We start from the raw sequence: 72,089 nt of genomic DNA, 5'->3' as shown, positions 1-72,089 counted from the left end.
ACAAAGCAAATATGCTCTTGCACCCTGAGATCTCTTTCTTCAGAAGCATGCCCCAAGGGTCAATTAACGCTGAGAAGCATACAGGATTCAGAGAGAATAATAGATAGTAGCTTCAGGGAGGTGGTCACAGCACAAGTACAGTCAGGTAGGCAAGTGACTGCCATGAGACGTAGGCAGAGAGTGTGGCTGACCCATCTCAGACAAGTATATCACTTTGGATACTTTTGGTGAGACAGCCTCTCAGGGGAAAATAAATCATCAGCAGCCAGATGTGTGGCACCACGGCTTTGCTCTTAAATCGAGCCTGGCAAAGTCCAAGCAAGCAATTATAATAGGAGATTCTCTAATCAGGGACCAAGACAAACATTTCTGTGCCAGACTCTAGGATGGTGTGTTTCCTCCCTGATGCCAGGTCAAGGACATCTCAGAGCAGTTGCAGCAATTTCTTAAAGGGGTGCGGGAACAGCCAGAGGTTGTTGTACACATTGGTATCAATGACAAAGGTAGAAAAAGGGATGAGGTCCTGCAAAGTGAATATGGGGAGTTAGGCAGGAGTTTAAAAAACAGGACTTCAAGGGTCTGTGCCATGTGGTAATGATAGTAGGAATAGGGGGATAGGGCAGATGAATATCTGGCTGAGGAGTTGGTGCAGGGGGCAGGAATGCAGATTTTTGGATAATAGGGAACTCTTCTGGGGCCGAGGTAACCTGTACAAGAGGGAAGTGTTACACCTGAAATGGAGTGGGACCATTATCTAGGCGGAGGGATTTGTTAGAGCTACTCGGAAGATTTTAAACTATCTAGCAGGGCTTTGAATCCTAAACAGTATTGAGACAAAAGAGAAGGTTGAGGCTAGTACAGAAGTTAAGGAGGGCAAGTTAAATTGACAAAAATTAAAGACAGCAAGTTAAATAGACAAGGCAGGCAAGAGCATGGCAGGAATAAGGGTAGACTGGTGAATTAAACTGTATTTATTGCAATACAAGAGGCCTAACAGGAAAGACAAATGGTTAGGCCGCTTTTGGAATAATTTGTGCAATTCTGGTCTCACTCCTATCGGAAGGATGTTGTGAAACTTGAAAGGGTTCAGAAAAGAGTTAAAAGGATGTTGCCAGGATTGGAGGGTTTGAGCTACAGGGAGAGGCAGAACAGGCTGGGGCTGTTTTCCCTGTGCATCAAAGGCTGAGGGATGACCTGATAGAAGTTTATAAGGTCATGAGAGGCATGGATAGAGTAAATAGACAAGGTCTTTTCCCTGGGGTGGGAGAGTCCAAAACTAGAGGGCATAGGTTTAGGGTGAGAAGGGAAAGGTTTTAAAAGAGACCTGTGGGGCAACTTTTTCACACAGAGGATGGTGCATGTATGGAATGAGCTGCCAGAGAAAGTGGAGGAGATTAAAAAACTGCAGATGCTGGAATCCAATGTGGACAAGCAGGAGGCTGGATGCACACAGCAAGCCAGGCAGCATCAAGACGTGTAACCCTTATTCAGGATTGGGGGTGGGTGTACGGGGTGCTTCAGAATGAGGGGGGATGGGGGAGGGTTTTTGGTGGGAAGAGAGGTGGAGTGGTGAGGTCGGGATAGGTGAACACAGATAGAGAATACAACCTGATTAGTCGATGGGAGGAATGAATCTGGAAGGAAGGGTCAGTCAGAGGAATGGAATGGAGGAGGATGGATTGGAAAGGGAGTTTGGGGATGGGAAAGGAGGTTATTTGAAATTGGAGAACTCAATGTTGAGTCCTCCAGGCTGTAGGCAGCCCAGGCGGAAGATGAGGTGTTGTTCCTCCAATTTGCGGTCTGATTTGCTGTTGCAATGGAGGGGGCCAAGGATGGTCATGTCAGAAAGAAATGGGAGAGGGAATTAAAATGGGCAGACCTGGCTGAGATACTCGACGAAATGTGCCCTGAGTTTACATTTGATCTCCCCAGTGTAAAGAAAACCACATCGGGAGCGCAGGATACAGTAAACTAGGTCAGAGGAGAGGCAGGTGACCCTCTGCCCCACTGTTTGGGACTCTGGATGGTGGTGAGGGGGGGGGTGGTGTGCCGGCAGGGTTTGTATCTTTTATGGTTGCAGGGGAAGGTACCAGCGGGTTTGGTCAGTGGGGGGGGGGGTGGGGGTTTAGGTTGGTGAGGAGAGAGGCATGAACCAGGGATTGGCTAAGGGAACGGTCCTTGTGGAAGGCAGAGACAGGTGAGGTGGGGAGGATGTTCTTGGTGGTGCGATCTAGTTGGCCTTGGCGCAAGTATTTAAGGATGATACATTGGACGCGGAGACTGGTGGGATGGTTTGTGAGGACAGGGGAACCCTGTCTTTATTGCGTTTGGAGGGGAGGTGGTTTAGAGCAATGGAGCAGGGAATGGAGGAGGTATGGTGGAGGGCTGTCCAGATGACAGAGGGGGGAAAAGCACTTTGTTCAAAATAGGTGAACATCTGGAATGCTCGTGAATGGAATGTCTCCTCATCCAAGCAGATGCGACTGAGGTGGAAGAATTGGGAAAATGAGTTGGAGTTCTTGCAGGATATTGGGTGGAAGGAGGTGTAGTCCAGGTAGTTATGGGAGTCTGTGGGTTTATAGTAAACTTCTGTCTGTAGACTGTCGCCAGAGATGGAAATGAAGAGGTCAAGAAAGCGGGGGGAGGTGTCCGAGATAGACTGTGAATTTAAAGGCGGGTGGAAGCTGTGGGTAAGGTCGATGAACTGGTCCAGTTCAGCCTGGGTGCAGGACGCTGCACCAATGCAGTCATCGATGTAACAGCGGAAGAGTTGGGGCATAGTGCCTGTGCAGGTACTAAGGAGGGACTGTTCGACATGGCCGACAAAGAGGCAGGTGTAGCTGGGGCCCATCTGAGTGCCCACGGCCACTCCCTGGATTTGAAGGAAATGGAAAGAGTTGAAGAAAAAGTTATTGAGGGTGAGGACTTGTTTGGCGAGGGGGAGGAGGATATTGGTGGAGGGGGACTGGATGGGTCTGTTGGAGAGGAAGGAGCTGAAGGCCTGAAAGCCATCCTCGTGTGGTATGGACGTGAAGTGGTGGAGGCTGGTACAATTACAACATTTAAAAGGCATCTGGATGGATATATGAATCGGAAGGGTTGAAAGGGATATGGGCCAAGTGCTAGAAATGGGACTAGATTAATTTAGGATATCTGGTCGGCATGGATGAGATGGACTGAAGGTTCTGTTTCTGTGCTGTGGTCTATGCCTCTATGAACTCAGGGCATGGATTGGACCATGGCACAGGATGGGCAGCTCAATGTTTCTGGGTACAGATGCTGTTGGAAAGGTAGAAGGGGAAGAAACAGAGAAGAGGGAGTGGCATTTTTGATCAGGGAAAACATCATGGCAGTACTTAGAAAAGATATTTCTTAGAGATTGTCCAGTGAGGTGATATGGGTGAAACTGAAAAATAAGAAGGGGATGATCACTTTCTTAGGATTGTATTGTGGAACCACCAATAATCAGTGGGAAATTGAGGAGGAACTATTTAGGGAAATCACAGATAGCTGGAAAAATGATAGGGTTGTAATAATTGAGGATCTTAACTTTCTGAAGATAGACTAGAGCTGCCACAGTGTTAATGGCTTTGGTTGGAAGGAATCGTTAAGTGTATTCAGGAAAAAATAGCAATCAGTAAGCAGAGGGCCCTACTAGAGAAACAGAACCCTCAACCTCCTCTTGGGAAATAAGGCAGCGGCAAGTGACTGAGGTATCATGGGGAGGTGCTTTGGGATCAGTGACCATAATTCTATCAGTCTTGAAATTGCAATGAAAAAGAACAGGTCTCATCCACTGGTTAAAGTTCTAAATTGGGGCAAGGCCAATTTTGAAGATATAAGATAGGAACTTTCATAAGTAGATTGGAGGAGACTGTTCGCAGGTAAAGGGACATCTGACAAGTGGAAGGTTTTCAAAAACGAGATAATGAGAATTCTTGCCCAGCATGTTCTTGGTAGAGTGAAGGGCAAGTCTGGTAAGAGTAGGCACACTGGATAATGAGAGATATTGAGGGTCTAGTCAAGAAAAGAAGAAGGTGTATGTCTAGAATAGAGAGCTGGGATATAGTGAATCCCTTGAGGAGCATAGGCAGTGTAGGACTGTACTGAAGAGGGAAATCAAGAGGGCAAAAAGGGGACATGAGATAGTTTTGGTAGATAATACAAAGGGAATCCAAAGACATTCTACAAGTTTATTAAGAGCAAAAGACGAACTAGGGAGAAATCAGGGCCCCTTAAAAATCAACAAGTTTTCGATGTGTGGAGTCACAGGAGATGGGTAGATCCTAAATGAATTTTTAAAAATTTATTCATTTGTCGGATGCGAGCATCGTTGGCTGGTCAGCATTTAGTGCCATCCCTAGTTGCCCTTGGGAAGGTAGTAGTGAGCTGCCTTCTTGAACTGCTGCAGTCCACCTCCTGTGAGTTGACCCACAATGCCATTAGGGAGGGAATACCAGGATTTTGACCCAGTGACAGTGAAGGATTGGTGATATATTTCCAAGTCATGATGGTGAGTGGCTTGGAGGGGAGCTTGAAGCTGGTGGTGCTCCCTTGTCCTTCTAGATGGAAGTGGTCGTGGGTTTGAAAGGTGCTGTCTGGGATTTGAAAGGTGCTGTCTGAGAATCTTTGGTGAACTTCTGCAGTGTGTCTTGTAAATATTACACACTGCTGTGACTGAGCATCAGTGGTGGAGGGAGTGGATGTGGTGCCAATCAAGTGGCTGCTTTGTCCTGGATATTGTCAAGCTTATCTGCCACAAGGATCTGTTTTGGGACCACTGCTGTTTGTCATTTTTATAAATGACAGACGCAGGCATCGGTGGATGGGTTAGTAAGTTTGCAGATGACACTAAAGTCGGTGGAGTAGTGGACAGTGTGAAAGAATGTTACAGATTCCAAGGGGACTTGGATAAACTGCAGAATTGGGCTGAGAGGTGGCAAATGGAGTTCAGTGCAGCTAAATGTGAGGTGATGCACCTTGGGAAGAATAACAGAAAGGCAGAGTACTGGGTCAATGGAAAGATTCTTGGTAGTGTGGATGTGCAGAGAGATCTTGGAATCCATGTACATAGATCCCTTTAAGTTGCCACCAGGTTGATAGTGCTGTTAAGACGGCATACGGTGTATTAGGTTTCATTGATAGAGGGATTGAGTTTCGGAGCTGCAATGTCATGCTGCAACTGTACAAAACGTTAGTGCGGCTGCATTTGGAATATTGTGTACAATTCTGGTTGCCCCATTACAGGAATGATGTGGAAGCATTGAAAAGATGCAGAGGAGATTTACCAGGATGTTGCCTGGTCTGGATGTAAGGTCTTATGAGGAATGGCTGAGAGACTTGGGTCTGTTCTCATTGGAAAGAAGAAGGCTAAAAGGGGATTTGACAGAGACATACAAGATGATGAGAGAATTAGATAGGGTAGACAGTGAAAGTCTTTTTCCTAAGATGATGACGTTAGCTTGTACGAGGGGGCATAACTACAAATTGAGGGTGGTAGATTTAAGACAGATGTCAGAGGCAGGTTCTTTACTCAGAGAGTGGTAAGGGTGTGGAACGCCCTGCCTGCCAATGTAGTTAACTCAGCCACATTCAGGAGATTTAAACAATCCTTGGATAAGCACATGGATGATGATGATGGGATAGTGTAGAAGGAAGAGCTTAGAATAGTTCACAGGTCAGTGCAACATCGAGGAGTGAAGGGCCTGTTCTGCATTGTATTGTTCCATGTTCTATGTCCTAAGCTTCTTGAGTGTTGGTGGGGCTGCTGTCATCCAGGCAGCATCCAAGGAGCAGGAGAATCGACATTTCGGGCATGAGCCCTTCTTCAGGCTCATGCCCGAAACGTCGATTCTCCTGCTCCTTGGATGCTGCCTGACCTGCTGCGCTTTTCGGGCAACACGTTTTCAACTCTGATCTCCAGCATCTGCAGTCCTCACTTTCTCTGCTGTCATCCAGGCAAGTGGGGAGTATTCCATCACACTCCTGACTTGTGCCCTGTAGATAGTGCACAGGCTTTGGGGAGTCAGGAGGTGAGTTACTTGTCGCAATATTTCGAACCTGTGACATGCTGTAATAGCCACTGTGTTTATGTCATAGAGATGTACAGCATGGAAACAGACCCTTCGTTCCAACCCGTCCATGCCGACCAGATATCCCAACCCAATCTAGTCCCACCTGCCCATATCCCTCCAAACCCTTCCTACTCATATACCCATCCAAATGCTTCTTAAACTTTGAATTATACCAGCCTTCATCACTTCCTCTGGCTGCTCATTCCATACTCGTACCACCCTCTGCGTGAAAAAGTTGCCCCTTAGGTCTCTTTTATATCTTTCCCCTCTCACCCTAAACCTATGCCCTCTAGTTCTGGACACCTCGTCCCAGGGAAAATTCTTTGCCTATTTATCGTATCTATGCCACTCATAATTTTGTAAACCTCCATAAGATCACCCCTCAGCCTCCGACACTGCAGGGAAAACAGTCCCAGCCTGTTCAGCCTCTCCCAATAGCTCAAATCCTCTAACCCTGGCAACATCCTTATAAAGCTTTTCTGAACCCTTTCAAGTTTCACAACATCTTTCCGATAGGAAGGAGACCAAAATTGCACGCAATATTCCCACAGTGGCCTAATCAATGTCCTGTACAGTCGCAACATGACCTCACAACTCCTATACTCGATACTCTGACCAATAAAAGAAAGCATATCAAATGCCTTCCTCGCTATCCTAACTGCCTGCGACTCCACTTTCAAGGAGCTATGAACCTGCACTCCAAGGTCATTTTCTTCAGCAACACTCCCTAGGACCTTACCATTAAGTATATAAGTCCTGCTAAGATTTGTTTTCCCAAAATGCAGCACCTCGCATTTATCTGAATTAAACTCCATCTGCCACTTCTCAGCCCATTGGCCCATCTGGTCAAGATCCTGTTGTAATCTGAGGTAACCCTCTTCGCTGTCCACTACACCTCCAATTTTGGTGTCATCTGCAAACTTCCTAACTGTACCGCTTATGCTCGCATCCAAATCATTTATGTAAATGACAAAAAGTAGAGGACCCAGAATCGATCCTTGTGGCACAGGTCACAGGTCTCCACCCTCCACCACCACCCTCTGTCTTCTACCTTTGAGTCAGTTCTGTATCCAAATGACGAGTTCTCCTTGTATTCCGTGAGATCTAACCTGGCTAATCAGTCTCCCATGGGGAACTTTGTCGAACGCCTTACTGAAGTCCATATAGATCACATCTACTGCTCTGCCCTCATCAATTCTCTTTGTTACTTCTTCAAAAAACTCAATCAAGTTTGTGAGACATGATTTCCTACACACGAAGTCATGTTGACTATCCCTAATCAGTCCTTGCCTTTCCAAATGTATGTACATCCTGTCCCTCAGGATTCCCTCCAACAACTTGCCCACCACCGAGGTCAGGCTCACCGGTCTATAGTTCCCTGGCTTGTCCTTACCACCTTTCTTAAACAGTGGCACCACGTTAGCCAACCTCCAGTCTCTGGCACCTCATCTGTGACTATCGTTGAAACAAATATCTCAGCAAGAGGCCCAGCAATCACTTCTCTAGCTTCCCACAGAGTTCTAGAATACACCTGATCACGTCCTGGCAATTTATCCACTTTTGAGGTAAAATCAATGACTGCAGATGCTGGAAACCAGATTCTGGATTAGTGGTGCTGGAAGAGCACAGCAGTTCAGGCAGCATCCAAGGAGCAGCGAAATCGACGTTTTGGGCAAAAGCCCTTCATCAGGAATAAAGGCAGTGAGCCTGAAGCGTGGAGATATAAGCTGGAGGAGGGTGGGGGTGGGGAGAAAGTAGCATAGAGTACAATGGGTGAGTGGGGGAGGGGATGAAGGTGATAGGTCAGGGAGGAGAGAGTGGAGTGGATAGGTGGAAAAAGAGATAGGCAGGTAGGACAAGTCCGGACAAGTCATGGGGACAGTGCTGAGCTGGAAGTTTGGAACTAGGGTGAGGTGGGGGAAGGGGAAATGAGGAAACTGTTGAAGTCCACATTGATGCACTGGGGTTGAAGTGTTCTGAGGCGGAAGATGAGGCGTTCTTCCTCCAGGCGTCTGGTGGAGAGGGAGCGGCGGTGAAGGAGGCCTAGGACCTCCATGTCCTCGGCAGGGTGGGAGGGGGAGTTGAAATGTTGGGCCACAGGGCGGTGTGGTTGATTGGTGCGGGTGTCCCGGAGATGTTCCCTAAAGCGCTCTGCTAGGAGGCGCCCAGTCTCCCCAATGTAGAGGAGACCGCATCGGGAGCAACGGATACAATAAATGATATTAGTGGATGTGCAAGTAAAACTTTGATGGATGTGGAAGGCTCCTTTAGGGCCTTGGATAGAGGTGAGGGAGGAGGTGTGGGCGCAGGTTTTACAGTTCCTGCGGTGGCAGGGGAAAGTGCCAGGATGGGAGGGTGGGTTGTAGGGAGGCGTGGACCTGACCAGGTAGTCACGGAGGGAACGGTCTTTGCGGAAGGCAAAAAGGGGTGGGGAGGGAAATATATTCCTGGTGGTGGGGTCTTTTTGGAGGTGGCGAAAATGTCAGCGGATGATTTAGTTTATGCGAAGGTTGGTAGGGTGGAAGGTGAGCATCAAGGGCGTTCTGTCCACTTTTACCCATTTCAAGACATCCAGCACTTCCTCCTCTGTAATATGACATTTTGCATGATGTCACCATCTATTTCCCTACAGTCTATATCTTCTATATCCTTTTCCACAGTAAGTATTGATGCAAAATACTCATTTAGTATCTCTCCCATTTTCTGCGGCTCCACACAAAAGTCGACTTGCTGATCCTTGAGGGGCCCTATTCTCTCCCTAATTGCCCTTTTGTCCTTAATGTTATTTGTAAAAACCCTTTGGATTCTCCTTAATTCTATTTGCCAAAGCTATCTCATGTCCCCTTTTTGCCCTCCTGATTTTCCTCTTAAGTATATTCCTACTTTCTTTATACTCTTCTAAGGATTCACTTGATCTATCCTGTCTATACCTTACATATGCTTCCTTCTTTTTCTTAACCAAACCCTCAATTTCTTTAGTCACCCTGCATTCTCTATACCTACCAGCCTTTCCTTTCACCCTAACAGGAATATATTTTCTCTGGATTCTCATTATCTCATTTCTGAAGGCTTCCCATTTTCCAGCTGTCCCTTTACCTGCGAACGTCTTCCCCCAATCAGCTTTCGAAGGTTCTTGCCTAATACCGTCAAAATTGGCCTTTCTCCAATTTAGAACTTCAACTTTTAGATCTGGTCTATCCTTTTCTCTCACTATTTTAAATCTAATAGAATTATGGTCGCTGGCCCCAAAGTGCTCCCCCACTGACATCTCAGTCACGTGCCCTGCCTTATTTCCCAAGAGTGAGTGAGTCCAGTTGAGTTTCTGGTCACAGGAAGGTGATGGTATTATCTCTAAACTATTAATCCAGAATCTCAGGTCGAGTTCTTGGGACCCGGGTTCAAATCCCGCCACTGATGGTATCATTGTCAATTGTTGAAAAAACCTATCTGATTTATTAATGTCCTTCAGGAAAGAAAATCTACCATCCTCACCTGGTGTGACCTACATTGACTCCAGCCCCACAGCAATGTGGTTGACTGTCAATTGCCCTCTGAAATGGTCTCGCAAGCCATTCAGTTGTACCAATCGCTACTAGGGATCAGAAAAATAAAACTGGGTGGACCATCAGGTATCGACCTAGGCACCGGAAAAGAGAACAACAGAAACAGCGCTGTTGATCCTGCAAAGTCCTCCTTACCACTACGTGAGGACTAGTGCCAAAATTGGAAGGGCTGTCTCACGACTAGTCAAGCAACAACTTGCAGCCTGACATAGTCATATTTACAAAATCATACCTTACAGACAATGTCCCAGACATCTCCATCACCATCTCTGGACATGTCCTGTCCCACGGGCAGTGGCACAATAGTATACAGTCAGGAGGAAATTGCCCTGGGAGTCCTCAACATTGACTCCAGACCCCATGAAGTCTCATGGCTTCAGGTTAAACTTGGACAAGGAAATCTCCTACTGATTACCATGTACCAGCCTCCCTCAGCTGATGAATCAGTACTCTTCCATGTTGAACAACACTTGCAGGAAGCGTGGCTTGGCAGCAGTACTCCTGATCAAGCTGGTCAAGTCCAAATGGACATATCTGCTAGACTGGGTCTACAGCAGCTGGTGAGGGAATCAATAGAGGGAAAAACATACTTGACCTCATCCTTAGCAATTTGCCAACTGTAGACATATTTGTCCATGATAGTATCAGTAAAAGCGACCACTGCACAGTCCCACCTTCACATTGAGAATAACCTCCATTGTGTTATGTGGCACTATCACCGTGCTAAATTGGACAGACTTCAAACAGATCTAGCAACTCAAGACTAGTCATCCATGAGGCGATGTGGCCCATCAACAGCAGCAGAACTGTACTCCAGCACAATCTACAACCTCATAGCTTGGCCTATTCCCCACTCAACCATTACCATCAAGCCAGGAGAACAACCCTGGTAAAATGGACAATGCAGGAGGGCATCAAACATACCTGAAGACAAAGTATCAACCTGGTGAAGCCACCAAAGAAGACTACTTGCATGACAAACAGCATAAGCAGCAAGAGATAGACAAAGCTAAGTTTTCCCACAAACAAAGAATGAAATCTAAGCTCTGCAGTCTTACCACATCCAATAGTGAATGGTGGTGGATGATTAAATAACTCATTGGAGGAGGAGGCTCCACATCCCATCCTCAATGATGGAAGAGCCCAGCACATCAGTGCAAAAGATTAGGCTGAAGCTTTAACAACGCGGAAGTGGGCACTGCAGATGCTGGAGATTAGAGTCAGGATTAGAGTGGTGCTGAAAAAGCACAGCAAGTCAGGCAGCATCCAAGGAGCAGGAAAATTGACATTTCAGGCAAAAGTCCTTGATCAGGAATCCTGATGAAGGGCTTTTGCCTGAAACTTGATTTTCCTGCTCCTTAGATGCTGCCTGACCTATTGTGCTTTTCCAGCACCACTCTAATCTTGAAGCTTTAACAGCAATCAGCTTCCTCCAGAGGTCCCTAGCATTACAGATACCAGTCTTCAACCAATTTGATTCATTCCATGTGATGTCAAGAAATGGTTGGACACACTAGATGCTGCAAAGGCTACAGGCCCTGACAACATTCTAGTAATAACACTGAAGGTTTGTTCTCTAGAGCTTACTGCTCCCCTAGCTAAGCTATTCCAGTACATTTACAATGCTGGCATCTACTGACAATATGGAAAATTGCCCAGGTATGTCATGTTTATAAAAAGTAGGACAAATCGAACCCAACCAGTTACAGCCCTATCAGTCTACCCTCAATCATCAGGAAAGTGATGTAAGATATCGTCAGTAGTGCTATCAAGCTGCACCTGTTCAGCAATAACTTGCTCAGTGACACCCAGTTTGGGTTTCACCAGGGCCACTCAGCTTCTGATCTCATTACAGCCTTGATTGAAACACGGATAAAAGAGCTGAATTCCAGAGGTGAGTTGAGAGTTATAGCCCTTGGCATCATGACTGCATTTGACCGAGTGTGGCATCAAAGAGCCCTAGGAAAAGTGAAATCAATGGGTATCATGGGGCAAATTCTCCAGTTTGGAGTCATACCTGATGCTTGTGGTTGTTGGAAGTCAGTTATCTCAACTCCAGGACATCCCTGCAGGAGTTACTCAGTGTAGTGTCCTTCATAGGCCCAACCATCTTCAGCTGCTTCATCAACGACTTTCCCTCCATCATTAGGTCAGAAGGGGGGCATGTTTGCCGATGATTGCACAATGTTCAACACCATTCGCAACTCCTCAGATACTGAAGCAGTCCATGTTTAGATGAAGCAATGATTTGGAGATGCCGGTGTTGGACTGGGATGTACAAAGTAAGCTATTTTTTAATGTATAATTTCAGTTACATCACACTGTAAACTTTTGCTATAAATTCTGTGTCTTAAAATTGTGTCCTCCACAACCACCTGATGAAGGAGCAGCGCTCCGAAAGCTAGTGCTTCCAATTAAACCTGTTGGACTATAACCTGGTGTTGTGTGATTTTTAACAAATGAAGCAAGATCTGGACAATATCCAGGCTTGGGCTAACAAGTGGCAAGTAACATTCGTGCCACACAAACGTCAGGCTATGAACATTAACAATAAGAGATAATCTAATCCCTGTTCCTTGACATTCAATGGTGTTACTATCACTGAATCCCCCACTGTCAACATCCTGGGAGTTATTTCACATCAGTATTTGCTGTGGAGAAAGGCATGGAAGGTAGAGAACTTAGGATGCAAATAGTGATGGCTTGGAAAGAGTCCATATTACATATAAGGAGTTCTGGTGGTCTTAAAATGTATTAAGGTAAACAAATCCTCGGGACCTGATCAAATCATAGAATTGTAGAATCCCTACAGTGTGGAAACAGGTGTATTCCAGAATATTTTGGGAAGTTAGGGAAGAAATTGTGAGTACATAGCAGAGATATTTGTATCATCAATAGCCATGAGTGAAGTGCCAAATGACTGGAGAGTGGTTTATGTTGTCCCCTTACTTAAGAAAGCCTGCAAGCAAGGAAAGTACGGGTATTTTGACTCATGATCATAAAAAGATTAATGCGACCTTTAGAGAATTCTATTCTGAGTTATATAAATCACAGGATTGTGAAGATAGGACAAAGAGGATGCAGTCATTTTTTAAAAATTTGACTTTTCCAGACCTAACTCCGGAACAAGTATCGGTCCTAAATGCTCCTCTTACACCCCAAGAAATAGTTGATGCAATTAGGCACCTTCAAAATGGTAAGGCGCCGGGCCCAGATGGCTTTCAAGCTGAATTCTCTAAAGAATTTACAGAAATACTGGCTGGTCCACTTATGGACATGTATAACTATGCATATAGTCAGGGCTGTCTCCCGCCTTCGCTGAAAGAGGCAAATATCTCTCTTATCCTTAAAAAAGGAAAGGACCCAGAAGATTGTATATCATACAGACCAATATCCTTGCTAAATGTAGATTTTAAAATCCTCTCTAAAACGTTAGCACTGAGACTAGAAAGGATACTGCCACATATTATAAAGGAGGATCAGACGGGGTTTATTAAGGGCCGTAGATCATCCAATAATGTTAGAAGGGCTCTGAATATGATTCAAGCTTGTCATCAGGGAAAGATACCAGGAGTAGTGGTTTCATTAGACGCGGAAAAGGCATTTGATAGGGTCAAATGGTCATATTTGTTTTACACATTGGAGAGGTTTGGCGTTGGACAGGTGTTTACCAAATGGGTCTCAACATTGTATAGTGATCCCAAAGCAGTTGTGGTTACCAATGGATTAGGCTCGGATAGCTTCAGTGTGGGTAGGGGCTGCCGTCAGGGATGTCCCCTCTCGCCATTGTTATTCACGCTAATAATTGAACCACTAGCAGAAGCTATACGAGCTGATCCTAATATAGTGGCCCCAAGGATTGGTACAGGTAAACATAAAATTACCCTTTATGCAGATGATGTTCTTCTATTCCTCAGTAACCCTTTGATGTCCATACCTCGCTTAATCCAAGTTATTAATACATTTAGTGCATTCTCAGGCTATAAAATTAATTTTTCAAAATCGGAGGCTATGCCAATGGGTTGCCTTGCTGTGATACCCCGCTTAGCGGACGGTTCCCTTTTCCCTTTCGCTGGTCCCTGGAGGGTTTCTTATATTTAGGCATTTTTATTACTCCAGTATTTGGTCAGTTGTATAAGGCTAATTTTGTGTATTTATTGGAAAGGATAAGGCAGGGCCTCCAGCGATGGGGAGACCTACCAATTTCCTGGTTGGGTAGAATAGCATTAATCAAAATGAATATCCTGCCCCGTCTCCTATATCCTATGAGAATGCTTCCGGTGATGCTGCCGAGGACAGCTTTATGTAAATTATACGGCTGGCTGAGTTCCTTTATCTGGAATCATAGGCGGCCCCTCATTAAGCTGAAGAAGCTACAGCTTCCACAGGCAAGGGGTGGATTGGACTTCCCAGACTTTAGGAAATATCAGTTAAGTTCCCTATTAAGTTACATAGCTGATTGGGTCTTGTCTGATCCACAATCAATCTGGTTGGACATCGAGGCTTCTCAAGTAAAATACCCACTTATTAACCTTTTATTCTCAGACAAGAGGAAAATCATTACAGATCACTGTAAAAACCCTATAATACTAAATACAATCAAGGCTTGGAATATAATGCGGCAAAATGAGGGTAATTCACATAAAACATCCCCCTATGCACCGATAGTGGGAGCATGGGGATTCCAACCGGGGTTAACAGATGCCACTTTTAAACTCTGGAGATCCAGGGGTCTCTCATGTCTAGGGGATTTATTTAAAGATGGGGTCCTGATGTCTTTCGGACAGCTGCGTCAGAAATTCGGATTACCCAATGGAGACCTCTTTCGATACTTCCAAATTCGAGATTATATACAGAAGAAGACTACGTTATTAGATAGTCTTTATAAATCCGATAGAGAATGTAGTGTCCTACGACCAGTGGGGGTATCTTCCGTCAGTAATATTTATCATTTACTACATGATGAAGTATCGGGAGATATGGATAATCTGCTTAAAACATGGGATCAGGATCTGGGACTAGAAATCTCCACAGAAACGTGGAATGATATCTGGGAAAATGCTAGAAGAATTACTATTTGTAACAGAACCCAGGCTATCCAGCTGAAGATACTTCATAGGGCCCATATAGCACCGGTTCGATTGGCAAAATTTAAGGCAGGAGCATCTCCAATGTGTCCTAAATGCAAAATAGAGGTGGGTACTCTTGTACATTGCTTATGGACCTGTCATAAGATCCGTAGATATTGGACTAAAGTAGCAAGTACCCTGACAGAAATTTTAGGAACGGAAATAAAAGTGGACCCTGTATCTCTCCTTTTGGGCTTTTCGAACTTTCCCTCCTTGGACACGTACGGGAAGAGACTATTTTCTATTCTTTCTTTCTGTGCAAGGAAAAATATTTTGGTGAACTGGGCGGCGGAGGGCCCCCCTGGACTTTCAAAGTCCCTGGACTTTGTGGGCGACACGGTGGCACAGTGGTTAGCACTGCTGCCTCACAGCGCCTGAGACCCGGGTTCAATTCCCGCCTCAGGCGACTGACTGTGTGGAGTTTGCACGTTCTCCCCGTGTCTGCGTGGGTTTCCTCCGGGTGCTCCGGTTTCCTCCCACATTCCAAAGATGTGCAGGTCAGGTGAATTGGCTATGCTAAATTGCCCGTAGCGTTAGGTAAGGGGTAAATGTAGGGGTATGGGTGGGTTGCGCTTCGGCGGGTCGGTGTGGACTTGTTGGGCCGAAGGGCCTGTTTCCACACTGTAATCTAATCTAATCTAATCTAATCTAAATTGGCACAGACTAATTATGGAATGTATTCCCCTTGACTTCCTTACAAATATGGTGCACCGAAAGACCGAATTATTTTATAAAATATGGCAGCCCTTTTTGAATTACATAAATACAGATATTTCAGCTATCCTAACAAGGGCTTTTATTTAAGAGATTACAAACCTGGCTGGTCCGCGGCCCCTCGGGGGAGGAATCCCGCACGAATACGGGTTTTATTATATCTGATGCTAACACATCCCGAGCATGTAAGAGACTTAAATATACACCCTGGTTAGTTGTAGGTTAGATTAGTAGATAGTTGAGTTTTGTTTGTTTGTTTTTTTTTTCTTTTCGGTTTTTTTTTGTTGTTTTGTTTTTTTTTTGTCAAATTTTGGCTATTGTATATTTGAGCTAATTGTATATCAATGTTTATATCTGAGAGTTTTGTTTATTTTTGTAAACTTGTAAAAATGTTAAATTTCTAATAAAAATATCTATTAAAAAAAAAGAAAGCCTGCAAGGAAAAGCCAGGGAAATACAGATAGGTTAGTCTAACATCAGTGGTAGGTTAGTTATTTGAGGGGATACTGAGAAACAAGGTTTACATGCATTTGGAAAGGCAAGGATTGTTTAGGGATAGTCAGCATGGCATTGTACATGGGAAATCATTTCTAACAAATTTGATTGAGTTTTTTGAAGACCAAGGAGATAGATGAGAACAATGTGGTGGACATTGTCCACATGGACTTTAGCAAGGCCTTCAACAAGGTTCCACATAGTAGACTGGTTATTAATGTTACATCTCACATGGGATCCAGAGTGAGGTAGCCAGTTGGAAGCAAAATTGATTTGATGAAATGAGACAGCAGGTGATGTAAGAGGGTTGTTTTTCAGACTGAAAGTCTGTGACCAATGGTGTGCCTCAAGGATCATGCTGAATCCATTGTTGGTCATCATTTGTATAAGTGATTTGGATGACAATATGGGAGACAATATGGTTATTAAGTTTGTGGATGTCACCAACATTGGTAGTATAGTGGACAGAAAAGAAGCTTACAACAGGATCTTGAGCAACTGGACCAGTCGACTGAGGAATGGTAGACATAGTTTAATGCAGATAAATGTGAGGGGTTGCATTTTGGTTAGACAAACCAGGGCAGGATTTGCATAGTTAATGATAGGGCTCTGGGATGTGTGGTCAAATAGGTGCATAATTCCTTGAAAGTGACGTCAAAGGTAGACAGGTTATTTGTAATGCTTGCCTTTTAATGTCAGGTCATTGAGTACAGGGGTTTTGACATCGTATTGCAATCATACAAAACATTGTTAAGGCCATATTTGGAGTACTGCTTACAATTCGGCTCACCCTGCTATAGGATAAATCTTATTAAACATGAAAGGGAGCAAAAAGGATTGACAGACTTGTTACCAAGACTTGAAGATTTTAATTTTAAGGAGAGGCTGGAAAGTCTGGGACTTCTTCCCCTGGAGTGTTGGAGGTTGAGGGGTGAAATTATAGAGGTTTATAAGATCATGACGGACACAGATAAGGTGAGTAGTCAAGGTCTCTTCCACAGGTAGATGAGCCCAAATCAAGGCGGCATAGGTTTAAAGACAGAGGGGAAAGATTTAAAAAGGACCTTAAGGACAACCTTTTCATATAGAGAGTGGTGTAAAATGCTTACGGAATGACCTGCCAGAGGCAGTGGTAGTGACGGGTACAATTACAACATTTAAAAGACATTTGGCCAGATAAACGAATAGGAAAGGTTTAGAGGTGCATGGCCCTAAGGCAGACAAATGGGACAATTTCAGTTTAGGAAGCCTAGTCGACATTGATGAGTTGGGCCAAAGTGCCAGATTTCATGCTGAATACTTCTATGACTCTTACCACCATAGCTTAAGATTTCCTGCAGCCTCTGATTTGTCACACTGCTTAACAGAAATCCAATACTTGATAAGCAGTAATTTCTTCTAATTAATATTAGGAAGAACAAAACCACTGCTTTCATCTCCATAAACAACTCAGTTCTCGCATCACCAACCTCATCTCACTCTCTAGCAGCTGTCTGTATCTGAACCAGATTGCCTACAATGTGATAGCACATTCTATCCCAAATCAGTTATAAGTCACATATACACTCCATCACCAAGACTAGATTGAGGAATTGTTCTTCTTCAGTCCTCAGGGCAAAGGCAGGTTCAACACATAGCAATACAACCTCTGCAATCGGTAGAACATGGAATCAGGCCCCTGAGTCCGCCTTCAGGTTAAATAGGGATAATATTTTTATGTCTGCTTAATTTTAAAAAGTACGTTGACTCATTCTTGCTGTGTCTGTGGTCACATCCAGTACATATTCATTCCCAAAGGATATAATTGGTTACAAAACAGAAATAAGCCACTTAAACGCTCATCTTTATGTTAGCTCATTGTAAGAGAAATTTAAATAGCTCCATCCCTTTCCTTTATCCCTCTAATTTCTTGGACATTATTTTTTTCTCTTCCTTCTTAAAGTATAAAGTTAAAAATCACATAGCATCAGGTTTTAGTCCAACAGGTTTATTTGGAAGCATTAGCTTTCGGAGCGCTGTTCCTTCATCAGGTGATTGTGGAGAATAAGATTGTAAGACACAGAATTTATAGCAAAAGTTTACAGTGTGATATAACTAAAATTATATATTGGAAATAGCCTGGATTGTTTGTTAAGTCTTTCATCTTTTAGAATGACCGTGTTGGTTTCAGGGTGTAGGTTTGCTCGCTGAGCTGTAGGTTTGATATCCAGACGTTTCATTACCTGGCTAGGTGGCATCATCAGTGGCGACCTCCAAGTGAAGCGAAGCTGTTGTCTCCTGCTTTCTATTTATATCTTTCTCCTGGATGGGGTTCCTGGGGTTTATTGTGATATCATTTCCTGTTCATTTTCTAAGGGGTTGATATATGGCATCTAGATCAATGTGTTTGTTTATGGCGTTGTGTTGGAGTGCCAGGCCTCTAGGAATTCTCTGGCATGTCTTTGCTTATCATGTCCCAGGATAGATGTGTTGTCCCAGTCGAATTGGTGTTTTTTTTCATCCGTGTGTAGGGCTTCGAGGGAGAGAGGGTCGTGTCTTTTTGTGGCTAGCTGGTGTTCGTGTATCCTGGTGGCTAACTTTCTTCCTGTTTGTCCTACGTAGTGTTTGTGGCAGTCCTTGCATGGAATTTTGTAAATGATGTTGGTTTTGTCCATGGGTTGTACTGGGTCTTTTAAGTTTGTTAGTTTTTGTTTGAGAGTGTTGGTGGGGTTGTGTGCTACTAGGATTCTGAGGGGTCTTAGTAGTCTGGCTGTCATTTCTGAAACTTCTTTGATGTATGGTAAGGTGGTTAGGGTTTCTGGCTGTGTTTGGTCTGCTTGTCGTGGTTTGTTCTTGAGGAATCTGTGGACTGTATTATTTGAGTATCCGTTCTTCTTGAATACTTTGTATAGGTGGTTCTCCTCTGTTTTCCGAAGTTCGTCTGTGCTGCAGTGTGTGGTGGCTCGTTGGAATAGTGTTCTGATACAGCTTTGTTTGTGTGTGTTGGGATGGTTGCTGGTGTAATTAAGTATTTGGTCAGTGTTTGTCGGTTTTCTTATACGCAGGTTTGTAATTCTCCCTTGTCCTTTCTTTCGACTGTGACGTCCAGGAATGCGAGTTTGTAATGATTACATATGATAAAACTAAAACCAACATGAGAGACTTAACAAACAATCCAGGTTGTTTTCAATGTATGATTTCAGTTACATCACACTGTAAACTTTTGCTATAAATTCTGTGTCTTATGATCTTATACTCCACAACCACCTGATGAAGGAGCAGTGCTCCGAAAGCTAGTGTTTCCAAATAAACCTGTTGGACTATAACCTGGTGTTGTGTGATTTTTAACTTTTACACCCCAGTTCAACATTGGCATCTCCAAATCTTTCTTACAGTATGGTGCTCAGAACTGCACACATTATTCCAGTTGATGTTACACCAGTGTTTCATATCTGTTTGTCATAACCTTGCTTTTATACTTGCTTCCCTCTTTTACAAAGCTCAGAGTCCTGGAAGCTATTTTATCCACTTGTTGAAACTACCATGGCATTTTAATAAATTGTACACATGCATGCCAAAGTTTCTCCTCAAAATTGCACCATTTAATTTATATTTCCATTTTTCTAACAAAATGAACAACTTTGCACGTTTCTGCATTAAACTGTATCTATCAGTTGCCCGCCCATTCCATAAGACTGTTATTGTCTCTGGAAATTAATCGCTATTCTCCTCACAGTTGACAATGCTTCCAGCTTTATGTCATCTACAATTTTGAATATGTCCTCCATAAACACAAGTATAGGTCATAAAAATAAATCAGGAAAAACATGGGGTTCTTACACTGCCTTTGCTGAACTCCACAATATAGCTTCCCTCAACCTTGAAAATAACCATTCACTATGACTCTGTTTTCCTGTGCTCAATTCGTTTTATGTCAATGCTGATACTGTCCTTTGTATTCTATGGCCTCTAGTTTTGTTCACAAGTCTGCTCATCAAATTTTGTTTGGAAGTCCACATCAAACCACTCTCCTTATCATCACGACCTTATCAAAAAAAAGGAACAAATTAGACTAAAACAATTTGCTTTTAACAAATCAGCTGCTCTCCTTAACTAATCCATTTTTTCCAGGAAGCTGTTAATTTTCTTTAATTATAATTTTCAAATGATTACTTATTATTAAGGTCAAACCAACAAATGGAACTGTTGGGCTTATCCTTAGAATTTTTGAATAAGGTGTAACATTTGTTACTTTTCAGTCCTTTGGGAATATCATTGTCTCTAAGGAAGACTGGAAATACATGACCACTTTCATTCTTGCTTTCCCCCAAACCCTTCATTGCAGACCACCCAGTCCCAGTGGTTGAACAACTTTCAGTACAGTCAACCTATCAACCTAACCTTCTCGTTAACAGGTTTTATCCTGTATCGTAACCATCACCTCCTTTACCAGGCATCAGTTCCTTAGTTGTAAAGTTAAAAATCACACAATGCCACTTATAATCCAACAGGTTTATTTGCAAGTACTAGCTTTCAGAGCACTGCTCCTTCATCAGGTAACCAGTGGGGCAGGATCATAAGACACAGAATTTATTGCAAAAGATCACAGTGTCATTCAATTAAAATGATATATTGAACAAACCTAGATTGATGTTAAAGTCTTTCATCTTTTAGAATGGGTTGCAAGTTTCGGTTCATTAAAATGTAAATCCCAGAACTTCTTTTAAGTCGCATTTTTGAGATAACTTAAGGTTTTATTAAAAAAAAAGTGACATCTCAGCTCAGACAATGCATTAAAGGTGTAAGGTTAGAATCTGTCTGTATCTGAATCTTGAGACAGACTGGTTCTATTTCCAAAGTAGGAATTCATGAAATGTCACATGGATTGACTATCTGCATTGACTGTCTGCAGGCTGTTTGCTTTTTGAGCAAAAATACAATGTACCTGCAAATATAATTCTGCAAATGCAAATTCACCCCATAGACTTAGATGTGTGCGTGTGTGCATGTGAGGGAGAGAGAGAATGTGTGAGTGTGTGCACGCAAATGTGGGCACATGAGAGAGTGTGTTTGCGTGCGTGCATGCTTGGTAGAGTGTGTGTGAGAGTGTGATGGATTATAAGCCTGTGAGAGGGTGTGTGTGTGGGTGTGAGTGTTGGGGGTATATCTGGGACAGAGTGCATTATGAGAGAGGGTCTGTGTGAGTGTCTGAGTGTGTACGAGTGTGTGTGTACGTGTGTGTGTGTGCGCATGCTTGTGCGTGACTGTGTATCGTGTAGTGGGGTCACCTGTAGTGTCCCGGTTGAGGCCATCTGCATGGCTACCAAACTTGGCTATCAGCCTCTGCTCGGCTATTCTGCATTGTTACATGTCCCAAAGTCCGCTTTGGAGGATGGTCACCCGAAGATCCAAGACCGAATGTCCCTGACAGTTGAAGTGCTCCCTAACTGGGAGGGAATATCCCTGTCTGGTAATTGTTGCGCAGTGTCCATTCACCTGTTGTTGTAGCATCTGCTTGGTCTCGGCAATATATCATGCCTCGGGTCATCCTTGCCTGCAGCGTATGAGATAGACAATGTTGGCCGAGTATCTGCCTTGTATCACATGAGTATCTGCCTTCTATCTGGTGGGTGGTGTCCCCACATGTAATGGGTTGTATCCATGTTGACCCTCTGCCATGTCTTGCAGTAGTTGCCATGACAGGTTGTACGGAGTTGTGATTGATGTTGACCTGAAGGCTGGGCAGTTTGCTGCAAACAATGGTCTGTATTGAGATTTGGTGGTTGTTTAAAGGCAAAAGATGGAGGCATAGGGTAGGTCTTTGCGTGGTGCTTATCTTCATCAATAATGTGTTGCAGGCAGTGAAGAACATGGCATCATTTCTCCACTCTCAGGAAGTACTGGACAACGAAGGGTACAATGCTCAACTCATTGATTGCCACAGCGAAAAACCGTAATGACCGTCTCAGGAGACAGACACAGCATGGAATGTCCAGTACTCCCCAGGAGAGGAGAAACTAACCATGTTCTTCACAGCCTGCAACACATTATCGATGAAGATGAGCACCTCGCCAAGACTTTCCCTACGCCTTCACTACTCGCCTTTTAACAACCACCAAATCTTAAACAGACCATTGTTCACAGCAAACTGCCCAGCCTTCAGGACAACATCGACCACAACACCGTACAACCCTGTCATGGCAACCACTGCAAGACATGTCAGAGTGTCAACGTGGATACCACTATTACACATGGGCTCACCACCCATGTACATAGCAAGTACTCATGTGACTCAATCAACGTTGTCTATCTCATACACTGCAGGCAAGGATGCCCCGAGGCATGGTACATTGGTGAGACCAAGCAGATGCTATGACAACGGATGAATGGACACTGTGCAACAATGGCCAGACAGGGGTGTTCCCTCCCAGTTGGGGAACACTTCAGCTGTTGGGGACATTCGACCTGGGATCTTCCGGTGACCATCCTCCAAGGTGACTTCGGGTTATGCAACAACACGGAGTGGCCAAGCAGAGGCTGATAGCCAAGTTCGGTACCCATGAGGATGGCCTCAAACGGGACCTTGGGTTCATGTCACACTACAGGTGACCCCACTACACTATGCACTCTCATACACATACACACACACATTCTTATATATTCACAGACTCATACTGATCCTCTCTCATACACAAACACTCTCTCAGAGAAACACACACATATAAGCCCCACACTCACACCCATGCACACACCCTCTCACAGGCTTATACTCCGTCACACTCACACACACACTCTATCAAGCACGCACACACACAAACATACTCTCTCACTGCACTCACACTTACACACACACACTCACACTCTCTCTCTCTCACATGCACACATATAAGTCCACGGGGTGAATTTGCATTTGCAGAATTGTACTTGCAGATACATTCTATTTTTTGCTTAAAAAGCACACAACCTGCAGAGAGTTAATGCATATAACATTTCACCAATTCCTACTTTGGAAATTGAACCAGTCAGACTCAAGATTGGGTTACAGACAGACTCTAACCTCACATCTTTAGTACATTGCCTGAGCTGAGATGTCACCCTTTTTTTAAGTTATCTTGAGCATGTGACTTAAAAGAAGTTCTGGGATTTAAATATTAATGAACTGAAATCTGCAACCTATTCCAAAAATGAAAGACTTTAACACCAATCTAGGTTTGTTCAATATATCATTGTAATTGCATGACACTGTGATCTATTGTTATAAATTCTATGTCTTATGATCCTGCCCCACTGGTTACCTAATGAAGGAGTAATGCTCTGAAAGCTAGTATTTGCAAATAAACCTGTTGGACTATAACCTGGCATTGTGTGATTTTTAACTTTTTCCACCCCAGTCCAATACTGGCAACTCCACATCATGCTTTTGTAAAGACAGATGCAAGTTTATTATTTTGTACATCAGTTAAACTCCTGTCTCCCACCCAGAACCACCACTCTATGTGAATCCCTTGTAGGTTTCAAATTGTCCTCATTCCTTTCACCACTGTTTTACATTATATGTGCCTAGAGACAACATTTGGGTTCTCTTTCAGGTTGGTTTAATGTTTCTCTAAATTTATTTCAGCAGTTAAGTGACAGGTTTAAAACAAGTGTTTTGGAACAAAATGTAGATTGGTTTAGATGATTTAGAGTGGAAACAGGCACACATGAAGCACAAAGGCAGACAGATACATTGTGTTATGTGGCGTGTACTTATGCTGTCTGTCATTCTATGTAATTCTCTGCAAAGTCTCAGCTATCTGTTCAAAGTGCAGCATTGTAGCCTCTGAGTCAGAAGTTGTGAATTCAAGGATTACTGCAAGAGTAGAGCAGAATAATCATGTCTGACACTCCAGCATGATAATGAAGGAGTGTTGTACTGTTGGAGGAACTTTTGTTTGTACGTCCTTTCTCAGGTACACATATATATGAACACCTTATATTTGTAAAGCTTCTCATGGTATTATTTGAAAAAGCTATCCCTGGTGAATACTTATCTCTCAATTAACATCACAAAGGTTTCCTGGTCATTGTGGAAGATAGTATGCAATTTCGCTGTCATATTTTCATTGCATCAGTGATCAAGTTTAGATCCACCACATTTTGAGTGAAGTAGTTTTTCTTTGTCTTAATTCTAAATGACCTGCCTCTTCTTTTAAGACTGTGTGTGTCGTGTTCCAGTTCCAGTGTTTTATGTTTTCTGAAAAGCAGTAACAATCTGTTACTGTGTCCACTATCAAACCCCTTCAGAATCTTGTATGTCTCAATGCTGTTACCTCTCATTCTCCTAAAGGCTAGAGAATATAGGCCTAACTTAATCAGACTTTCATCATAAGACAATTCCCTCACCTCAAGAATGATTGAACCTTCATTGCACAATCTCAAATGAAAGTATATTCTTTCATAAATGGAAGAATTCATAAAGTACTTCCAATGTTGCATCATGAAAACCTTACACAATTTTTGCAAGAATTTTTATTCATATCAATAAAGGCCGACTTACCATTTGTCTGCCTAATTGTTTGCTAGTCTGCAAACTAATTTTCTGCCATCCTGGCAACGATTGCATCCGGGTTGCACCTGAGCTGGAGGGGGAACCAATATCCTGGTGAGGAGCTTTGCGAGAGCTACTTGGATGGTTTATGCTAGTCTGGCAGGGGTGTAGGACCTGAAGCAGTAGTGAGACAAGAGAAAAGGTTAAGGCTGGTGCAATAACTCATCAGTCTTCATCGTTCTCTGATGTGCTGCTGCCTGTCTTGTGTATTTAACTTGGTCTCTATGCCAGCCTGGATACTGGTGCAGCTGTTTCAGTGATCGCAGAACCAGCCTTTAACAAAATTCACTCACTGTAGGTATTCTATGATTCTGTAATGATTTACCTTACAGGCAAAAGTAGAGACAGAAATCAGAAGGCTGGAATAAGTTGGTTTGCCTTTGTGGGAATTTCAAACAAATGGTGAACCGCTTTTCGCAGCTGGATAAACACCCAATCCCTCACATAAAGGGTTTATACACAAAGCTGGCAGGGGAACTGCCCTTCACAAACTCGACATGAACCATGTGCATTTGCAATTGTGGTTAGATGAAGGTGTAGGTATGCTACAATTAATACCCATGCGGGTTTGGACCAATATATGAGAGTGCCATTTGGCATATCATCAGCCTATGCAACTTTTCAGCAAATAACGGAAAATATTTTACAAGATCGACTCATTGGTCCAATTCATTCATGCTGACCAGATATCCTAAAATAATCAAGTACCATTTGTCAGTATTTGGCTCATATCCCTCCAAACTCTTCCTTTTCATCTACCCATCCAGATTATTTTTAAATATTGTAATTATACCAGCCTCTACCACAACCTTTGGTACCTCAAACCGTATACGCAACACCCTCTACATGAAAAGGTTACCCCTTAGGTCCTTCTTAATCTTTCCCATCTCATCTTAAACATATGCGGTCTACTTTTGGACTCCCCTACCCTGGGGATCTTGGCTATTCAGCCTATTCATGTCCCTCATGATTTTATATGCTTCTATAAGGTCATCCCTCAGCCTCCGACACTCCAGGGAAAATAGCTCCAGCCTATTCAGCCTCTCCCTATAGCGCAAATCCTCCAACTCTGGCAACATCCTTGTAAATTTTTTCTGTGCCCTTTCAAGTTTCACAACATCCTTCCTATAGTAAGGAGACGAGAAATGAATGCAGTATTCCAAAAGTGGCCTAACCAATGTCCTGTACAGTCGCAACATGACCTCCCAACTCCTATACTCAATGCACTGACCAATAAAGGAAAGTATACCAAACACCATCTTCACTACCATATCTACCTGTGATTCTACTTTCAAGGCACTATGAACCTGAACTCCAAGTTCCCTTTGTTAGGCAATACTCCCCAGGACCTTATCATTAAGTGCCTAAGTCCTGCCCTACAAAATGTAACACCTCACATTTATTTAAACTCTGTCTGCCACTCCTCAGCCCATCTGATCAAGGTCCCACATTGTAATCAGAGGTAACACTCTTGGTTGTCCACTACACCTCCAATATTGTTGTCATCTGCAAATTTGCGAACTATATCTCCTGTTTTCACATCCAAATAATGTATATAAATGAAAAAAACAGTGGACCCATCACCAATGCCTGCGGTACACCACTGGTCACAGGCCTCCAGTCCGTAAAACATCCCTCCACCACCACCCTCTGTCTCCTACCCTCTCGCCAATTTTCTATCCAAATGGCTTGTTCTCCCTGTATTCCATGTGATCTAACCTTGTTAATAGTCTACCATGCGGAGCCTTGTTGAACACTTTACTGAAGTCCATATAGACTACATCCAGGACTCTTCCTTCGTCAATCATGTTTGTCACTTCTTCAAAAAACCCAATCAAGTTAGTGAGACATGATTTCCCATGCCCAAAGCAATGTTGACAATCCCTAATCAATGCTTACCTTTCGTGTCCCTCAGAATCTCTTCCAACAACTTGCCCATCACTGATGTCAAGCTCACTGGTCTATAATTTTCTGGCTTTTCCTTACCACTTTTCTTAAATAATGGCATCACTTTAGCCAACCTTGAGATTATGTGCTAATAACTGGGAAGACCAATAACGATCACCTAGAGAACTTGGGCTTAGTTCTTAGATGTTTCTTGAAGGCAGGCATACACCTTAGAAGAGAAAAATGTGTGTTCTAGGCACCCCAAGTACTTGGGCTATAGAATTGACGGGACAGGGTTACACCAGTTGGAAGATAAAATGAGGGCAATCACACGTGTCCCAGCTCCATGTCTGCATCCTTGGGCTGGTGAATTATTACAGAACGTTCAGATATAACCTGGCCTCCATCCTGCCACCTTTGCAAGAACTTTTTTAAAATGGTCAGCCTTGGAAATGATCACCTAGTCAAGCCATAACTTTCAGTGAAGTGAAGAAGCACCTACCATCCTCTAAGGTATTAGCACACCACAATCCCAAGCAAGATCTGGTACTGACATGCAATGGCTCCCTGTAAGGAATTGGTGTAGTATTAGCTCAAAGGTGGCCCAAGGGAGAGGAACGCTCAATGGCGTATGCATCCAGACTTTGGCTAATGAAGAGCATAAATAAGCCCAGATAGAGAAAGAAGGTTTGGCTGTCATATTTGGAGCTGAAAATGTGTTGCTGGAAAAGCGCAGCAGGTCATATTTGGAGTCAGGAAGTTCCACACACGTAAATTTATAATAATAACAGACCGTAAACCCATGTTAGGTCCACTTAAGCTGTACAAGGCAGTACACACATAACTTCAGGTTGAATTCAGCAGTGAGCTCTAATACAAAATGTGTGCAATTACAGGTTGGATCACCATTTGGGAGGCCAAACAGCAAATGCAGATATGTTGAGCCACCTGCCACTGGCAGATACACCACCAGTAGTACCGCCATTGGAAGAGGCTGTAATGGTTTTAAATTTTCTGGAAACCTTTCCAAACACAACTGACAGTATCTGACTTTGGATGCAGAAAGATTGGTGTAGCTCCCCCACATTTGTAGGAATGGCTGGGCAAAACTGAAACAGCTGGTGGTGATGGGGGAAACCAAAGGGCTCTCACAACCAGAATTGAAACCTTTTTGGACCCAGAGAGACCAGAACACAATAGAGAATGGCACATTATTATGGGGAACATGAGTGATTGTCCCAAGCAAAGGTTGCTGCTAGATATTGACTGAACTCCACTAGAGTCATCCAGGATTTCCAAAATGAAGATATTGTCAAGAAGCTATGTCTGGTGGCCAGGATTGGATGCAGACATAGATGCATTGTTGGTACAGTGCCCATAATGCTAACAAGGATACAAACTACCACCAGTAGCTCCCCCACATTTGTAGGAATGGCTGGGTAAACCCTGGACTCAGTTACATACTGACTGTCTAGGTCCTTTCATGGGCTCAATGTTCTTATCATTGTGGACGCCCACTCAAAGTGGCCGGGTGTGCATAGAGTTCATTTGTCAAACACAAGGATGATGATAGAAAAATTGCACGCATCTTTTGCAGCACATGGACTCTCAGGAGTACCGCTTCATTTGATACCAAACTTTCCCAGTTCCTATTTGATTATTGGTTCACCCCTCATCCAACTACAGGGATGGCTTCAGTGGACCTGCTAATAGAGAGAATAGAGAATACTCAACACCAGGTTAAATCTGATCTTCCCAGACTGGTGGGGAGAATGAGATGGAATCAGGAAGGGCCTGAAGAAGGGCCTGTGCCCGAAACGTCGAATCTCCTGTTCCCTGGATGCTGCCTGACCTGCTGTGCTGTTCCAGCAATAAAGTTTCAACTTTGATCTCCAGCATCTGCAGACTCACTTTCTCCTGGAATCAGGAACGCCAATGCTGGACACAAGACTCTGCTAAACAAGAGGGACAATTTGCTTTGGAGAACGAAGTTTTGTGTAGGAACCACGAAAATGGTCCTGTATGGCTGAGAGACAAGTTCGATGCAAGGTCAGGTCCAGTGACATATAAAATTCGAGTAGTTGCAACAGTTATGAACAAGCACATGGACCATATGAAAGCTGCAAACTCCCAGTGTGGGAGCAGAGCGTGCACTATTCCTTGGCAGCCTTTCCAATTGTTCTGGAACCCAGGAGTTCTGTCTATCTGTCCGGCATTGAAGATACCTCGAAGTCTGAGTTGGACACAGTGGATGTCACTGCCCCAATGCCTTTGCTGCCTGAGGAAGAGGAGGAATTACTTCTGAAACACTCCTGGCACAACAGGTGAGCTACTGTGCAATATATGCTGCTCGTATTTGAGGCAGAGTTGGAGGAACTTGACCAGGTGCTAAAACACCACAGGAGGAGCTACAAAAGGAAGACCCAGCCTATGTCCTTGGGCTCAGAGGGGGAGCAATGTTAGAGGCGGCACGGTGGCTCAGTGGTAAGCATTGCTGCCTCACAACGCCAGTGAGCCAGGTTCAATGTCCCCCTCGGGTAACTGTCTGTGTGGAGTTTGCACGATCTCCCCGTGTCTGCATGGGTTTCCTCCGGGTGCTCAGGTTTTCTCCCACAGTCCAAAGATGTGCAAATCAGGTGAATTGGCCAAGCTAAATTGCCTGTCGTGTTAGGTGTATTAGTCAGGGATGAATGTAGGGGAATGAGTCTGGGTGGGTTGCTCTTCGGAGGGTCAGTATGGACTTGTTGGGCCAAAAGGCCTGTTTCCACACTGTAGGGAATCTAATCTAATCTAATCTATTGGAATGTAATAAAATCAACCAGGAGCACCTTATAGAATATCAGTTGCCTGATTGGGGCTGTTAATTGGGGCTGACAGATAAAACAGAAGTATACACCTGTAACCAGTAGGGCAATACAGGGATCAAGTTTGGGACCAGAGTTATTGACAATATATGTATTAATGATTTAATAAGGGAAGTGAGTGTACTATCAACAAATTTGCATATGACATTAGAATAAATGGAAATGCAAATAGTGTGGATTGCACAAAGAGTCTACAAAGGACAAGGGCTTGGGCAAGCATGTGACAGTTGGCATATAATGGGGGAAATGTGAAGTTATGCACTTGGTCAAGAAAAATAAAAGAAATTAGTATTATTTAATTGGAGAAAGTCTGCAGAAACCTGTAGCACATAAGGATTTGGGGGTCCTTGTGGATGAGTTACAAAAAACTTGCATCCAAGTTCAGCAGGTAATAAAAGAAGGCAAATGAATTGTTGGCCTTTATTTAAAAAAAACAGAAATGTCAGAAATTCTGTTCACTCTGACAGTTGGCTCTGTGGGAGCTGGAGCAATGGCAAGTACATTTCCACATGTACATAAAGGGTGATTGGTGGTGAGAAACTGGCCTGTGTGGAGTTATTGCAAGGAAGATCAGAGGTGGCAATCATCGCCTTTAACTGAGGGCGGGTTTTTGTTCCTGTTCTCAGTTTACCATTGCTGAGAACTGGGAATACCCGTTGGACCAGATTCCGATGTTACTCTCATCTAGTTTCAGATTCTTTTGCTAAATGAAGAGGCACTTGAAAAGGGCTGGTAAATAACACACTGGAAGCTGTATTGGCAATTCCCCTCATAAATTGTACAATGCTATTTTTGTAAATTGCATGACCTGCTGGAACTTGAATTCCTTGCTGCTGCTTTCACATTGCAAAGATTCATCAAGCTGATGTAAAACAAATCCTCCGCTATCCATTTCCTTCTTTGATTCTTCTGGTGGGAACCGCAGACTGAAATGTGAAAATTGATACTTATCTGAATCTAGGAAAACTGAAATGCTAAAGAATTAGTTTCAACAGACACTCGCAAAAGGGAAGAAAGCAATGAATAAAACAAGGGTTCTGTTCAAACCATGAACAATATCAAGTAAGTAAAATCACTATCCTCTAATCCAATCAATAAGGATGGATGTGACATCAACATCTTTGATTAATTTACCCTAAACAATATCGCTGATGTTGCATCATGCTCATGTTTGCCTATCCTCCCAGATCATTGTAGTGGCAGCTCCTCTTTATCATCTCTATTGTTCCAAGTCAGTGGCTCTGCTGAGCCCAGCCACTCTCTAACATCCAGTCTCAACCAGAAGATCATCTGCAATGGCTTCTTGTCCCACTGCTGCAACTTTACTTCCAGTGTATTCTAAGATCCTCCTTTGACTGCCTCCTATATCTTCTGTACAATTTGGCCCTCGGGGACAATACAGGAAACAAAACATGTGCATATGTTTGCTGATGTCACCTAGCTCTACTAGCCTACTTTGCAGTGCTAGCTGCAAAGAGTTCAACATTAGGAGTTGAGTTAAGTGTGGGAGTTTAGGAAAGTGGGGGAGGAAGGTATTGCTGTATTTATTTCCCTTAGTACTTCGACAGGTCCAGCAGGGGTGGGGGCAGACCAGACGTAACAGTTCAGAAAGTGAGTGGCACCAATGGTAGCAGCAGATTGGTGAGTAAGTCATGGTGGGTGTTCGCAATTTGTTATTTGATACATCTTTGTTTGAGCAAGGGGATGGCTTTGTTTTGTTTATTGTTTTAAAAAGTCTACTAAAGTTTTTGAACTTTAAAGGGTTCAGTAAAGTTAAACGAGTTAAAGGGATAGAGATGGCAGTCAGAGGAGGGGTATGCTCTTCCTGTCAGAAGTGGGAGATCAGGGAGCAGTATCAATTGGAGCAGCAGTTGGATACATTGAGCACACAGAAGGCAAAGATTGTGATGGATAATTGCTGCAGGGAGGTGGTCACACCACAAATTCAGTGAGGCAGGTGGGTGACCACCAGGAGAGATGTGCATGTAGTGCAGAAGTCTCCTGTGGCTATCCCCCTCTCAAACAAGTGTGCCATTTTGAATACTATTGGAGGGTATTTCCCCCCTCTCAGGGGAAAAAAGAAGCAGTAACCAGGTCTGTGGCAGTACAACTGACTCTGATGCAAAATAGGGCATGGCAAAGACCAACCAAGCAATTGGGATGGGGGATGCTCTAATCAGGTGTGCAGATAGGTGTTTCTGTGGCCATACGTGAGGCTCCAGAATAGTCTGTTTTTTTCCCAGGTGCCAGCATCAAAGATGTCTTGGAGCAGTTGCAGCAATTTCTCAAAGGGAGGCATGAGTAGTCAGAGGTCTTTGTATGTATTGTCATCTAGATGGCAGGGGAGTAGGGCTCCTATGCCAGGGCTCTTCCACATTGACTGGTTTTCTTTTTTTTCTTTTGTTTTACTTATTTAGAGTCAAAGTCATAGGCGATGTACAGCACGGAAACAGACCCTTCGGTCCAACACGTCCATGCTGACCAGATATTCTAAACTAATATACCCATTTGACAGCATTTGGCAAATATCCCTCTGAACTTTTCCTATTCATGGACCCATCCAGATGCCTTTTAAATGTTGCAATTATGCCAGCCTCCATCACTTCCTCTGATATTTCATTCCATACATGCACCACACTCTGCGTGAAAAAGTTGTCCCTTAGGTCCCTTTTAACTCTTTCCCCCCCACCTGAAACCTATGCTGTCTAGTTTTGGACTCCTCTACCCTGGGGTAAAGATCTAATCCATGTCCCTCATGATTTTTTTATGCTCCTATACGGTCACCCCTCAGCCTCTGATGCTCCAGAGAAAATAGCCCCAGCCTATAGCTCAAATCCTGGCAAAATCCTTGTAAATCTTTTCTGAACCCTTTCAAGTTTCACAACATCCTTCCTATAGCAGGGAGACCAGAATTGAATACAGTATTCCAAAAGCGGCCTAACCAATGTCCCAAAGAGCCACAACATGACCTCCCAACTCTTTGAGGAGAAAGTGAGGACTGCAGATGCTGGAGATCAGAGCTGAAAATGTGTTGCTGGAAAAGCGCAGCAGGTCAGGCAGCATCCAAGGGGCAGGAGGATCGACGTTTCGGGCATGAGCCCTTCTTCAGGACATCCCTTTACCAGCGGAGTAGTTCCTCACCAGAACTTGTCTGCTCCACCTTTTTTCTTTCTTCTTTTCTCGCTTTTCTCTTTTTTTTGATCTTTGGAGCTCAGTTGTGGACATGATGGTAACAGAGGCTGGGAGACTTTGATTATCGGTGACAAGGCGGCTGGTCGCAGTCCACGGCATCACAGCTTCATTGATATCCGGAGCGGTGCCAGAGCAGGATTCTGCAGTGAGGTGGTTCCAGTGGCAACGGAGCAAGGCAGCGGCTGGGGCCTAGCGTGGGCCCAGATGGCAGCAGTGGCAGTCAGTAATGAGGATGGGTGGCAAGCATAGGCAGGTCTTAGCCCAGTGTGGGAAGCATGCCCAGCACAGGGGAGAGTGAGCCCTCTTGTGGAAAGTCCAGCTTGGAGTGTCTGCATGCTCATGGCTTAAGAAAGGTCTGTAATGCTGGACTTTTTAACTTTATTTCTTTATCTTTCCACTTTTATACTAAGACGACTGTAATACTGCTTTTTTTTTAAACTTATTCTTTCATTTTCCACTTCCGTAACTAAGATTTGTACCCAGGTACTTTGCACCTAAGATGATGTGATGTGTGGTGACATTTGTACTTCTCACTGTACTCTTGTGCCTAGTACTTGAGTATATGTGACAATAAAACCTAACTCAGCTGCACCAAATCTACTTTTGAAAGTTCCTGCCTTATAGTATCAAAATTGAAAAATCACACAACACCAGGTTATAGTCCAAAAGGTTTATTGGAAAATACAAGCTTTCAGAGTGTTGCTCCTTCATCAGATCGCAAGTGGGGCAGGGCACAGAATTTATAAGAAAAAGATCAAAGTGTCATACAACTGATGCGATGTATTAGACTAACCTAGATGGCTATGACGTCTGTAATCACTCAGAATAGTGAAGCAGGTTTTCATTGATTAATATGTAAATCCCAGAATTTATTGCCTTGAGATAACTTAAGGCTTTATCAATATATAAAAAAAGGTGACATCTCAGCTCACACAATGCATTAAAGGTGTGAGATTAGAGTCTGTCTTGTCCCAACCTGGAGTCAGTTATTTCCAAAGTAGGAATTTAAATATGTCACATGGACTGACTGCCTACAGATTGTTTGCTTTTTGAACAAAATAGAATGTATCTGCAAATGGAAATTCATCCCACAGACTTATATGCATGTAGTGTGTGTGTGTATTTGGGTGGGATGTGGGGGTGGAGCAAATATGTGTGTGTGCTTGAAAGACTGTGTGCACGAGTATTAATGGAGTATTTCCCTGTGAGAGTGTGTGTTCAAGTGTGAATGTGTGTGTGAGAGAGAGAGAGAGAGAGAGAGAGAGAGGGTGCCTCTGAGAGATGGTCTGTGTGAGTGTGTTTGTCTGTGAGTGTGTGTGTGTATATGTGAGAAAATCTGTAAAATAGATTGTAAAGCTTTTCCATGAACAAAGACATGGAAGCTGGGGAACTTGGGAAAGTAATTGGTATGTTTTGAAGAATCCACACTAGAGAAGAGGAGGTTCTGGGACTCTTAAACTGTATAAAAGCAGATAATTCCCTGCGACCTGATCAAGTGTATCCCAGGTCATTTTGGGAAGCTAGGGAAGAAATTGTGAGGCCTGTAGCGGACATCTTCAACCTCTCCCTGCAGCAGGCCACTGTCCCTGCCTGTTTCAAGAGGGCCAACATCATCCCTGTGCCTAAGAAGGCTCATGCAGCATGTCTCAATGACTACCGTCCAGTGGCCCTAACTTCATTGGTCATGAAGTGCTTTGAAAGGCTGGTCATGGCATTAATCAACTCCCAGCCTTAATCCTGATGAAGGGCTCCAGCCCAAAACGTCAATTTTCCTGCTCCTTGGATGCTGCCTGACCTACTGTGCTTTTCCAGCAACACATTCTCAACATTAATCAACTGCAGCCTCCCCACAACTCTTTACTCAATCCAATTTTCCTATCGGACCAACAGATCCACATCAGATGCCATCTCACTTGCCCTTCACTCCTCCCTAGAACATCTTGACACCAAGAACAGCTATGTAAGAATCCTAATCATTGACTACAGTTCAGCCTTCAACACTATTATCCCCTCGAGCCTGATTACAAACTTAGTGATCTCGGACTAACACTCAACATTGGAGCACCCCAGGGATGCGTATTCAGCCCCCTACTGTACTCACTGTAAATCCATGACTGCGTCGCCAAATACCAGACTAATGCCTTTTACAAGTTCGCTGATGATACCACCATAGTCGGTCGAATCTCAGATTGTGATGAAACAGATTACAGATGGGAGGTGGAAGACCTGGAAAAATGGTACATTGAGAACAATCTAGCTCTCAATGCCAGAAAAACCAAGGAACTCATTATTGACTTTTGGCGGGATGTTAATCATGCCCCCCTACACATTAACAGCACAGAGGTGGAACGAGTGGAGAGTGTCAAGCTCCTGGGAGCTTTCTTGGATTCTTCATATGGACGTACTGGTTACAAAGGCCCAACAACGTCTCTTCGTCCTCAGGAAACTGAGGAAATTTGGCATGACGGCGAATACCCTTGCCAATTTTTATAGGTGCACCATCGAGAACATTCTGTCTGGATATATCTCAACCTGGTATGGCAACTGTACCATTCAAGATAGGAGACAGCTACAGAGAGTGGTGAATTCCGCCCGGACAATAACAAAGGCCAACCTTCCATCTTTCGAATCCACCTACCAGGCCCGCTGTCAAGGAAAGGCCACCAGTATTCTCAAAGATCCATCCCACCCTGGCAATGACTTTCTACAACCTCTACCATCGGAGAGAATGTACAGAAGCCTGAACATACGTACCAGCCGATTTCGCAACAGTTTCTGCCATACTGTTGTTAGAATACTGAATGAACTCACAAACTCTTAATATGGGAAATGCAGGGTTACAAGGGATAGGGTAGAGGGCAGATCTGGGTGGGATGCTATTCGGAGCATCAATGTGAACTTGATGGGCCGAATGGACTGTTTCCACAATGTAGGGATTCTATGAATCATTCTAAGATCTATATGCATTTGGAAAGACAAGGGCTGATGTATGTGGCTCTGTGTATGAAAATTGTGTCTCACAAATTTGATTGAGAGTTTGGAAGAAGTGGCCAAGAAGCCCAATTAGATACAAACTTGGCTTGATGATAAGAGACAGTGGTTAGTAGTAGAGACTTGTTTTTTAGACTGGATGCCTGTGACTGGCAGTGTGCTGCAGGGATGGATGCTGAGCCCACTGTTGTTTGTCATTTATGTAAACAATTTGGATGAGAATTTAGGAGGCACAGTTAATAAGTTTGTAGATGACACCAAAATAGGTGGCATAGAAGACAGTGAGGAAGGTTATCTAAGAGAACAACAGGATCTTGATCAACTAGGCCAATGGGCCAAGCAGTGACAGATGGAATGTAATTTAGATAAATGTGAGGTGTTACATTTTGGTAAGGCATGATGTGGAGGTGCTGGTGTTGGAACTGGGGTGGACAAAGTTAAAAATCACACAACACCAGGTGATGTCCAACAGGGTTACATATTAATGAACTGAAACCTGCAACCTATTCTAAAACATGAAAGACTTAACAGCAATCTAGGTTTGTTCAGTATATTAGGAGAAAGTGAGGACTGCAGATGCTGGAGATCAGAGCTGAAAAATGTGTTGCTGGAAAATCACAGCAGGTCAGGCAGCATCCAAGGAGCAGGAGAAACGACGTTTCGGGCATAAGCCCTTCTTCAGGAATGAGGAAGGTGTGCCAAGCAGGCTAAGATAAATGGGTAGGGAGGAGGGACTTGGCACATCTCTGGCACCACCCCCCACCTTTTCCTCCACTACATCGATGACTGTATCGGCGCTACCTCGTGCTCCCATGAGGAGGCTGAACAGTTCATCCACTTTGCTAACACCTTCCACCCTGACCTCAATTTTACCTGAACCGTCTCAGACTCCTCCCTCCCCTTCCTAGACCTCTCCATTTCTAGCTCGGGCGACAGACTCAACACGGACATTTACTATAAACTGACCGACTCCCACAGCTACCTAGACTACACCACGTCCCACCCTGCCCCCTGGAAAAACGCCATCCCATATTCCCAATTCCTTCGTCTCTGCCGCATCTACTCCCAGGAGGACCAATTCCAACACCGAACAACCCAGATGGTCTCCTTCTTCAAAGACCGCAATTTCCACTCAGATGTGGTTGACGATGCTATCCACCGCATCTCCTCCACTTCCCGCTCCTCCACCGTTGAACCCCGCCCCTCCAATCGCCACCAGAACAGAACCCCACTGGTCCTCACCTACCACCCCACCAACCTCCAGATACATCATATCATCCTTCGTCATTTCCGCCACCTCCAAACAGACCCCACCACCAAGGATATATTTCCCTCCCCTCCCCTATCAGCATTCCGGAAAGATCACTCCCTCCGCGACTCCCTCGTCAGGTCCACACCCCCCACCAACCCAACATCCACTCCCAGTATCTTCCGCTGCAACCGCAAGAAATGCAAAACTTGCTCCCACACCTCCCCCCTCACTTCCCTCCAAGGCCCCAAGGGATCCTTCCATATCCATCACAAATTCACCTGTACCTCCACACACATCATTTATTGCATCCGCTGCACCCGATGCGGCATCCTCTACATTAGGGAGACAGGCCGCCTACTTGCAGAACGTTTCAGAGAACGCCTCTGGGACACCCGCACCAACCAACCCAACCGCCCCATGGCTGAACACTTTAACTCCCCCTCCCACTCCGCCAAGGATATGCAGGTCCTTAGCCTCCTTCATTGCCAGACCATGGCAACACGACGCCTGGAGGAAGAGCGCCTAATCTTCCGCCTAAGAATCCTCCAACCAAAAGGGATGAATGCAGATTTCTCCAGCTTCCTCATTTCCCCTCCCCCCACCTTATCTCAGTCCCAACCCTTGGACTCAGCACCGCCTTCTTGACCTGCAATCTTCTTCCCGACCTCTCCACCCCCACCCCCTCTCCGGCCTATCACCCTCACCTTAACCTCCTTCCACCTATCGTATTCCTAATGCCCCTCCCCCAAGTCCCTCCTCCCTACCTTTTATCTTAGCCTGCTTGGCACACCCTCCTCATTCCTGAAGAAGGGCTTATGTCCGAAACGTCGATTCCCCTGCTCCTTGGATGCTGCCTGACCTGCTGCGCTTTTCCAGCAACACATTTTTGTTCAATATATTGTTTTAATTGCATGACACTGTGATCTTTTGCTATAAATTCTGTATCTTATGATCCTGCCCCACTAGTTACCTGACGAAGGAGCAGTTCTCTGAAAGCTAGTACTTCCAAATAAACCTGTTGGACTATAACCTGGTGTTGTGTGATTTTTAGCATTTTTGCTGAGACAGTCGAGGGCAGGACTTAATGTTCGGGCCCTGAGGAATGTTGTTGAACAGACTGATCTAGTGGTTCAAGTACACATTTGCCTTTGTTAGTCAGAGCATTGAGTAAACGGTTGGAACGTCATATTGCAGCTTTACAGGTCATTGGTGAGGCCACTTTTGGATTATGCATACAATTCTGTTTCACCCACTAATGGAAGGATGTTACTAAAATGGAAAGGATGCAATAAAGATTTACAAAGATGTTACTGAGATTGGAGGGCATGGTTAATAAGGCAAGGCTGGATAGGCTGGGATTGTTTTCCTGGAGCGTAGGAGGTTGAGGGGTGACTTGATGGAGGTTTATTAAATCATGAGAGGCATGGATAAAGCCAAGGTCTTTTCCTTAGGTTAGGGAAGTCCAAAATTAGGCAGCATAGATTTAAGATGAGAGGAGAAAGATCTTTTGCTGAGGGGCAACTTTGTCATATAACGGGTGATGAGTATATGGAGTGAACTGCCTGAGGAAGTAGTAGAGGCAAATATAGTTACAAAAACATTTGGACAACTACATGAAGAGAAAGGATTTAGAGGGAAGTGGGCTAACAACAGGCACCAGTTTAGTTTGGGAAACCTGTTCAGTGTGGAAGAGTTAAACCAAAGGTTTGGAGATGTTGGTGTTGGACTGGGGTGTACAAAGTTAAAAATCACACGACATCAGGTTTTAGTCCAACAGATTTATTTGGAAGCACTAGCTTTCGGAGCGCCGCTCCTTCATCAGGTGATTGTTGCCACTTTCACCTGATGAAGGAGCAGCTCTCTGAAAGCTAGTGCTTCCAAATACACCTGTTGGACTATAACCTGGTGTTATGTGATTTTTAACCTTGGACCAAAGGGTCTGTTTCCGTATGACTCTATGACTCTCCATGCTGGAAGATCCCAGCCTCATTCCTGATGAAGGGCTCTTGCCCAAAACATTGACTCTCCTGCTCCTTGAATGCTGCCTGACCTGCTGTGCTTTTCCAGCTCCACACTCTCAACTCTGATCTCCAGCATCTGCAGACCCTATGACTCTATCCTCGACCAGCACACTTTCAACTTCAGGCCTTAAAATTTATTTTCAAATTCTTTCCCACTGAAACGAACCCAGTGCTTTGTTTGTTTTCAAATGGCCGAATTAAACAGTGTATCTTTTAAATGTTTCTTGTACAATACCCCAGATCGCCTGCTTCTTTTGCTTTACTGCTTAAGCGCTGTTGACTAATTGCCCACAGCGTACATAAATAAAAAAGATAAATAGTTGTGACAGATTTATTTTTAATTCGAGTCTTCGTGTTTTACAAAGGTACCAAGTCCCAGTATCTCTGCACAATATTGCCCGAAACACAATCAAGCTTGGGGAAGGGGGGGATGGAGAAGGATGGGGGGGCAAGGGTTCAATCTGGAAGTAACATTAAGAGAACAATATACAGTGAAAAGTCGAGATATAAGTTAAACCACAGGGAAATACAAATGGGATCTGGTATTAAAATCACGTTGTTTAATACACTGAACTATTCTGAGTGGGTCGAGACCCATTTCACAGCCATCACTTCCACACTGGATGTGAAATGGCGGCGGCTGCCTCTTTCCAATTCTCCCCGGATATTCCGAGTGCCAGGTCACTATTAGAGTTAGAAAGGAAAGTTTTGCTCTCACTGGAAACGCGGTTACATTGCTATACATTAGGTCCACTGCTGCTTAACATCGATATTATGCAAAATATTAACATCAACATCTCTCAACAAAAATCCTTTTTTTAAACATCTCCACATTCAAACTCTGGCCACATTTCCAATCTCTATTTATGAGTTTGTGATGGGTGTAAGTGCACTCACTTCAAATCCTTCCTTACATCCATCACTCCCAGAACAAAGTTAAAAATCACACAACACCAGGTTATAATTCAACAGGTTTATTGGAAGCTACAAGCTTTCGGAGCGCTGCTCCTTCGTCAGGTACCTAGCCCTTTGAAACCTTATGCTTCCAAATAAGCCTATTGGATATAACCTGGTGTTGGATGATTTTTAACTTTGTCCACCCTAGTGCAAAGGGGAACTGAGGACTGCAGATGCTGGAGAGCAGAGTCAAAAAGTATGGTGCTGGAAAAGCACAGCCGGTCAGGCAGCATCCGAGGAGCAGGAGAATCGATGTTTCGAGCATAAGCTTTTCATCAGGAATCATCCACGATTTATGCATTTCCAAGTTACATATATTTCTTGCTCGGAGCTGTAGATCTAGATACAGAGTATTTTGATGAGTACCAGTTCGCTTCCTTGTGAGGACAGGAGCAGCAGAGCAGAGCCCCTCCGAGGATCAGCAGACCCGAGGTTCCCCAACCGACATACAAGGAGGCTCCAAGCTCCCTCCTCTGGGCGTCCGTCACCAGTGGGTTGTAGAAATCTTTGATGATGGCGTTTGCAGACCAGGACACTGGGATCAGGGTGAGCACTCCAGAGAGGATGAAGATAATTCCGGCTATAATCGTCACCTTGGCCTTTGTTGCCTTATTTTCTATACAGTTGGTGCATTTTCCTCCAGCAATGGAGACCAGAATACCGATGACACCCACCACCAGGGAGATAACGGTCAGAGCTCTGGAAGCCTGTAGGTCTTGCGAGAGGGCCAGCAGTGAGTCGTACACCTTACACTGCATCTGCCCGGTGCTCTGAACAATACAGTTCATCCAAAGCCCTTCCCAAATGATCTGCGCCACCACGATGTTGTTCCCAATGAAAGCGGTCACTCTCCACATGGGAAGGACGCAGGTGAGCAGAGCTCCCAGCCACCCGAACACACACAGGGCTATGCCCAGAATCTGGAGTCCCATTGATGCCATTCTTGGAACTTGGGTGGCAGTAATCGGCGAGCTACGAAAACAAACTGGCTCTGATTTCCTGATCCGGAGCGAGCTGAGGGTGATCTGAAATGCAGTGGCAATTATAGCCCCTGAGTGGTGGGTGGGCATTTGCTCCTGTTCTCAGTTTACCATTGCTGAGAACAGGGAATACCCGTTGGACCAGATTCCGAAGTTATTGTCATCTAGTTTCAGATTGTTTTGCTAAATGAAGGGGCACCTGAATGAGGATGTTATCTGGCACTGTGGTGGTCCTCGGCATCTTTGTTTGCAGCTAAGTATATTTTCACTGTATGGGGTTTTTTGTCGCTGCAGTATTGTGCCACCTGGGAGTTAGGTAGCCGCAGTTCAACTCCCAGCTGCTCTGGTGGCGTACAGAAACATCTCTGAATAGGTTGATGAAAAATTCTATCGTCTCCTTGTGAAAAAAAACGTTTATGTTTATATTCATTGCTATCTGTATGTTTTAGTAACGTACCTTTTCAAAAAAAAACTTTGACAGAATATGGAAATAGCTGGCTTGGCCAGCATTTATTACCCATCACTAATTGCCTTTGCGAAAGTCAGAAGTCACCGGACCGCATGTTGCAGCCCAACAGGATTATTTGAAATCACAAGCTTTTAAAGGGCTGCTCCTTTGTCAGGTGAAGTCAGCGCTCCAAAAGCTTGTGATTTCAAATAAACTTGTTGGACTATAACCTGGTATGTGTGGAAGGGAGTTCCTCCGGTTTGACCCAGTGACTGTAAGGGATTGGTGACATAGTACAAGTCAGGATGTGGGAGTGTCTTGGAAGAGAATTTGTAGGCCATGCTGTTCACATCCATCAGCTCCTCCTGTCCTTCTAGGTTGTCCAGATCATTGGTTTGGGAGGTGCTACTGAAGGAGTCTTGATGATTTGATATAGTGCTATTTGTATGGATAGTGATTCCATAAGACAAGTGAAATTAGAATCTCCAAGCTTGTCTATCATCCTCAAGGCACAAGTCAAGAGTATGATGCAATATTCCCTTGCATGTATAAGTGCGGCTCCAACAGCCCTCAAGAATGCCAAAACTAACTGTTTGATTGGCACCACATCCCAAACATCTTAAATATTCTCTCCCCGCACCATTGACACAAAGTGCTGGCAGTCTATACCATCTGCAAGATGACTGTAGTAACTCACCTAAGCTCCTCCAACAGCATCTTCCAAACCCAAGGCCAATACCACCTCGAAGGATAAGGGCAGCAGATGCATGGGGACTGTACAAACTGCAAGCTTCCATCCAAGCCCTGCAGAACCCTTATCTTGAAACTACAATTCTTCATAGTCACTCTGTCAAAATCTGGAATTCCCTTCCAAACAGCAATCGGATGTCCTCAAACCACAAGCATTTCAAGAAGGCAGCTCACCACCAATGTTTCCAGGGCAATTGTAGATTGGCAATAAATGCTGCCCAACCGAGTGATAGCCACATCCCATAAATGAGCCTTTAAAATCTTTGATATGAAATTGTGCTACAGAAAACAACAGAGTCATAGAGATTTTACAGCATGGAAAAAAACCTTTGGATCCATCATGTCCATACTGGTCATCAAATATTTATCGATTCAAATGCTATTTTCCACTACTTGACCCGTAGCTTGGATATGATGGCATTTCAAGTGATCATCTTAAATATCTTGGTAGTTCCCATCTCTTCCACCATTTCAGGCAATGAGTGTCAGATACCCATCACCCTTTGGGTGGAAAAAATAATTCCTCAAATCCCCTCTAAACCTCCTGCTCCTTACATTAAACTGTGATCCTTTTGTACCCCCTAATCAGATCCCCTCTCAGCCTTCTCTGCTGTACTGAAAACAACTACACCCTGTCTAATCTCTCTTCAGAGCTTCAGCCCAGGCGACAACGTAATGAATCTCCTATGCACCCTCTCCAGTGTAATCATAACCTTCCTATAGTATGATGATCAGAACTGCACACAATACTCCAGCTGTAGCCTAGCTGATTTTATATATAGCTTTATCATAACCTCCTTGCTTTTGTATACAGTTCTTTGAACAATAAAGGCAAGTATCTGATATGCCTTGCTAATCACCTTCTCTACCTGTCCTGCTTGTTTCAAGGATCGACAAATATGAGCATCAAGGCCCCGCAGATACTCTGTACTTCTTAGGGTCCTACCATTCAACATGGACACCCCTGTCTTGTAAATGCTCCCAAAATGCATTACCTCATGCACTTTAGGATTAAATTTGATTTGCCATTGTTTTGCTCCTCTGGCCAACCTGTCTATGTCATCCTGTAGTGTAAGGCTTTTCTCCTCACTAAATCACACCACCAATTTTGTTTCATCTGCGAACTTACTGATGATAGCTCTTAATGACTAGATAATTAATGTACACAACAAATAGCATGGGCTAAGCACTAAACCCTGTGGTACACCACTGGACCCAGTCTTGCAGTCATAAAAACATCCTTCAACCACTTATCTTAACCCTCTCAGTCAATCATCACAGACAGCTTCTCATGATGCCAGGATTTCTGTTGTCCCCTTGTCCATCTTCCTTTGAAGGTCAGTTTTAGAGCTCCTTTGAGCTGCTTACTGGTCATAGATACATAAATGACTCATCTTTCGTTGATTATTTTCAGATGTCCACATGAGATGACCTCACGATCATAAACTAATTCAAAAGGATTAAAATCTGTCAACTCATTAGGTGAACTCTGTGTAGCTAAGGAAAAAAAAAATTAAATCCTTTGACCTAATCATGAGGATATTCATGAGAATGCACTGACCATTGATCTGGGTATTGGATAGTACCAGTTTCAAGCTCCTTGTGGCAGGGAGTGGTAAAATGAAGACTTTAACTGAGTTATATCATGATTGCTCATAACGTTTTGAAAATAGAGTCATAGAGTCATAGAGATGTACAGCATGGAAACAGACCCTTCGGTCCAACCATCCATGCTGAGCAGATATCCCAACCCAATCTAGTCCCATCTGCCAGCACCCGGCCCATATCCCTCCAAACCCTTCCTATTCATATACCCATCCAAATGCCTATTAAATGTTGCAATTGCAAATGAAGCAACTTTCATTGCTTCTAAGGACAGAAACGTATTATTTTTCAAATATTGCTTTGATAGTAGGGTGGTGTGGCGCCTGATAAAACTTTTGTTTCTGCATGTAGGAGGCTAGCTTCTACTGTATTACAGTTAAATGAAGTTTTATACTACACAGAAAATATTAAATGTGGAAAACTAAGAGGACACTTGGTAGGCAGTTAGATAGGCGGTTAGATAGAACCTTAGATAGGTGGTTCAGTGGCTGAAAACAGGACTCCCAGATGGTATGTTGCCTCCCAGGTGCTCAGGTCAGAGATATCACTGATCAGCTGCAGAGCATTCTAAAAGGGGAGGGTGAACAGCCAGTTGTTTTGGCGCATATAGGCACCAACAATATAAGTAAAAAATGAGATGAGTCCTGAAAGCAGAATTTAGGGAGCTAGGAGAGAAGTTAAAAAGGAGGACCTCAAAAGTAGTGATCTCAGGATTACTACCTGTGCCACGTGCTGGCCAGTGTAGAAATGAAAAAATAGGCTGGATGAACACGTGGCTTGAGGGATCGTGTAGGATGGAGGGGTTCAGATTTGTTGGACATTGGGACCAGTTCTGAGGAAGGTGGGACTATTACAAATTGAATGGTCTACAGCTGAACCAGACTGGAACTAATGTCCTTGGAGGAGTCTTTGCTACTGCTGTTGGGGAGGTTTTAAACTAATGTGGCAGGGAGCTGGGAACCAGAAGAGAAGACAAGTAGACAACAAGGTGGAAACTGGAGACTGTAAGAATCATGAAGTTAGCATTAATAAGGGGAAGAGTAGGCAGAGAGCAGACGAACGCAAAAGAACTGGTGGCCTGAAGTGCATCTACTTTAATGCAAGGAATATAGTGGGTAAGTCAGATTAATTTAGGGCTTGGATTGGTGCCTGGGAGTATGACGTTATTGCCATCACAGAGACTTGGTTGAAGGAAGGGCATGATTGGCAACTGAATGTTCCAGGATATAGACGCTTCAGACAGGACATGGAGAGAAGTAAAAGGCTGGTCAGGGATGATATCACGGTTGTGCTAAGGTGGAGGAAGCTAGGGTCAAGCTCAGCTCTAGAGGATTACAGGCAGGCGAGGAAGGAGCTTAAAAATGGTCTGAGGGGGCACGAGAAAGGCTTGGCAGAACGGATTAGGGAGAACACAAAGGCATTTTACACTTATGTGAGGAATAAGAGAATGGTCAAAGAAAGAGTAGGGCCGACCAGGGATAGCATAGGGAATTTGTGTGTGGAGTCTGAGGACGTATGGGAAGCCCTAAATGAGTTTTTTGCTTCTGTCTTTACGAAAGAAACGAACTTTGTAGTGAATGAAACCTTTGAAGAGCAGGTGTGCATGCTGGAATGGATAGAGATAGGGGAAGCTGATGTGCTGAAAATTTTGTCAAACATTAAGATTGACAAGTCGCCAGGCCCGGACCAGATTTGTCCTCGGCTGCTTTGGGAAACGAGAAATGCAATTGCATCGCCACTTGCAAAGATCTTTGCATCCTCGCTCTCCACTGGAGTCGTACCTGAGGACTGGAGAGAGGCAAATGTAATTCCTCTCTTCAAGAAATGAAATAGGGAAATCCCCGGCAATTACAGACCAGTAAGTCTCACGTCTGTCGTCTGCAAGGTATTAGAAAGGATTCTGAGGGATAGGATTTATGACCATCTGGAAGAGCATGGCTTGACTAGATGCAGTCAACACGGCTTTGTGACGGGCAGGTCATGCCTCACAAACCTTATCGAGTTCTTTGAGGATGTGACTAGAAAAGTTGATGAGGGTTGAGCTGTGGATGTGGTGTATATGGACTTCAGCAAGGCATTTGATAAGGTTCCCCATGGTAGGCTCATTCAGAAAGTCAGGAGGAATGGGATACAGGGGAACTTAGCTGTCTGGATACAGAATTGGCTGGCCAACAGAAGACAGCGAGTGGTAGTAGAAGGAAAATATTCTGCCTTGAAGTCTGTGGTGAATGGTGTTCTACAGGGCTCTGTCCTTGGGCCTCTACTGTTTGTAATTTTTATTAATGACTTGGATGAGGGGATTGAAGGATGGGTCAGCAAGTTTGCAGACGACACAAAGGTTGGAGGTGTCGTTGACAGTATAGAGGGCTGTTGTAGGCTGCAGCGGGACATTGACAGGATGCAGAGATGGGCTGAGAAGTGGCAGATGGAGTTCAACCTGGATAAATGCGAGGTGATGCATTTTGGAAGGTCGAATTTGAAAGCTAAGTACAGGATTAAGGATAGGATTTTTGGCAGTGTGGAGGAACAGAGGGATCTTGGTGTGCAGGTACATAGATCCCTTAAAATGGCCACGCAAGTGGACAGGGTTGTTAAGAAAGCATATGGTGTTTTGGCTTTCATTAACAGGGGGATTGAGTTTAAGAGTCGTGAGATCTTGTTGCAGCTCTATAAAACTTTGGTTAGACCACACTTGGAATTCTGCGTCCAGTTCTGGTTGCCCTATTATAGGAAAGATGTGGATGCTTTGGAGAGGGTTCAGAGGAGGTTTACCAGGATGCTTCCTGGACTGGAGGGCTTATCTTATGAAAAGAGGTTGACTGAGCTCGGACTTTTTTCATTGGAGAAAAGGAGGAGGAGAGGGGACCTAATTGAGGTATACAAGATAATGAGAGGCATCGATAGAGTCGATAGCCAGAGACTATTTCCCAGGGCAGAAATGACTAACACGAGGGTCATAGTTTTAAGCTGGTTGGAGGAAAGTATAGAGGGGATGTCAGAGGCGGGTTCTTTACACAGAGTTGTGAGAGCATGGAATGCGTTGCCAGCAGCAGTTGCGGAAGTAAGGTCATTGGGAACATTTAAGAGGCTACTGGACATGCAAATGGTCACAGAAATTTGAGGGTGCATACATGAGGATCAGTGGTCGGCACAACATCGTGGGCTGAAGGGCCTGTTCGGTGCTGTACTGTTCAATGTTCTATGTTCTATATTCTACTGGGGCTGTGTAACAGGCCTCCCAACAGTAAGCGTGAGGTAGAAGAACAAATAGGTTAACAAGAGTATGGAAAAATGTAGAGGCAACAGGGTGGTGGTGTTGGGAGATTTTAATTTTCAACATTGACTGGGATACACTTTGTGTCAGAGCTGTGGATGGGACAGAATTTGTAAGAAGCATCCAGGAGAGTTTTCTAGAGCAGTATGTCAATAGTCTGACGAGGGAAGGGGCTATGTTGGACCTGGTATTGGGGAATGAGCCAGGCCAGGTGGTAGAAGTTGCGTTGGGGGATTTCTTTGGGAACAGTGACCACAATTCCATAAGTTTTAGAATACTCGTAGTCAAAGATGAGAGTGCTCCTAGGGGAACAGTACTAAACTGGGCCAAGACCAATTATATCAAAATTAGGCAGAAGCTGGGAAATGGGGATTGGACACAGCCTTTTGAAGGGAAGTCCACATTTGAGATGTGGGAGGCTTCAAAGATAGGTTAATGGTAGTGCAGGATAGGCATGTCCCGTTGAAGGCAAAGGATAGGAAAGGCAAGATTCATGAACGTGGATGACAGGAGAAATCGTTCAACTAGCCAAGAGGAAAAGGGAAGTGTACATAAGGTCCAGGCAGCTAAGAACAGAACATGCCCTGGAGGAATATCGGAAGAGTAGGACCAGTCTTAAACGAGGAATCAAGCTTGCTAAAAGGAGTCATGAAATAGCTTTAGCGAGCAGTACTAAGGAGAATCCTAAAGCCTTTTACTCTTATATAAGAAGTAAGGGGGTAACTAGAGAAAGGATTGGCCCACTAAAGGATAATGAAGGAAGGCTCTGTGTCGAACCTGAGAGAATGGGTGAGATTCTGAATGATTACTTTGCAACAGTGTTCACTGAGAAGGGGGACGTGATGAATGTTGAGATTACAGATAGAAGTTTGATTACTCTGCATCATGTTGACATAAGTAGGGAAGATGTGTTGGGTAGGCTAGAGATTATTACGGTGAACAAATCCCCAGGACCAGATGGGATCTATCCCAGGTTGCTGAGGGAGGTGAGAGAGGAAATACCTGGGGCCCTGATAGATATCTTTATAGCCATCCTTAAACACAGGTAAAGTGCCGGAGGACTGGAAGGTTGTTCATGTTGTCCCCCTGTACAAGAAGGGTATTAGGGATATTCCGGGTAAGAGCCTGACATGAGTGTTGGGAAAGTTGCTGGAGAAGTTACGGAAGCATCAAATCTATTTATATTTGGCAAAGAATGAGCTTATCAGAGATAGGCAATATGGTTTTGTGCAGGGGAGATTGTACCTTACCAACTTAATAGAGTTCTTTGAGGAAGTGACCAAGTTGATAGATGAAGGAAGGGCTGTAGATGTCATATACATGGACTTTAGTAAGGCATTTGATAAGGTTCCCCATGGTAAACTAATAGAGAAAGTGAAGTCACATGGTGTGCAAGGTGTTCTAGCTAGGTGCATAAAGAACTGGTTGAGCAACAGGAGACAGAGAGTAGTAGTTGAAGGGAGTTTCTCATAATGGAGAAAGATGACCAGTGATGTTCCACAGTGATCAGTGCTGGGGTCACTGTTGTTTGTGATATACATACATAATCTAGAAGAGGGCACTGTTGGTATGATCAGCAAGTTTGCAGATGACACGAAGATTGGTGGAGTAGCAGAAAGCATAGGAGACTGTCAAAGAATACAGGAGAATACAGATAGACTGGAGAGTTGGGCGGAGAAGTGGCAGATGGATTTCAATCCAGACAAATGTGAGGTGATGCATTTGGGCAAGACTAATTCTAGAGCAAATTATATAATGAATGGAAGAGCCTTGGGAAAAGTTGATGAGCAGCTGTACATCTCTATGACTCAATGACTCTATCTGGGAGTTCAGGTCCACTGTAGTCTGAAGGTTGCTGCACAGGTGGATATGGTATGCTTGCCTTCATTGGACGGGGTATTGAGTATAAGAGCTGGCAGGTCATGTTAAAGTTGTACACGACATTGGTTCGGCCACATTTAGAATACTGTGTACAGTTCTGGTCATCACATTACCAAAAGGATTTGGATGCTTTGGAGAGGGTGCAGAGAAGGTTTACAAGGATGTTGCCTGGTATGGAAGCTGCTAGTTATGAAGAGAGGTTGAGTAGGTTATGTTTGTTTTCATTAGAAAAAAGGAGATTGAGGGGGGATCTGATTGAGGTCCAAAAAATCATGAAGAACATAGACAGGGTAGATAGTGATAGGCTTTTTCCCAGCATGAAGGATTCAATAACGAGAGGTCACGCTTTCAAGGTGAGAGGTGAAATGTTTAAGGGGGATACAAGCGGCAAGTACTTTACACAGAGGGTAGTAGGTGCCTGGAAGGCATTGCCAGCAGAGGTGGTAGCGGCAGGCACGGTAGATTCAACGTTTGTGAAAAGATTTGTAGCTTGGGTGTTCGTTGTTGTGGTTCTGATCGCCGAGCTGGGAATTTGTGTTGCAGACGTTTCGTCCCCTGTCTAGGTGACATCCTCAGTGCTTGGGAGCCTCCTGTGAAGCGCTTCTGTGATCTTTCCTCCGGCATTTGTAGTGATTTGTACCTGCCGCTTCTGGTTGTCAGTTCCAGCTGTCTGTTGCAGTGGCCGGTATATTGGGTCCAGGTCGATGTGCTTATTGATTGAATCTGTGGATGAGTGACATGCCTCTAGGAATTCCCTGGCTATTCTCTGTTTGGCTTGTCCTATAATAGTAGTGTTGTCCCAGTCGAATTCGTAGGTGGGGAGCAGAGAGATACAGATGCTTAGGAAAGGGCAAAAGGTTTAGACAGTAGATTTGGATCGGCTCAGGCTTGGAGGGCTGAAGGGCCTGTTCCTGGGCTGTAAACTTTCTTTGTTCTTTGTTTGACACAATGTTAAAGGGCACCCCAGTTTCTAACATTGTCTACATCATTTGTTAGGCTATAACACGAGTACTGCCAGGAAAGACAATTCCACTGTGCTGGGATGGGTCTTGCAGGCAGTGGCAGCCCATGTGGTCTTCCTGTGCTGTTCGGCAACGGTGAGGGTGGACAATCTGGTCCGTGGCAATGACCTCAAGCTCTGGTGCAGCAGGGGGACAGACTACAAGTCAGAGGTCTGGGAACAGCCTCAGGTCTGAAAGCAGAGCAGTCACTCCATTAGATCAGGTAAGGAACAACGTTAATATAAAACTTGGGACACTGTACAAGACCTCCTGTCCTAATAATTTAATTATGTTAAATGAAATTATACTCCCGGGGCAATGTTAATCACAAGCTCTCTGCAGTTTGAGTGTTAAGAGTTCTGCATCCTGTCTCTGTATCACAGATGTCTTTTAAGTGACACTACTCAATACACAATAGGTACAAACCAGAAGAAAACAAATAATAACTACAATCTCTTTTATATAGTGCCTTTTAAGGAACAAAATATCCCAAGCTGCCTCACAGGATTGCCATAAGAAAAAATTGACATTGTGCCACATAAGGTAATATTGGGACAGATGACAAAATTCTTGTTCAAAGTCACGGGTATAAGGAGCATAAGAGGTACAGTTAGTAAGTTTGCAGATGACACCAAAATTGAAGGTGTAGTGGACAGCAAAGAGGGTTACCTCCGATTACAACAGGTTCTGGACCAGATGGGCCAATGGGCTGAGAAGTGGCAGATGGAGTTTAATTCAGTTAAATGGGAGGTGCTGCATTTTGGGAAAGCAAATCTTAGCAGGACTTATACACTTAATGGTAAAGTCCTAGGGAGTGTTGTTGAACAAAGAGACCTTGCAGTGCAGGTTCATAGCTCCTTGAAAGTGGAGTCGCAGGTAGATAGGATAGTGAAGAAGGCATTTGATATGCTTTCTTTTATTGGTCAGAGTATTGAATACAGGAGTTGGGAGGTCATGTTGCGGCTGTGCAGGACATTAGTTAGGCCACTGTTGGAATATTGCATGCAATTCTGATCTCCTTCCTATCAGAAAGATGTTGTGAAATTTGAAAGGGTTCAGAAAAGATTTACAGGGATGTTGCCAGGGTTGGAGGATCTGAGCTACAGGGAGAGGCTGAACAGGCTACTGCAGTGAATTTGGTTGTGAGCCTCATTAAGAGTGGGGGTAGCTTTCCAGTAAATAGCAAGTTTAGATATTTAAAAGACGAATGATCTCTTTGCAGCAAGAAAGAGTACAGGAGTTGGGAGGTCATGTTGCAACTGTACATGATGTTGGTTAGTCCACTTTTGGAATATTGTGGTAATTCTGGTCTCCTTCCCATTGGAAAGATGTTGTGAAACTTGAAAGGGTTGAGAAAGAATTTTCAAGGATGTTGCCAGGGTTGGAGGGTTTGAGTTTTAGGGAGAGGCTGAACAGGCTGGGGCTGTGTTCCCTGGAGCATCAGAGGCTGAGGGGTGACCTTATAGAGGTCTATAAAATCATAAGGGGCATGGATAGGATAAATAGATAAAGTCTTTTCCTGGGGTGGGGGAGTCCAGAACTAGAGAGCATAGGTTTAGGGTGAGAGGGGAAAGATATAAAAGGGACCTAAGGGGCAACTTTTTCACAGAGAGGGTGGTGCTTATATGGAATGAGCTGCCAGAGGAAGTGGTGGAGGCTGATACAATTACAGCATTTAAAAGGTATCTGGTTTTGATATGAATAGGAAGGGTTTGGAGGGATATGGGCCAAGTGCTGGCAGGTGGGACTAGATTAGGTTAGGATATCTGGTCAGCATGGACAAGTTGGACTGAAGGGTCTGTTTCTATGCTGTACATCTCTGTGACTCTATGTACCTCTCAAACAAAAACAGTGCAGATACTCTGGAAAGGCTGTAGGAAGCAAGCAACAGAGTGGCTGGGAACTTTCAGGACCCCTACTTCTGAGGGCTGGAGTGGCACATGGGAGGGTCACTTCAACTAAACAGATGTGAACGGCAGCCAAATTATCAGAGAGGGCTAGGACAGAACCGAAGGAATCAAAAGTGCTAGAGTTAAACGGGCAACTTTTTCATGCAGAGGGTGGAGCTATCAGAGGAAGTGGTGGAGGCTGGTACAATTATAACATTTAAAAGGCATCTGGATGGCACTGTATATGAATAGGAAGGGTTTAGAAGGATATGGGTCAAGTGCTGGCAAATGGGACTAGATTAGGTTAGGATATCTGGTCGGCATGGATGAATTGGACCGAAGGGTCTGTTTCCATGCTGTACATCTCTATGACTCTATGGCTCTGTTTAGGTATAACAAAAGCCAGAGAAGGTGATAAAAGATGATATAACAGAGCCTGATTACCAGATACCTTCAGAATCAATTTGAAGAGAGACTAGGAAGCTTCTCAGACAGGCCAGGAGAAGATAAAGGTGAAGCCTCGCTTTGTGGAATATCCACAAGGGTTAAGAGCAGAAGATAAGCATCCCATAGCATTAGTGTTCCATGAAAAGTAAAACAGGTAAATACACTCCCAAAATGAAGGGAAAAGAACATACCCCAAAGCAGTAGAGGACACCAGAGCATGAAAATAAGGCAAAAAGGGTTACCCTGCGAGAGGTTAAACAATCTGAATCAAATTTCAAACTTCAGCTCGTCTAATTGGATTATGACAATTTCAAAGAGAGTGAGGTGCTGGATACAAGTACAGACACTCTATAGGATGCAATCATCAGAATACCACCAGTAACATCCTTGACGTTGAAATTTCAAAATGTCCCTGAATGGCACTTTACAGGAAACAAGTCCAGATGCTATTCATGAAGAGTTTGAATCCAGTTAAGATGAATTCAGTATGTGTGTGTATGTGTTTCTGTATTTAAGTATTGCTGACAGGAAACTAGAAGCTTTTGCTCTCATGAGAACATTTCCAAATAATACAGGATATTGGGGAAATAATATGTTAAACTATTTTGGAAGAGTGAGTGCTGCTTTGTTAGCAAGTTTGCAAATGACACCAAAAATGGTGGTGTTGTGAACATGAAAAAAGTTATCTTAGAATGCAATGGACCTTGATCAGATGGGCTGATTGGCCGAGGAGTGGCAAGATGGAGTTTAATTTGGATAAATGTGAGGTGCTGCATTTTGGTAAAGCAGATCAGGGCAGGACTTATACACTTAATGGTAGAGTTGTGGGGCGTGTGGCTGAACAAAGAACCTTGGGTTGCAGGTTCATAGTTCCTTGAAGGTTGAATCACAGTAGACAGGGTATTGAAGAAGGCATTTGGTATGCTTGCCTTTATTGGTTAGTGTATTGAATACAGGAGTTGGGAGGTCATATTTTTACTGTACAGGACATTGGTTAGGCTGCTTTTGAAATATTGCATTTAATTCTGGTCTCTCTGCTATAGGAAAGACTTTGTTAAACTTGAAAGGGTTCAGAAAAGATTTACAAGGATGTTGCCGGGGTTGGAGAAGTTGAGCTATAGGAAGAGACCGAATAGGCTGGGGCTATTTTCCCTGGAGCACCGGAGACTGAGATAATCTTATAGAGTTTTATAAAATCATGAGGGACATGGATAGGGTGAATAGCCAAGATAGTTTTCCCAGAGTAGGGGTGTCCAAAACTTGAGGTCATAGGTTTAGGCTGAGAGGGGAAAGTTTTAAATGGTTCTAAAGGCAACTTTTTCACACAGAGGGTGGTGTGTGTTTAGAATGAGCTGCCAGAGGAAGTGGTGGAGGCTGGTAAATTAGAATAGAATTAGAATATTTAAAAGGCAGCTGGATGGATACATGAATAGAAAGGATTTGGAAGTGTTATGGACCAGGCCAGACCCCCTCAAAATATTTTAAGAAGGTAACCTAGACCCTATTTGTTTTCTTATTTTGAAGGCAGATGTGAAGTTGCGGTTCTAAGTGTGTTGCAACTGGTCAAATCACTTAGCTTTCAGTGAAACAGAATTTATTTAAACACTACAGTTGATACACAAACAAAAGAAAACGGAATTTAGAATAATTTAACTATTGGAAACCTAATTTACCCGATACAGCAACTTAATTAATTAACTGTTCTAATTCAGTAACATCCCATAAGCACACCCGTTGGCAAAAAAACTAAATTCAAACACAGATTCTCACAGACAGGAAGGAACAACATCCAGAAAGAAACAACATCCAGAAAGAAACAACATCCAGAAAGAAACAACATCCAGAAAGACATTTCAGAGGAAGTCAAAGGAATCATTTACTGAAGCTTGCAACACTTCTGGAGTCCAACATTTTGTGACTGCTACAGCAAAAAAAAACTGGAACAAACGTGAACTGGGAGAATGGCCAAACCCTTTCCATTGTTTAGCTGTTAGCCCCAGATTCTTTGGCACATCTACATTTACGCCCTCTCTTCAAAAAAAACAAGGACAAAGTAACCTTTTTCAAAGTGACAGAATCATCACAGAAGGATATGGGCCAAATGCAGCAAGTGGAACTAGATTAATTGAGGATATCTGTTCGGCATGAACGAGTTGGACCAATGGGTCTGTTTCCATGCTGTATAACTCTATGACTATGTGACCCTATAAGTAGAATCTGATGGATTGAGGTACTATAATGGAGAATACACCAGTTGAATGATAACTGATAGTTCACTGCCAAGCTTGTTTAAATTTTAACTCAGCATTTTGGCTCTGATTGGTCAAGGCATTGCACTGAGGACTGAACCAAAATATTACTGTCACCCATTTTATTAACTTTAAAACAGGTGCGATGTGAATACGTTATTCTGTCTACACAAAAAAGTCAATGTGCATTCATGTATGTAGATTCCACTATGAACATATGCAAGCCTGACTAACAATCTTAAATTGTTGTCAACATAATCCCTAACACACTCAGAATTATTTAGCAAGTGTTGTCCAGTTGTAGAATGACATTTAATGTTGGACTTTTAAAACTTATTTTGTAACCATAAGCTACTTTTTACTTTGGAAATTCAATAATACTAACACCTTACACCCTGGTTGATATTATTTTTCTAATTTGACATGCTTTTGACTCCATTGTTTTGTACTCAAGCCTTTTACTTAAATATTCCTCCCTTAGGTGACAGACAAAAGGCAGGGAACTGATTCAGAATTTATTTAAACAAACTCTTCTTTATTGAACCTGATAAGGACCAATACTTAGTTACCAGTATAAAGTTACCAATACTTAGTTAACAATATAACATTTGGCTTGAATCAATGACTACCCCAAATTGAGTGAAATGGCCAAATTTGTTCTCCATGTAGATCACGCCTCATGGTTCTTTATTCTCTCTGAAAGTGATTTCAGGGCACAAGCTTGTCAAATCTGGCCACAAAGGCTTCTCCTGATAAACATCCTTTGTTCTGCTAAGCTATCTGAAAATGTACTCCATCCAGAAAGTTCTTTGGGATTCAGCCAATGAATTGATCAAAGCTTGATCACATTGTTCAATCCCCGCCAATGGAGTTTACTAGTAAACTACTCCCAAATGTTTAAAGCAGTTGTAAACAGTGGCATTCCATACTCCATGTAAGATAGTATGGTCCCAGTATATCTAGAAACAACCAGAAAACCTGCTTTAATTGGTCAACACAGGAAACTGCAGGTCGCAACATATCCTGGCACACAGTGGCATTCCATACTCCATTTAAGATACTATGGTACCAGTATGCTTGAGACAACCATAAAACCTACCTTATTTGTTCAACACAGGAAACTGCAGTTCACATCCCAGTGGAAGTTTTACCTGAGGTCAGAGTTTAAACTAGCATGACCAAAATTCCCGACATACTTGATTTTAGCTCTTAACCAATGTGATTGCCATTTCTGCTGCTGTCCATCTTTCCACAGTTTCATGGTTGGTTCTTGAGGTACTTTGCAGGCTCCTTTGACCTAATCATGAGGATATTCATGAGTATGCACTGACCATTGATCTGAGTGTTTGATAGTACCATTTTCAAGCTCTTTGTGGCAGGGAGTGGTAAAATGAAAACTTTAACTGACTTATATCATGATTGTTCATAATGTTTTGAAAATGTTGAGATATGAATTTTTATTCCTTATCTTACTCAAACCAGAATGAATGAAGAAATGGGTGGAAATGAAGGAAAGGAGCAGAGTGGTGCTAATGCATTCAGGTAGGATGTTATAGATCTGGGGGGCCTTCTTGAGTGCTTCCAAATTGGTCTTCTGTTCAATGGGGTAGTGGCCCAGAATACCACAGCCCTCCATGAATGGGAATACTGAACATGTTATAATTATAGATGCATGCAGTTAATGCAGAGTTTACACGTCTCTCACTTAGGCATCCTGCCTCTAAGTTATCACATCACAGAGAATAAACCTTCACTTTTATTCCAAATAATAGTGCAAAATGAAAAGCTATGCAGTCTAAGATGTATATTGAATAGAGGATGCAGCAGTCCTGCCAGCTGGTCCAGGGCAATCAGAATATTGAAAGCTAAGTGCCCATGTATTCAACTCATCTGGAGTGGGTGGCTATAGGTTTCTGTCATGTCTTTTGTCATTCATTAGACACAAAGTCCTGTCATCTTGGAATTGGTGAGGTCCGTCCTGGGTCATTTCACCACACTGAACATCAGCATCCTACTCAGCGGAAATCTTCCACTCATCCATGTCTTCAGACCCAGAACTGACTTAAGCACAATCCCCAGACTGACTGGAGCACATTCTTGCCTGAGTTATCCTTCTCCTTGATAAAAACAAGGACTGCAGATGCTGCAGGGCCTCAGCTATGCCTGTCTCGTTGTTGGCTACGTAGAAGTCCATCTTCCGTAGTTACACCAACACCACTCCCCACCTCTTCCTCCGCTACATTGGTGACTGCATTGGCGTCACCTCGTGCTCCCGTGAGGAGGTTGAGCAATTCATCAACTTCACCAACACATTCTACCCTGACCTTAAATTTACCTGGACCATCTCCGACACCTCCCTCCCCTTCCTGGACCTCTCCATCTCCATTAATGATGACTGACATGACACTGACATTTTTTACACACCCACCGACTCCCACAGCTACCTGGATTACACCTCTTCCCATCCTACCTCCTGCAAAAATGCCATCCCGTATTCCCAATTCCTCCGCCTCTGCCATATCTGCTCCCAGGAGGACCAGTTCCACCACAGAACACACCAGATGGTCGCCTTCTTTAGAGACTGCAATTTCCCTTCCCACGTGGTTAAAGATGCCCTCCAATGCATCTCATTCACATCCCGTCCCTCCACCCTCAAACCCAACCCTTCCAACCGTAACAAGGACAGAACGGCCCTGGTGCTCACCTTCCACCCTACCAACCACATCATCCGCCGACATTTCTACCACCTCCAAACAGACCCCACCACTAGGGATATATTTCCCTCCCACCCCTTTCCGCTTTCCGCAAAGACCGTTCCCTCCATGACTACCTGGTCAGGTCCACACCCCCAACAACCCACCCTCCCTTCCTGGCACCCTCCCCTGCCATTGCAGGAATTGCAAAACCTACGCCCATACCTCCTCCCTCACCACCATCCAAGGCCCCAAAGGGACCTTCCACATCCATCAAAATTTTACCTGCACATCCACCAATGTCATTTATTGTATCCGTTGCTCCCGATGCAGTCTCCTCTACATTGGGGAGACTGGACGCCTCCTAGCAGAGCGCTTTAGGGAACATCTCCGGCTCACCCGCACCAATCAACCCCACTGCCCTGTGGCCCATCATTACAACTCCCCCTCCCACTCTGCCGAGGATATGCAGGTCCTGGACCTCCTCCACCGCCGGTCTCTCACCACCCGACGCCTGGAGGAAAAACGCCTCATCTTCTGCCTCAGAACACTTCAACCCCAGGGAATCAATGTGGATTTCACCAGTTTCCTCATTTCCTCTTCCCCCACCTCACCCCAGCTCCAACCTTCCAGCTCAGCACCATCCCCATGACCTGTCCTACCTGCCTATCTTCCTTTCCACCTATCCACTCCACCCTCCTCTCTGACCTATCACCTTCATCCCCACCCCCATTCACCCACTTTCCCCCACCCTCCTCTCTGACCTATCACCTTCATCCCCACCCCCATTCACCCACTTTCCCCCACCCTCCTCTCTGACCTATCAGCTCCATTCCCACGCCCATTCACCTATTATACTCTATGCTACTTTCTCCCCACCCCACCCTCCTCTCATTTATCTCTCTACTCTGCAGGCACCCTGCCTCTATTCCTGATGAAGGGTTTTTGCCTGAAGGGCTTTTTCCTGCTCATCGGATGCCGCCTGACCTGCTGTGCTTTTCCAGCTCCACTCTTATCCTTCTTCTTGTTCACTGTTTTCAGATTTTATGCTGTTTAGACAATGGCATTCCTTGCTTCTCACTTTTGCTGGTCCATGTCATTCATTCAAGGTGATTTCCTCCTTTTGGAATTCCATGTGGTTCAGCATAGCAGCTCCCCTTTTGCAATGTATGATAGAGAGAGTAGGAATATCTGGATTACTCCCGGTGCTACGAGCTAGTGAGGGCAGGAATAGGCGGATTGAGCAGATGAATGCATGGCTAAGGAGCTGGTGTATGGGAGAAGGATTCACATTTTTGGATCATTGGAAGCTGTTTTGGGGTAGAAGTGACCTTTACAAGAAGGACAAATTGCACCTAAATTGGAAGTGGAGTAACATTCTGGAAGGGAGATTTGTTTGAGCTGCTCGGGAGGATTTAAACTAGTAAGGTGGGGATGGGGATCCAGGGAGATAGTGAGGAAAGAGATAAATCTGAGACTGGTACAATTGAGAACAAAGGCGAGTCAAACAGTTAGGGCAGGCAGGAACAAAGCAGAGAACAAGGTAGGACTGATAAATTAAACTACATTTATTTCAATGCAAGTGGCCTAACAGGGAAGGCAGATGAACTCAGGGCATGGTTAGGAACATGGGACTGGGATAACATAACAATTAGAGAAACATGGCTCAGGGATGGACAGGACTGGCAGCTTAATATTCCATGATACAAATGCTACAGGAAGGATAGAAAGGGAGGCAAGAGAGGAGAGGGAGTGGTGTTTTGATAAGGGACAGCATTACAGCTGTAGTGGGGGAGGGTCTTCTCAGAAATACATCCAGGGAAGTTATTTGGGTAGAACTGAGAAATAAGAAAGGTATGATAACCTTACTGGGATTGTATTGTGGACCCAGTAATAGAGGGAAATTGAGAAACAAACTTGTAAGGAGATCTCAGTTATCTGTAAGAATAATAGGGTGGCCATGGTAGGGGATTTTAACTTTCCAAACATAGACTGGGACTGCCATAGTGTTAAGATGGAGTGGTATTTGTTCAGTGTGTACAAGACAATTTTCTGATTTAGTATGTGGATGTACCTACTAGAGAAGGTGCAAAGCTTGACCTACTCTTGGGAACTAAGGCAGGGCAGGTGACTGAGGTGTCAGTGGGGGAGCACTTTGGGGCCAGTGACCATAATTCTATTAATTTTAAAATAGTAATGGAAAAGAATAGACCAGATCTAAAAGTTGAAGTTCCAAATTGGACAAAGTCCAATTTTGACGTTATTAGGCAAGAACTTTCAAAAGCTGATTGGGGACAGATATTCACAGGTAAAGGTATAGCTGGAAAATGGGAAGCCTTCAGAAATGAGATAACGAGAGTCCAGAGAAAGTATAATCCTGTTAGGGTGAAAGCAAAGGTTGTTAGGTATAGGGAATGTTGGATAACTAAAGAAATTGAGGGTTCAGTTAAGAAAAAAAAGGAAACATATGTCAGGATAGATCCGGTGAATCCTTAGAATCGTATAAAGGCCTTATGAGTATACTTAAGAGAGAAATCAGGAGGGCAAAAGAGGGACATGAGATAGCATTGGCAAATGATGAGGGCAGACTGGTGGACATGATCTACATAGACTTCAGTAAGATGTTCGACAAGGTTCCCCATGGGAGACAGGTTAGCAAGGGTTGGATCTCATGGAATACAGGGAAGGCTAGCCATTTGGATAGAGAAGACAGAGGGTGATGGTGGAGGATTTGTTTTAGACTGGAGGCTTGTGACCAGTGGAGTGCCACAAGGATCGGTGCTGGGTCCACTACTTTTCATCACTTACATAAATGATTTGAATGTGAGCAAAAGAGGTATAGTTAGTAAGTTTACAGAGGACACCAAAATTGGAAGTGTAGTGGACAGTGAAGAAGGTTACCTCAGATTACAACAGGATCTTGATCAGATGGGCCAATGGGCTGAGAAGTGGCAGATGGAGTTTAATTTAGATAAATGTGAGGTGCTGCATTTTGGGAAAGCAGATCTTAGCAGGACTTATACATTTAATGGTAAGGTCCTAGGGAGTGTTGCTGAACAAAGAGACCTTTGTTGCTGAACAAAGTGCAGGTTCATAGCTCCTTGAAAGTGGAGTCACAGGTAGATAGGATAGTGAAGAAGGTGTTTGGTATGCTTTTCTTTATTGATTAGATTAGATTACTTACAGTGTGGAAACAGGCCCTTCGGCCCAAAAGTCCACACCGACCCGCCGAAGCGCAACCTACCCAGACCCATTCCCCTACAATTACCCCTTCACCTAACACTACAGGCAATTTAGCATGGCCAGTTCACCTAACCTGCACATTTTTTGGATTGTGGGAGGAAACCCATGCAGACACGGGGAGAATGTGCAAACTCCACATAGAGAGTCGCCTGAGGCGGGAATTGATCTCGGGTCTCTGGCGCTGTGAGGTAGCAGTGCTAACCACTGTGCTACCATGCCAAGTATTGGTCAGAGTATTGAGTACAGGAGTTGGGGGGTCATGTTGCGGCTGTACAGGATATTGGTTAGGCCACTGTTGGAATATTATGTGCAACTTTGTTCTCCTTCCTATCGGAAAGATGTTGTGATACTTGAAAGAATTCAGAAAATGTTTACAAGGATGTTGCCAGGGTTGGAGGACTTGCGCTATAGGGAGAGGTTGAATAGGCTAAGGCAGTTTTCCCTGAAGTGTCGGAGACTAAGGGGCGGCCTTATAGAGGTTTATAAAATCATGAGGGGCATGGATAGGGTGAATAGGCAAAGTCTTTTCCCTGGTTTGGGGTGTCCAGAACTAGAATGTATAGGTTTAGGGGGAGAGGGGTAAGATATAAAAGAAACTTAAGGGGCAATATTTACACACAGAGGGTGGTTCGTGTATGGAATGAGCTGCCAGAGGAAGTGCTGGAGGCTAGTATGATTGCAACATTTAAAAGGCATCTGGATGGCTATATGAATAGGTAGTGTTTGGAGGGATATGGGCCAGGTGCTGGCAGGTGGGAATAGATTGGGTTGGGATATCTGGTCGGCATGGACGAGTTGGACCGAAAGGTCTGTTTTCATGCTGTACATCTCTATGACTCTAAGTCTGCCATTCAGTCATAATCAGCCCGCTGTTTGATGTTTCCTTGGGATTGGAGATTGGCCAGGAAGACAATGTACCTTGCTCCTAATTCAAGTTCCTCTCCAACCAGGTGGTGGATGGGAGATTGGGTAACTAATAGAAGTTAGAAATAATGGGAAGGGCAAATATACTATTGGCCTTTATTTCAAAAAGAATGGAGTATAAAAATAGAGAAGTTTACAAAGTACAAGTCAAACCACAATACTTTTGGTATTAGCTAAAGAAAGATATATTGGCATTCAAGGCAGTCCATGGAAAGTTCACTAGTCTGATCCAGGGTATGGAGGGATTTTCTTATGAGGAGACGTTGAGTAAATTGGGCTGAGATGAGACCTATTGAAACATACAGCATTCTTAGGGCCCTTGACAGGGTAGATGCAGAGAGTTGGTTTTCCTGATGAAAGACTCTTAAGACCAGAGAACGTAATCTCATTGTGAGGGTTGTCAACTTAAGACCAATGATGAATCCGTAAAATCTCTACTGACAAGAGCTGTCAAGGCTGGGTTGTCAAGTATATTCAAGCCTGAGATCAACAGATTTCTAATAGTAAGAGAATAAAAGGTTTATTCAGCTAAGACAGGAAAATGATGAGATATCAGCTCATCCATGAATTAACGGAATGGTGAAACAGACTCAATGAGCTGAATGGCCTAAGACCAAAGGCCTACTTCTGTATCGACATTTTATAGTTCAATAGCTGATAGATATATCCCAAAGTCATTGTGCAAGGGTTATTTTAAACTTTGGATTGTCTAAAACTTGGTAAAGATCAGTCATTGTAAAGGATGGCTACACAAAGCTGATAAATCACCATAACTGGATCAGATCCATCTGAGGATACTTAGAGAAGTAAGGATGGAAGCTGCAGAGACTGTGGTCATAATTTTCCAATCTTCTTAACATTCAGGAGATGATGCCAGAGGATTGAAAAATTGCAAATGTTATGCCTTTATTCAAAAAAGTAAAGGAGAAGCCAGATTGCCCTCAATGGTGGAAACACTTTAAAGGCAATAATCCAAGATAAAACTGACAGTGACTCAGACCAGTTTGGAATAATTAAGGCCAGCACAGCTTTGTTAGAGACAAATCATATTTAACTAAGTGGTGATTGATGTGGAATGGATGAATTTCCAAAGCTGTTTGACAAAGTGTCACATCACAGGCTTATCAGTTTGTTAACACTGATTAAACAAAAGGGGGATAGGATGGATGCAAAGTTGGCAGAGTGACAGGAAATAGAGAAGTGAAATGTAGTTTTAAAGTGGAGAATGGTATATAATACAATCCCTGCGGTCACTTTTAGGTACATTGATTTTCTTTTGCACATTAATTACTTTGATTTGAGTAGGCACAATTAAAAGAATTTCCAGATGACTCAGAATTTGGGGGTATTTGTAGTGTGATGATAATTCTGGTAAGCAGACAACCTAGTGAAATGGTGGAAACAAATGAAATTTAATTCTATAATGTTCTAAAGTGGTACATTTTTGTTGGAAAAATGACGAGACAACAATCTTAAAAAAGTAGAATTCTAAAGGAGTTGTGGCAGTGGGACATGGGAATGTGTGTTTACATATAGAGAAAAAGGGTACAGACTGGGTATGTTTAACAAGACACATTTGAATTTATAAATTCAAGACTCCAAATAGGAGAGTACAAAAGTCAGTCAAGGTGAATCTTTAAACACTGGTCTGGCTGCAATTAAAGTATTGTGACTAACTCTCACTACCATACCTTGTGAAAAAGGTAAAGGGGAAAAACAGATGTTGGTATGAGACCGGCTTCAGGGATGAGGGTCTTCAAGTTACAATCAATTTTGATTGGAAAATCTTAGGAAAGAGGTAAAGGAGAGATTTTAAAAGAGGTATTTAAAATTATGCAGGATTGGGACAGAGTAGATGGAGAGAAGCTGAGCCCATTAGCAGAGGTATCAAAACCCAGGACACGATTGAAGGGGAACCACAAAATAATCAAGGCCACCTGAGAAATCTTTTATACAGTGAGTAGTCAGAAACTGAAGTGTTGAATTTAGTGAGGGCAGATCAAATCAAGGTTTTCAAAAACAGCTAGTTATTGGAGTAGAAAAGCACAGGTCCACCTGGGTAAAGTCAGCTTTGTCTACTGATCCTCTAGCAGAAACAAAAAAAAATGGGTCGAATGTCGTCCTTCTCTGTTTTAACCATTCTCGGAATCTACCTCCGTTTTCTCTTCAAAGATGGTAACGTCATGATACGATTAGCGGGCGAAAAATCCCAAAGTTTCACGTTATTACACTATTAACATGGGTTCGAACCCAATCAGGGCAGCTAAAGAATTTTACAATTGGGAATTAGTGCGCTATGATAACCATATTACGTTGATAGTGCTCGCATCCAACTGTTTTATAATTGCCATCGTTAGTCGGTCTAACCGACCTGACTCCAGATCCACAGCAATGTGGATGACTGAAGCACCCTAGCTCGCCCGTCAGTTCACGGATATTTAAGAATCCGGGTAAAGAGTCCTTTGGAAGTAAAGACTATTCTCTCCCCGCGTGAATCCCACACCAGGGAGACCTCGGTGTTAGCTGGGGGGCAGTTTCTGCGGTGATTTCTTTGACCAAGGACTACGAGGAAAGACTTTGTTTATAGTAACGGAAAGACAGAGCGAGCGACGGCAAACTCGCCCGGCGCTTCCGGTAAGGCGGCAAAATTATCCAGGTTTTGCGTGCAAGCCGGCGGCGTGAGGGCTCAAGTAACATAACCGCTCGTCAGCTTGCCCACTTCCGTTGCGTAGGAATTAGCGGAACAACAAGAGAGCAGCAAGTTGTAACAATCAGGCACACCCAACCTTAAGAGATGGCGCTATAAAAGAAACGTAACTGAGCTTTATTGCAGCCTTCTTCCACCATAAGGAAGGACTCTCCCCCATCATCTCAAATAATTCCAATAATCAGCCCTATATAAAAGTCGCCTGCTACCTCAAATAGAGATTTGTTACATATTTACCTGGACTCATCACGGTTAGGCAAGTTCTAAAGTAGCATTTTAACATGAGCGCTGCTGAGCAATCTACAAGGATTTAAACTCAATGCGGATACAACAGTTTAGGGATACACAATCTTATTTATTTCAAAAAATGTATTAAATATTGGATATAATGTAAACCATTCGAACGCGAAAGTTTAATTACATTAAAACAAGCTTTAAAAAAGCGATATAAAAAAGTCATCTTTAGATTGACGCAGATTAATGGGATCCATTAACAAATAGCGGCAAAAATTCTATCGCTGTACATTAGTGTCCAATTCTCGTGTTACCATTCACACAAACTCTACTTGTAAGAAACTATGTCCTTCTCACACGAAATTACCGAATCCATTGCTAAACTAGTTCCCCCCCCCCCCAAAAAAAAAACAATTAAAACTAATCTCTCCCCCATCCCATGTTTGAGATTTGGGGATCGATATTTAAAAAAAAAGGTGCGCCAAATGAATTCACGAGCTTTCTTTTGGATGGTACGTTGAACCCGCACTAAGTTACGTGGCAAGTCTATGCTCGAAAGAGCTCACAGTCCAAACAAAACGCGCTTGACAAAACTAAAACGATAGTGTCATTTTTTCGAAGTAACGGTGACCAGCTGAATTGGTCCGTTCAGTCTACACGTAGTTCTTGCTCGGAGCTGTAGATCTGGCCACAGAGTATTTTGCCGAGTACGTGTTGTCTTCTTTGGGAGGGCAGGAGCAGCAGAGCAGAGCCCCTCCGAGGATCAGCAGACCCGAGGTTCCCCAACCGATGTACAAGGAGGCTCCAAGCTCCCTCCTCTGGGCGTCCGTCACCAGTGGGTTGTAGAAATCCTTGATGATGGTGTTTGCAGACCAGGACACTGGGATCAGGGTGAGCACTCCGGCCAGGATGAAGACGATTCCAGATACAATGGTAACTTTAGCCTTCGTTACCTCGTTTTCTATACAGTTGGTGCACTTGCCTCCCACGATGGAGATCAGAATGCCCAGGACTCCCACCACAATGGCAATGACGGTCAGAGCTCTGGAAGCCTGCAGGTCTTGCGAGAGGGCCAGCAGCGAGTCGTACACCTTACACTGCATCTGCCCGGTACTCTGAACAATACAGTTCATCCAAAGCCCTTCCCAAATGATCTGCGCCACCACGATGTTGTTCCCAATGAAAGCGGTCACTCTCCACATGGGAAGGACGCAGGTGATAATGGCTCCCAGCCACCCGAACACACACAGGGCGATGCCCAGAATCTGGAGTCCCATTGATGCCATTTTCAGTCACTGCTCTTGTAAGCTGTAAAAGACAAACGTGTTGGCTGCTGTCTCAGTCTGTTCTAAAAGCTGTAGCCCCAACACAACGGTACTTATTGAATGCACGTGGGCGGACAGTATCGTTTCAGCCCCGATCCTCCGCCCCCCAATTACCTCAACACAAGAAACCTGAGTTTCGACTCCGGTTCCACATCCATCGCTTATTCCAATTGGTCCACGGGGACGTGCGTCAGCTACATTTTAAAGGGGGTGCTGGAAGATATTTTCCAATCGTTGAGATTACGAAATATATTGAGAAATAGTCATGTGTCGATTGATGTAATGTGATTGATTGTCGATTCCTATATTTTGAAATTATTTTGTCAGCCTTAAGTGAGACGTGTTTGTCATCCCTGAAATTTGTTGGTTAAATTATACCACAGCCTAATCTCGGTTTCGGTGATCGAACTCGATGCGAGAGTTTACATCCGCACCCAACGTTCTCAGGAACAAACACCAAAGACTAGGTATCCAAAACAAAAACGAAATTTGTTGGATGTGGAAGGTTAAAATGGGAATTATTGTTGGAGGTCTTTACAGCCAATCTGTACATAAAACTATCTTACAATAATAACTGACCAGCTAATCATTTATTCTTGATGGATCTCAGCTGTTCCTTGAATTGTGCCATTGACTCATTTCTATTCACCAAAACAGAAACCGTGGTTTGCTGAAGTGATTTTACACTTTTAACACTGCCATTGGTGAATCGGTTCCTTGTTTTATGCCCGTTTTGATTTTATTTCAACTGAAAGCAATGGGAGTGAAAAATCGGAAATGGGCGGCAGAAACTCACTCTCAAATTCCACCTGCTCGCAAAAGTAGAAAAGTCACTGCAATATTGACAATGTCTTGATCTCCCAATATACGGGATTGACAAAAATTAAAAACCGTTGTTGACCCTGATTGGGTGCCAGTTTCAGAATCATGTGTAACACGTTTCCTTTCTGCTGATTTACATACCTGCCGTGAGCACAAAACTACCTTTGCAGCCTTTGTCATTTTGCCTACGAACATTTCCTGGTGCTAGGCAACGACCGTGCATGATTGCAGAGTACAAAGTGAAGTTAGACATCTGTGACTACATAGAGATTTCATTTCCTCAGAAAGCAATCCTGAATCTTTTCACAAAAACTTCAGCACAGTCTCTGATGAATTGGAGCAAAGTCACTCAAATGAGACGAGAAGCATTCGCCCTTAGTGTGAAGCCTTACAGAAATTCAGGATGTCCCCAATGCATTTTTTTACAACCGATTGTTTTAAATGTACAGCCTCCTAGTAACGTAGAAAACACAGACCCAACCTGCGCGCAGCAAATTTTCATAAACACTAATGAGTCAATAAACATGGCATCTAAGTTTATCCACTCCACCCTCCGATTGTTACTTTGTATGCATTTTATTTGTATTCAGGCATTGTATCCACTCTGCCTCCTAACTTTTTGCTCGATGTGCCCACTTATTTTTCCCCAATTGTAATCATAAAGTCTTGCGCGCACGCGCATATCTTGTCCTAACAATTCGAAATGGCTAATCTTCCTATACCAATTCTGGGGGCTATTAATGTTTAGTTCTGTGTTAATAAGATACTTTACTGGATGATAGCTGCGGTAAAGACAAAGTTGCATAACAAGCCAATGTCTATGTCTGGTTCTTTTTGAGCTACAGGCAGTCAGCGTGCTGCATAAGTACTTCGAAGCTTACTTCTTAACCCTTTAGTTGAGATGTATCTGAGTACCTTTTGCCTACAAGCTCGAGAAGGTAAGATTATTTCAGGGATGTTTTTGTACAAAAGCAGCAGCATTCAGTCAATTAATCTCAACGCATTTAGGTTAGAGAGGAGAGGTTTGTCCTCCTGTCAGTAAGCATATCAACACTCACTGTCAAAGACAGTATACAAGAACAATTTGAAAAGGAATTGGAAGTTAACCAATTTATGTATCATCCAGGCTAAGTTCTCAGACACACCCATGAAGTGAAGTAGCAATATTGACAAGAAAAAAAAAACCTCAGCACCAAAGAAATACATAACTTGACAGTGCTGTCGGCAGTTTTAATTCATACTTCATTATATGTTAGTATGTGTTTTTGTGCTGTTGTTGGGGGCATGTTTGACTCTATAACTGTGGTTAGGATAAAGTTAGGAAAAACACTGCAGAAGGGCCTGTGCCCGAAACGTCGAATCTCCTGTTCCCTGGATGCTGCCTGACCTGCTGTGCTGTTCCAGCAATAAAGTTTCAACTTTGATCTCCAGCATCTGCAGACCTCACTTTCTCCTCCTAAAACACTGCAGATGCTGGAGATCAGTCATAAAGTGTGGCATTGGAAAAGCACAGCCAGTCAGGCACCCACCGGGGCAGGAGATGAAGAAGAGCTCTCCTGAAGAAAAGCTTATGCTCAAAACTTTGACTCTCCTGCTCCTCAGATGCTACCTAAGATGCTCAGGTGTTTTGAGCCTAAATGACCCCAAACATTAGTTTGCTCTCTCTCCATGGGTGCTGTCTGACTCACTGTGATCTCCAGCATTTGTTGTGTCAGGACAACCAAGTCATGTTAAACCACTTGTTGGAGTCAATTTTTTTAAACTCTGACTTGTTTGCAAGGGATTGGGTCACAAATGACTCATGCATAGTGCCAGTAGGACATCACCTCACATCCTCCTACTTTGTTTCTTACTGCATTGATTAATATATTATGCAGAAAATCAAAATGTAGTTATGTTTTAGCTTTATTGTTTCTGACTATTCTTATTGTTGTGCCTTACCTTTCTATGTCACAAAAATATTGTTTCTCTGATATCCAGATCAAATTTATATTGTGCCAAATAATGACCAATTATTTCAGTTACAAATATTAGGTTTTGGCTTGGGTTTAGACTTTTTTTAAAAATTAGACAGTAAGAGAACAAGTGAATGACAGCTAACCATCCAGCTAAATTAGCTAGCTTCTTAAGTACCAAAATAATAAATAGTTAATGTATGATAATCTTCCAGATTAGCTCCCTGCAAAGGTTCCATGGGCTCTGATACAAAATAATGATTAGGGCAGTGTGAACTTACAGAATTATTTGTGAAATTCAAAATAAAGTACATTTTGTGTAAATCACACAAAATGATTGTATTTGAATTGATTTATTTGCTGCTCCTTCTGGCAATGATGTGACAGCAGCCAATAAATTGTTGTAACAAATCAATCAAGTTAAGATAGTCAGTGAAGTTGCTTTTGACTCCTTTACGGACTGTTAAAGAGTAACAGAAGATAATTTTACATTAAATCTTACACAAACTTATTCCACTAGAGTTATTATTACCTGCAGTATTGAATGAAGTTTATTCCAAGAAATCATCAGCTGTAATATTGGCTGCATTGCCCTCTTTATGGTTCATATTAACTTCAATTCTATTCTGACATTCCTATCCTCGTTCTAATCCAATCTGTATCTCACCTTTTACAATCTAAGCTTCCTTCTCCTAATCGATAATTGTTTTGACTTCATAATCTCATGATGTCCATTGTCTCAATCACCCACAAATGTTGTGATTGCTTCCTTTACTACCCTGTGTCCTGATTCATCCTGCAGTCCCAATAATTTAATTTGACAATAATAAAATATGAGGACCCTTGCAGCTGCAATGTTAAATTTCTGGCTCTACAATCACATAGACCTCTTTGTGGCTGTTGATCTATTAAACCAAATGGAGACCTGTATCTTTAGTGCATTTATTTCCAGTGAACTATCATTGTTTGCCATTTCTACCATTCTCCCTGGCACAGCTCCCATCTTTGCTTCCTCAAATCTAAGAACAATACACTCAGATTTTGATCTGTGCTAATATGATGGTTGGAAAGAGAATTCATTGTAGAAAATGTTCTGGACACATTTAGATAGATGGGGATGAAATTATGCATCATGGATTATGTAAAAAATTAAATTACACAAAATAGTTTGATTTGTCAAGCATTGCAAGTAGGTCAAGGAAAGATAAAGCACTATGCATACAGTCCCCTAAATTATTCTTTGCAACAATTTATAGGGCTGTTTGGAAGATGGAACCTAAACTGGAGGAATTCAAAATGAGAATTATGTAAGAGATGGCTAAAGGACTTTGGAGAAGAAAAGGAAGTTAGAGATGGTGCAATGATTGATTAATTACCTCAACAGACAATCTCTGCCTTAGTGATAAAGAAGTCCATAAGCTTAGTTGTCAGACTTGGAGGGGAACAGAGAAATAAGAGAGGTTGGAAGTGATGAGAGTGTGAATGGTGAGAGATATGAGATGGCTTTCCCTACAACCAAGAAAATGAAAGTAAAGAAGCCATATAAGTGTGTGGTTATGAACTTAGACAGGAAATGTTAAAGGTCGATAGGACAAGATATGTTGAGATGCAGGTTGAAATCATTAAGGATCAGTTGTCAAGTGGAACAGTAGTTGACAGAAGAAAGTATAGGCAAAAAGTCCACAATGAGAAATACTAATAAAGGAAAACAATCTTTCTCTGGCTGTTCAGGCTGAGTAGGCAACAAAAGGCATAGCCAGGTTAGAAGACTTCAGAAAAATTAATGTGACTCCCATGTGTCAAGGTTTTGCTAAAACCTTGGTGTCATTGAATCATCTACAATGAAGATTTTCTTGTGTGTCAATGGACATTCAGGAGGGGGAAAAAGGAGGTCAGAGGTGGGTGAGTGAGTAGGATGGGATGAAGTTGACACAATTAAATTCCAACAGGTGGCAAGAGGAGAAACAGAATGTACCAACACTTCTAATAAGGCACCATGATTGTCTGTTTGGAGAATGGTAATAGTGTTGCAGAGATCAGCAGAGAACTTCATCAATTGTGATTCAAACATTAAACAAATGAAAAGACAGTCAAGGATTGATGGTGAAGAATTGGGGATGGGTAAAATTAGATAGGAAGTTTCAAAATGAAACCGATATGACAGAGTAATAAGGAAGGAATGAAGAAAGATCAAAGTTGATGACAACTAACATCAGTTTAGAATTGATAGACTTAGCTCTAACATGGCAGCTGGAATGCACTCACAAATGAACATAGAAGAAAGACAGGTTCCACAGACCTTGCAAAGATAAGGATGGTCATGACCTAGTCTTAAGAGGAGGATTAAAAAGAGATGCAGAGTTCTTGGAAGATTGTAGAAATTGAAGAAGTAACAAAGATAGGGAGATTCAGAGTATATGCTGATGGTAAAACAGAATAGCTTAAAGACAGTGGAACATATTGGAGGACCCTCCCTAGATCCAAGGATGTGGCAGAGAAACAATCCATGGAGATTAAAGGAAGTAAATTCCCATGCCAGCTGCATACTGAGGTGTATGACCATCTCAAGCATCAAATCATAATGCTAGCTATCACCAGAGGTGCTGGCACAAGCATCTGATAAAATTAACACATACAGTTAGGCAAAAAAACACAGCTGTACTTAAGATCATCAGTTATTATCAATGCATTTTCTTTCACCAAGTGGCCTCTTGTTCTCAAATATCTAAAATTTAAAATTTTAAATAGTATCATTCTACCTGCCATCATATTAACTTTCAGTCTTATACCTACCTGAACTTTTCCTCTACTATTGGCATTCTGTGTTTCCCATCCTCCCTTCATTCTGCCATTTGCCTTCAGTTTGGATGCCTGGAATTCCATCCTTTGACCCCATCATCCCTCTCCCTCCTCTCTCAAAACCCATCTCAAAACTGAGGTATTAAAACAAACTTTAGGACATAATTCTTCATCTCTCTGGGCATTGTATATTTGTTTTTCATATATCTGTCTGTGAACAATCTTATGATATACCTTTGAGCTTGCATAATAAGTTTCAGAAATCTGTATGATTGTGCAGTCCTCATTGTTGAATGATGAAACCTCCATAAACAAGGCACTGTAGTTGGGTGGGGTTGTTTCTTACTCAAGAATTAGTTCCTGTTGACTGCGACTGTGGATTATTTGTGTTGGGCAACACCGGACAGCTAAGAGTTTGTGCATTCCATGAGTTTGTTGGGATAAATTATTGGTTGGATTGATATGTATATCATGCATCTGAATTTCCATGTCACACTGTCCATAGAGAGACTTCCTTCAACAGCTGAATTAGAAAAGTTATCCCTCTTGGATTTTGTTTGTCACCTGGATCAAATCAGCTGTTTTCTTTAACACTGAGTCTGCTGGTGCTAATTTCCAAGTTGAATGTTAATGATTTACAACACCTCATGGTCACTCTAATTCTAATCATCAGCAGACCTGAGTCTCTGAACAGCATACTCAGTACAAAGCAACCTTACTGCTGATCAGATACAGATAATTTCTTAGTGTTTATCCATGTGAGGACAAATACATTCAATCTTTGAAATTTTTCCATTCAAAGCTGAAATATCATCTTCATGTCAATGTCAGCCATACTGCCAACCAATATAAGAAGCAATAGTTCAGTGACTCAACTGAATAGGTGTGATTGGTATTCCAAAAACAATTGCAGAAACAAATTGAGATGCCATCTACATTACTGTACTTCACAGGAAGTGAGAGCAGAAATTGTTAACTGGTTTGAGGCAAATGACATCATGAAGACATAAAACAAAGAGCTGCAGACGTTGGAGATCTGAAGTTGCTTGAGAAACACAGCTGTGGGAAGAAAACAGTTAACATTTCAAGTCTGGTGACTCTACATCTGCTGTGTTGCTGCCAGGTCTGCTGAGTTTCTCCAGCAATTTCTATCAT

At 43.4% G+C, this 72,089-nt stretch overlaps 2 protein-coding genes across 2 annotated transcripts; both read right to left on the bottom strand.

Moving 5' to 3' along the window:
• Window positions 1–40,016: 40,016 nt before the first annotated feature.
• Window positions 40,017–40,678, bottom strand: LOC148141910 (claudin-4-like). Its single transcript, XM_087977060.1, has one exon. It carries the CDS (start codon window positions 40,647–40,649, stop codon window positions 40,017–40,019), a length of 633 nt encoding a protein of 210 aa, XP_087833186.1. The 5' UTR covers window positions 40,650–40,678.
• A 23,455-nt stretch (window positions 40,679–64,133) lies between these two features.
• LOC122564105 (claudin-4-like) lies at window positions 64,134–66,524 on the bottom strand. Its single transcript, XM_043718670.2, has one exon. It carries the CDS (start codon window positions 65,317–65,319, stop codon window positions 64,687–64,689), a length of 633 nt encoding a protein of 210 aa, XP_043574605.1. The 5' UTR covers window positions 65,320–66,524; the 3' UTR covers window positions 64,134–64,686.
• Window positions 66,525–72,089: the final 5,565 nt, after the last annotated feature.

The sequence above is a fragment of the Chiloscyllium plagiosum genome, unplaced genomic scaffold, assembly GCF_037043375.1.
Source record: "Chiloscyllium plagiosum isolate Xiang-an unplaced genomic scaffold, Cpla_swu_hap1 HiC_scaffold_31, whole genome shotgun sequence".
Taxonomy (NCBI): domain Eukaryota; kingdom Metazoa; phylum Chordata; class Chondrichthyes; order Orectolobiformes; family Hemiscylliidae; genus Chiloscyllium; species Chiloscyllium plagiosum.
This window is presented reverse-complemented; position numbering and strand designations above follow the sequence as displayed.

Bases quoted from the DNA above. Each gene is read 5' to 3' on its own strand.
- LOC148141910 (XM_087977060.1), bottom strand. From the start codon at position 40,649: ATGGCATCAATGGGACTCCAGATTCTGGGCATAGCCCTGTGTGTGTTC.
- LOC122564105 (XM_043718670.2), bottom strand. From the start codon at position 65,319: ATGGCATCAATGGGACTCCAGATTCTGGGCATCGCCCTGTGTGTGTTC.